The sequence below is a fragment of the Delphinus delphis genome, chromosome 2 (assembly GCF_949987515.2).
Source record: "Delphinus delphis chromosome 2, mDelDel1.2, whole genome shotgun sequence".
In the NCBI taxonomy this organism is placed as follows: Eukaryota; Metazoa; Chordata; class Mammalia; order Artiodactyla; family Delphinidae; genus Delphinus; species Delphinus delphis.
In genome coordinates, this window is record NC_082684.1 from 144,249,301 (window position 1) to 144,321,389 (window position 72,089).

The 72,089-nt window shown below is 40.4% G+C and overlaps 1 protein-coding gene across 1 annotated transcript; it reads right to left on the reverse strand.

The window, feature by feature from the left end:
• Positions 1-18,120: 18,120 nt before the first annotated feature.
• Positions 18,121-52,444, reverse strand: AQP9 (aquaporin 9). Its single transcript, XM_060005893.1, has 6 exons — positions 52,117-52,444; positions 33,289-33,415; positions 27,929-28,066; positions 26,415-26,533; positions 24,194-24,411; positions 18,121-19,255 (listed from the first exon to the last, which is right to left on the reverse strand). Exons 1-6 carry the CDS (start codon positions 52,225-52,227, stop codon positions 19,081-19,083), a joined length of 888 nt encoding a protein of 295 aa, XP_059861876.1. The 5' UTR covers positions 52,228-52,444; the 3' UTR covers positions 18,121-19,080.
• Positions 52,445-72,089: the final 19,645 nt, after the last annotated feature.

Below are 72,089 nucleotides of genomic sequence, written 5' to 3' on the forward strand. Positions count from 1 at the left end.
GTTTGATAGTATATAGTCACCACATTTTATTTGTCTATTTCCCTGAGTGATGGACTTTCAGGTTGTTTCTAACATCTTCCTGTCAAAAACAACACAATAAACATCCCCATGTATATACCCCTGTGCATCTGATTATCAGAAGTATATACACAGGAGTGAGATTGCTGAATCATAGGGATACACATATTTAGTATCACTAAGGTGTTCCAGATTGTTCTTCAAATGGTCATAACATTCTTTTTTATTGAGAAATGATTCACATTCCATAAAATTCACGCTTTTATGGTATATAATTCAGTGCTTTTTAGATTATTCACAGAGTGGTACATCTAATTCCAGAACAGTTTCAGTTCCTCCAGAAGAACCCTGATAACTATTAGCAGTCACTCCCCATTTCCTCTCCTCCCAGCCCCTGTCAACCAGGGGCTGAAAATCTACTTTCTGTCTCTGTATATTTGCCTACTTTGGACATTTCATATAAATGGAATCATTCTGTATGTGGCCTTTTGTGTCTGGTTTCTCTCACTTATTAAACTGTTACCAGGGTTCATCCATGTTGTAAAATGTATCAGTACTTCATTCCTTTTTATTGCTGAATAACATTCTGTTGTATGGAGATACAATATTTTTTTAATCCATTCATCAGATGATGCACCTTTGGGCTGCTTTTTGGCTATTATAGATTATGCTGCTATGGCTATGTATGTGTAAGTTTTTGTGTGGACACACATTTCCAATTCTCTTGAATATAGACCTAGGAGGGAATTGCTTGGTCTTATGGTAACTTCACTTAATTATTGAGGACTGTTCCAAAGCAGCTGCACCATTCCATGTTTCTACCAGCAGTATATGAAGGATCTAATTTCTGCGCTTCCTCACCAATACTTATTATTATCAATCTTTTTTATTTTAGTATATGTGCTGCCGAAGCAAGCACCAATCTTTTTTATTATAGCCAACAAAGTAGGTGGCTTCGCATTGTGGTTTTGATTTGCATCTCCTAATGACTAATTATTTTGAGCATCTTTCTATGTACTTATTGGCCATTTATGTATCTTAATTTGAAGGAATGTCTATTTAAATCCTTTGCCCATTTAAAATTGGCTTATTTGTCCATTTATTGTCTAACTGTAATGTTTTTTTGAAAAATACTATGGATAAAAGTTCCTTATCAGAAACATTCCCATTTACCATTGAAACAAAAAGAATAAAATACCTAGGAGTAAACCTACCTAAGGAGACAAAAGATCTGTATGCAGAAAACTATAAGACACTGATGAAAGAAATTAAAGTTGATACAAACAGATGGACAGATGTACCATGTTCTTGGATTGGAAGAATCAACATGGTGAAAATGACTCTACTACCCAAAGCAATCTACAGATTCAGTGCAATCCCTATCAACTACCAATGGCATTTTTCACAGAACTAGAACAAAAAATTTTACAATCTATGTGGAAACACAAAAGACCCTGAATAACCAAAGCAATCTTGAGAAAGAAAAACAAAGCTGGAGGAATCAGGCTCCCTGACTTCACACTATACTAGAAAGCTACAGTAATCAAGACAGTATGGTACTGGCACAAAAACAGAAATCTAGATCAATGGAACAGGGTAGAAAGTGCAGAGATAAGTCCACGCACTTACAGTCACCTTATCTTTGATAAAGGGGCCAAGAATATACAATGGAGAAAAGACAGCCTCTTCAGTAAGTGGTGCTGGGAAAACTGGACAACTACATGTTAAAGAATGAAATTAGAACACGCCCTACTACCGTACACAAAAATAAATTCAAAATGGATTAAAGACCTAAATGTAAGGCCAGACACTATAAAACTCTTAGAGGAAAACATAGGAAGAACACTCTGTGACATAAATCAGCAAGATCCTTTTTGACCCATCTCCTAGAAAAAGGGAAATAAAAACAAAAATAAACAAATGGGGCCTAATGAAACTTAAAAGCTTTTGCACAGCAAAGGAAACCATAAACAAGATGAAAAGACAACCCTCAGAATGGGAGAAAATATTTGCAAACAAAGCAGCTGACAAAGGATTAATCTCCAAAATATACAAGCAGCTCATGTGGCTCAATATCAAACAAAGAACCCAATCGAAAAATGGGCAAAAGACCTAAATCGACGTTTCTCCAAAGAAGATATACAGACTGCCAACAAACACATGAAAGGATGGTCAACATCACTAATTATTAGAGAAATGCAAATCAAAGCTATAATGAGGTATCACCTCACACCAGTCAGAATGGCCATCATCAAAAAGTCTACAAACAATAAATGCTGCAGAGGGTGTAGACAAAAGGGAACCCTCTTGCACTGTTGGTGGGAATGTAAATTGATACAGCCACTATGGAGAAAAGCATGGAGGTTCCTTAAAAAACTAAAAATAGAACTACCATACTACCCAGCAATTCCACCACTGGGCATATACCCTGAGAAAACCATAATTCAAAAAGAGTCATGTACCACGATGTTCACTGCAGCTCTGTTTACAATATCCAGGACATGGAAGCAACCTAAGTGTCCACTGACAGATGACTGGATAAAGAAGATGTAGCACATATATACAATGAATATTACTGAGCCATAAAAAAGAAATGAAATTGAATTATTTTTAGTGAGGTGGATGGACCTAGAGTCTGTCATACAGAGTGAAGTAAGACAGAAAGAGAAAAACAAATAATGTGCTAACACATATATATGGAATCTAAAAAAAAAAAAGGTTCTGAAGAACATGGGGGTAGGACAGGAATAAAGTCGCAGACATAGAGAATGGACTTAAGGCCTTGGGGAGGGCAAAGGGTAAGTTGGGACGAAGTGAGAAGAGTGGCATGGACATATATACACTACCAAATGTAAAATAGATAGCTAGTTGGAAGCGGCCGCATTGCACAGGGAGATCAGCTCGTTGCTTTGTGACCAGCTAGAGGGGTGGGATGTGGGGGTAGGATAGGGAAGGTGGAAGGGAGATGCAAGAGGAAGGGGATATGGGGATATATGTATACGTATAGCTAATTCACTTTGTTATACAGCAGAAACTAACACACCATTGTAAAGCAATTATACTCCAATAAAGATGTTAAAAACAAAAAGAGCTCCTTATCAGATATATGATTGCAAATATTTTTACCCATTCTGTAGATTGTGTCCTTGAAGCTCAAAAGTTAAAGTCCAATTTATCTATTAATTTTTGTTGTTGATTATGCTTTTGGTATAAACCACTGTCTAATCCAAGGTCATAAAATTTTATGCCTTTGTTTTTTTCTAAGAGTTTTATAGTTTTAGCTCTTATATTTAGAGACTTTGATCCATTGTGAATTAATTTTTGTACATCTTACAAAGTATTGATCCACATTCATCTTTTGCATGTGGATATACAGATATCCAGTTGTTCCAGCACCATTTGTTGAAAAAGACCATTCTTTTCTCCATTGAATTGTCTGTGTACCCTTGTTGAAAATCAGTTGACTATAAATGTGAAGATTTATTTCTGGACTCTCAATTCGATTCCATTTTTATATGTCTATTCTTATCCACACTGTCTTGATTACTGCAGCTTTGTACTACGTTGTAAAATTGGGAATCATGAGTCTTCCAACTTTGTTCTTTTTCAAGATTGTTTTGGGAGTGTTTGGGCGTGTTAACCATCTGTATTAATTTTCTATGGCTCCTGTTATAAATTAGCACCAACCTAGTGGCTTAAAACAACAGAATTTTGTTATATTACAGTTCCACATGGATTCACCAAAATCACAAATTTCACATGGGTTCACCAAAATCAAGGTGTTTGCAGGTTTGTGTTCCTCCCTAGTTGCTCCAGGGGAGAATCTATTTTCTTGTCTTTTCTAGCTTCTAGAGGCCACCCTCGTTCCTTGGCTCCATGATATGCTTTTCCATCTTCAAAGCCAGTGGTGGCAGGCCTAGTTCTTCTCACGCTGCTCTCTCACACATTCTCTCTTTTGAAGGAGGCACACCTCCCTCCCAAAATAATGTTTTGTAGTTTTCAGTATACAAGACTTGCACGTCTTTCATTAAATTTATTTGTAAATGTTATTCTTTTTGGTACTATTGTAAATGGAATTGTTTTTGTAATTTTGTTTTCAGATGGTTTGTTGCTAGTGTATAGAAATAAAATCTATTTTTGTTTTCTTGATCTACCCTGCAAACTTCCTAAACTCCTTTATTAATCCAATGATTTTTTTGTGTGTGAAATCTTTAGGATTTCCCACAAGAAATATCATGTCATCTCAAAATAGAAGTAGTTTTACTTTGTGTTTTCCAATCTAGCTGTCTTTTTCTTGGCTTATTGCTATGACCTCCAATAAAATGTTGAATAGATGTACCAGAGTGGACAACCTTGTCTTGTTCCTGATCTTTGGGGGAAAGATTTCAGTTTTTCACCATTAAGTTTGATGTTGCTTTGTGTTTTTAATGTAGATTCCCTTTATCCCATTAAATAAGTTCCCTTCTACTACTAATTTGTTCAGTGTTTTTTAATAAAAAAGTGTTTTGAATTTTTGTCAAATGATTTTTCTACTTCTGTTAAGATGACAATATATCCTCCCATGTTTTTCTCTAAAAGCTTAATAGTTTTAGCTTTTATTCTGAAGTCTATGATCCATCTTGAATTATTTTTTGTGCATTGGGTTATCCTGAAGTAGGAGTCAAGGTTTCCTTTTTTCTAGTTGTTCAGTGCCATTTGCTGAAAATAGTTTCCTTTCTCTATAGGATTGCATGGGCTCCTTTACTGAAAATCAATTTACTGCATAAGCATGGGTCAAAGTCTGAATTCTCTCTTCTGTTCCATTTATCTATTTGTCCCTCCTTATGCCAATAGCATACTGTCTTGATTACCATGGCTTTATAGAAAGTCTTAATATTATATAGTATAAGTCCTCTAACTTTGTTCCTCTTTTTCAAGGTTGTTTTGGCTCTTCTAGCTCCTTTGTATTTCACATACATTTTATTTTTTTTACACATCTTTATTGGGGTATAATTGCTTTACAATGGTGTGTTAGTTTCTGCTGTATGACAAAGTGAATCAACTATACATATACATATATCTCCATATCTCCTCCCTCTTGCGTCTCCCTCCCACCCTCCCTATCCCACCCCTCTAGGTGGACACAAAACACCGAGCTGATCTCCCTGTGCTTTGTGACTGCTTCCCACTAGCTATCTATTTTACATTTGGTAGTGTATATAGGTCCATGCCACTCTCTCACTTTGTCCCAGCTTACCCTTCCGCCTCCCCATGTCCTCAAGTCTATACCCTATGTCTGCGTCTTTATTCCTGTCCTGCTCCTATGTTCTTCAGAACCATTTTTTTTTTAGATTCCATATATATGTGTTAGCATACGGTATTTGTTTTTCTCTTTTTGACTTACTTCACTACGTATAGTCTCTATGTCCATCCACCTCACTACAAATAACTCAATTTCGTTTCTTTTTATGGCTGAGTAATATTCCATTGTATATATGTGCCACATCTTCTTTATCCATTCATCTGTCGATGGACACTTAGGTTGCTTCCATGTCCTGGCTATTATAAATAGAGCTGCAGTGCACATCGTGGTACGTGACTCTTTTTGAATTATGGTTTTCTCAGGATATACTCCCAGTAGTGGGATTGCTAGGTAGGATGGTGGTTCTATTTTTAGTTTTTTAAGGAACCTCCATACTGTTCTCCATAGTGGCTATATCAGTTTACATTCCCACCAACAGTTCAAGAGGATTCCCTTTTCTCCACACCCTCTCCAGCATTTATTCTTTGTAAATTTTTTTTTGGTTTTCTGTACGTGGGCCTCTCACTATTGTGGCCTCTCCTGTTGCGGAGCACAGGCTCCTGACGCACAGGATCAGCAGCCATGGCTCATGGGCGCAGCCTCGGTGGCATGTGGGATCTTCCCAGACCGGGGCACGAACCCATGTCCCCTGAATCGGCAGGCGGACTCTCGACCACTGTGCCACCAGGGAAGCCCTGTTTGTAGACTTTTTGATGATGGCTATTCTGACTGGTGTGAGGTGATACCTCATTGTACTTTTGATTTGTGTTTCTCTAATGATTAGTGATGTAGAGCATCCTTTCATGTGTTTGTTGGCAATCTGTATATCTTCTTTGGAGAAATGTCTATTTAGGTCTTTTGCCCATTTTTGGATTGGGTTCTTGGTTTTGTTGATATTGAGCTGCCTGAGCTGCTTTTATATTTTGGAGATTAATCCTTTGTCAGTTGCTTCATTTGCAAATATTTTCTCTCTTTCTGAGGGTTGTCTTTTCATCTTGTTTATGGTTTCCTTTGCTGTGCAAAAGCTTTTAAGTTTCATTAGGTCCCATTTGTTTATTTTTGTTTTTATTTCCCTTTCTCTAGGAGATGGGTCAAAAAGGATCTTGCTGTGATTTATGTCATAGAGTATTCTTCCTATGTTTTCCTCTTAAGAGTTTTATGGTGTCTGGCCTTCCATTTAGGTCTTTAATCCATTTGGAGTCTATTTTTGTGTATGGTGTTAGGGAGTATTCTAATTTCATTCTTTTACTTGTAGCTGTCCAGTTTTCCCAGCACCACTTATTGAAGTGGCTGTCTTTTCTCCATTTTATATTCTTGCCCCGTTTATCAAAGATAAGGTGACCATAAGTGCGTGGGTTTGTTTCTGGGCTTTCTATCCTGTTCCACTGATCTATATTTCTGTTTTTGTGCCAGTACCATACTGTCTTGATTACTGTAGCTTTGTAGAATAGTGTGAAGTCAGGGAGCCTGATTCCTCCAGCTCTGTTTTTCTTTCTCAAGATTGCTTTGGCTATTCGGGATCTTTTGTGTTTCCATACAGATGGTGAAATTTTTTGTTCTAGTTTTGTGAAAAATGCCTTTGGTAGTTTGATAGGAATTGCATTGAATCTGTAGACTGCTTTGGGTAGTATAGTCATTTTCACAATGTTGATTCTTCCAATCCAAGAACATGGTATGTCTCTCCATCTGTTTGTATCATCTTTAATTTCTTTCATCAGTGTCTTATAGTTTTCTGCATACAGGTCTTTTGTCTCCTTAGGTAGGTTTATTCCTAGGTATTTAATTCTTCTCGTTGCAGTGGTAAATGGGACTGTTTCCTTAATTTCCCTTTCAGATTTTTCGTCATTAGTGTATAGGAATGCAAGAGATTTCTGTGCGTTAATTTTGTATCCTGCTACTTTACCAAATTCATTGATTAGCTCTGGTAGTTTTCTGGTAGCATCTTTAGGATTCTCCCAGTATAGTATCATGTCATCTGCAAACAGTGATAGTTTTACTTCTTTTCTGATTTGCATTCCTTTTGTTTTTTTCTTCTCTGATTGTTGTGGTGAAAACTTCCAAAACTCTGTTGAATAATAGTGGTGAGAGTGGGCAACCTTGTCTTGTTCCTGATCTTAGTGGAAATGGTTTCTGTTTTTCACCATTGAGGATGATGTTGGTTGTGGCTTTGTCATATATGTCCTTTATTATGTTGAGATAAGTTCCCTCTATGCCTACTTTCTGGAGGGTTTTTAAAATTATAAATGGTGTTGAATTTTATCAAAATCTTTTTCTGCATCTATTGAGATGATCATATGGTTTTTCCCCTTCAGTTTGTTAGTATGATGTATCACATTGATTGGTTTGTGTATATTGAAGAATCCTTGCATTCCTGGAATAAACCCCACTTGATCATGGTGTATTATCCTTTGAATGTGCTGTTGGATTCTATTTGCTAGTATTTTGTTGAGGATTTCTGCGTCTATGTTCATGTGTGATATTGGCCTGTAGTTTTTTTTTTCGTGGCATTTTGGCTGGTTTTGGTATCAGGGTGATGGTGGCCTTATAGAATGAGTTTGGGAGTGTTCCTCTCTCTGCTATATTTTGGAAGAGCTTGAGAAGGATAGGTGTTAGCTCTTCTCTAGATGTTTCATAGAATTCGCCAGTGAAGCCATCTGGTCCTGGGCTTTTGTTTGTTGGAAGATTTTTAATCACAGTCTCAATTTCAGTGCTTGTGATTGGTCTGTTCATATTTTCTATTTCTTCTTGGTTCAGTCTTGGAAGGTTGTGCTTTTCTAAGAATTTGTCCATTTCTTCCAGATTGTCCATTTTATTGGCATATAGTTGCTTGTAGTAATCTCTCATTATCCTTTGTATTTCTACAGTGTCAGTTGTTACTTTTCCTTTTTCATTTCTAATTCTATTGATTTGAGTCTTCTCCCTTTTTTTCTTGATGAGTCTGGCTAATGGTTTATCAATTTTGTTTATCTTCTCAAAGAACCAGCTTTTAGTTTTTTTGATTTGCTAGTGTTTCCTTCATTTCTTTTTCATTTATTTCTGATCTGATCTTTATGATTTCTTTCCTTCTGCTAACTTTGGGTTTTTTTTGTACTTCTTTCTCTAATTGCCTTAGGTGTAAGGTTAGGTTGTTTACTTGAGATGTTTCTTGTTTCTTGAGGAAGGTTTGTCTTGCTATAAACTTCCCTCTTAGAACTGCTTTTGCTGCATCCCATAGGTTTTGGGTCATTGTGTTTTCATTGTCATTTGTTTTTAGGTATTTTTTAATTTCCTCTTTGATTTCTTCAGTGATCTCTTTTTATTAGTAGTGTGTTGTTTAGCCTCTATGTGTTTGTATTCTTTAATGTTTTTTCCCTGTAATTGATACCTAGTCTCATAGCATTCTTGTCGGAAGAGATACTTGATATGATTTCAATTTTTTAAAATTTACCAAGGCTTGATTTGTGACCCAAGATATAATCTATCCTGGAGAATGTTCTATGAGCACTTGAGAATAAAGTGTAATCTGCTGTTTTTTGGATGGAATGTACTATAAATATCAATTAAGTGCATCTTGTTTAATGTATCATTTAAAGCTTGTGTTTCCTTATTTATTTTCATTATGGAAGATCTGTCCATTGGTGAAAGTGGGGTGTTAAAGTTCCCTACTATGATTGTATTGCTGTCGATTTCCCCTTTTATGGCTGTTAACATTTGCCTTATGTTTTGAGGTGCTCCTATGTTGGGTGCATAAATATTTATAATTGTTATATCTTTTTCTTGGATTGATCCCTTTATCATTATGTAGTGTCCTTCTTTGTCTCTTGTAATAATCTTTATTTTAAAGTCTATCTTGTCTGATATGAGAATTGCTAATCCAGATATCTTTTGATTTCAATTCACATGAAATATCTTTTTCCATCCCCTCACTATCAGTCTGTATGTGTCCCTAGGTCTGAAGTGGTTCTCTTGTAGACAGCATATGATCGGGTCTTGTTTTTGTATCCATTCAGCCAGTTTATGTCTTTTGGTTGGAGCATTTAATCCATTTACATTTAAGATAGTTATCAGTATGTATGTTCCTATTACCATTTGCTTAATTGTTTTGGGTTTCTTATTTTAAGCCTTTTCCTTCTCTTGTGTTTCCTGCCTAGAGAGGTTCCTTTAGCATTTGTTGTAAAGCTGGTTTGGTGGTGCTGAATTCTCTTAGCTTTTGCTTGTCTGTAAAGGTTTTAATTTCTCCGTTGAATCTGAATGAGATCCTTGCTGGGTAGAGTAATCTTGGTTGTAGGTTTCTCCCTTTCATCACTTTAAATATGTCCTGCCAGTCCCTTCTGGCTTGCAGAGTTTCTGCTGAAAGATCAGCTCTTAACCTTTTGGGGATTCCCTTGTATGTTAATTGTTGCTTTTCCCTTGCTGCTTTTAACATTTTTTCTTTGTATTTAATTTTTAATACTTTGATTAATATGTGTCTTGGTGTGTTTCTCCTTGGATTTATCCTGTGTGGGACTCTCTGCGCTTCCTGCACTTGGTTGACTATGTCCTTACCCATATTAGGGAAGTTTTCAAGCATAATGTCTTCAGATATTTTCTCGGTCCCTTTTTTATTTCTCTTCTTCTTCTGGGGCCCCTATAATTTGAATGTTGGTGCATTTAATGTTGTCCCAGAGGTCTCTGGGCTTGTCCTCAATTCTTTGCTTTCTTTTTTCTGTATTGTGCTCTGTGGTAGTTATTTCCACTATTTTATCTTCCAGGTCACTTATCCGTTCTTCTGCCTCAGTTATTCTGCTATTGATTCCTTCTAGAGAATTTTAAATTTCATTTATTGTGTTGTTCATCATTGTTTGTTTGCTCTTTAGTTTTTCCAGGTCCTCGTTAAACATTTCTTGTATTTTCGCCATTCTATTTCCAAGATTGGAACATCTTTACTATCATTATTACTCTGAATGTTTTCTGCCTATTTCCTGTTCATTTGTTTGGTCTGGTGGGTTTTTACATTGCTCCTTCATCTGCTGTGTATTTCTCTGTCTTCTCATTTTGCTTAACTTACTGTGTTTGGGGTCTCCATTTCGCAGCCTGCAGGTTCATAGTTCCCATTGTTCTTGGTGTCTGCTCCCAGTGGATAAAGTTGGTTCAGTGGGTTGTGTAGGCTTCCTGTTGGACGGGGCTGCTGCCTGTGTTCTGGTGAATGTGGCTGGATCTTGTCTTTCTGGTGGGCAGGACCACGTCTGGTGGTGTGTTTTGGGGTGTCTGTGAACTCATTATGATTTTATGTAGCCTCTATGCTAATGGGTGGGTTTGTCTTCCTGTCTTGCTAGTTGTTTGTCATAGGGTGTCCAGCACTGTAGCTTGCTGGTCGTTGAGTGGAGCTGGGTCTTAGCGTTGAGATGGAGATATCTGGGAGAGCTTTCGCTGTTTGATGTTACATGAGGCCAAGAGGTCGCTGGTGGACCAGTGTCCTGAACTCAGCTCTCCCACCTCAGAGGCTTAGGCCTGACACCTGGCCATAGCACCAAGACACTGTCAGCCAGAAGGCTCAGAAGAAAAGGGAGGAAAAAAAAAAAAGAAAGAAAGAAAGAAGGAAGGAAGGAAGGAAGGCAGAAAGGAAGGAAAAGAAAGTTTTTGAAATAGAAAAAAATATTAAAAATAAAAAGTAATAAAAAAAAAAAGAAAGAAGAGAGCAACCAAACCAAAAAACAAATCCACCAAAATAACAAGCAGTAAAAGCTATACTAAAAAAAAAAAAAAAAAAATACAGTCAGAACTCTAGGACGAATGGCAAAAACTGAACTATACAGACAAAATCACACAAAGAAGCATACACATACACACTCACAAAAAGAGAAAAAGAAAAATATATATATATAAATTAAAAAAGGAAGTGAGCAACCAAATCAATAAGCAAATCTACCAGTGATAATAAGCTCTCAATACTAAACTAAGATAAACATAAAACCAGAAACAAATTAGGTGCAGAAAGCCAACCCCAAGTCCACAGTGGCTCCCAGTGTCCACTGCCTCAATTTTGGATGATTCGTTGTCTATTCAGGTATTGCGTAGATGCAGGGTACATCAGGTTGATTGTGGAGATTTAATTCACTGCTTCTGAGGCTGCTGGGAGAGATTTCCCTTTATTCGCACAGCTCCCGGGGTTCAGCTTTGGATTTGACCAAATCTGTGCGTGTAGGTCACCTGAGCACATCTGTTCTTTGCTCAGACAGGCTGGGGTTAAAGGAGCAGGTGATTAGGGGGCTCTGGCTCACTCAGGCCGGGGGGAGGGAGGGGTACAGAATGCAGGGTGAGCCTGTGGCGACAGAGGCTGGCATGACGTTGCAACAGCCTGAGGCGTGCCTTGTGTTCTCCCGGGAAAGTTGTCCCTGGATCATGGGACCCTGGCAGCAGTAGGCTGCAGGGGCTCCCTGGAGGGGAGGTGTGGATAGTGACCTGTGCTTGCACACAGGCTTCTTGCTGGCTGCAGCAGCAGCCTTAGCGTCTCATGCCTGTCTCTGGGGTCCGTGCTGATAGCCGCGGCTCGCATCCGTCTCTGGAGCTCGTTTAGGCGGTGCTCTGAATCCCTTCTCCTCGTGCACCCTGAAACAATCGTCTCTTGCCTCTTAGGCAGCTCCAAACTTTTTCCCGGACTCCCTCCCCGCTAGCTGTGGCGCACTAGCTCCCTTCAGGCTGTGTTCGTGCAGCCAACCACAGTCTTCTCCCTGGGATTTGACCTCCGAAGCCCGAGCCTCAGCTCCCAGCCTCCACCCGCCCTGGCGGGTGAGCAGTCAAGCCTCTCATGCTGGTGAGTGCTGGTTGGCACCGATCCTCTGTGCGGGAATCTCTCCGCTTTGCCCTCTGCACCCCTGTTGCTATGCTCTCCTCCATTGCGCCGAAGCTTCCCTGCCGCTCTCCCCCATCTCTGCCAGTGAAGGGGCTTCCTAGTGTGTGGAAACTTTTCCTCTTTCACAGCTCCCTCCCAGAGATGCAGGTCCCGTCCCTATTCTTTTGTCTGTGTTTTTTCTTTTTCCTTTTGCCCTACCCAGGTACATGGGGAGTTTCTTGCCTTTTGGGAAGTCTGAGGTCTTCTGCCAGCGTTCAGTAGGTGTTCTGTAGGATTTGTTCCACATATAGATGTATTTCTGATATATTTGTGGAGAGTAAGGTGATCTCTATGTCTTACTCCTCTGCCATCTTGCAGGTGCCCCCCTGCACATACATTTTAGAACCAGCTTGTAAATTTCTACAAAAAAAGCATGCTGAAACTTTGATGGGCATTTCATTAAATATGTAAATCTTTTTTATTTTTGATAGATTTTTGGATAAATTTGGTAGCTCTATTAGGCAATTAAGTAGTTTCGTTAGCTTCTTTATTGAAGCTAGACTCTGTAATTCATGAACTAAGCATGGCCCTGTGCAAGTTCTTTGCACCTGAGTATATGAAGAAAAGTGTCAAATCTAAGTCAGTCATATGACTTGGATTATTTAAGTGTCAGCAAATTTACACTCCTGGAGATTTTTCTTCAGCGTTTTTTTATGTTAGGAAAGCAAATATACAGCTGAATTTGTAAATGTGAAATAGTAATAGAATCAGCTGACACGAAGAGGAAAGTAAATTCCAGGCTGTGTGTTAAATGTTTCACAGGCATTTTCTAAATACTTCCAATAACAGATAGAAAGCAAGTGCTAGTATCATTCCCATTTTATGGATAAAGAGGCTGAGGTTTAGAGGGTCACACAGCTATTCAGCGGTGGATCAGAATTCAGTCTGGTTGTCTGTAAAGCCTGACCTCTTGAGAACTAGCCACTCAGCCACCAGCCTGTGATTGCACAGACTCCTTCCATGGTCTTGTTCCAGAGGTCTGTGATTCAGCAACAAAACACCTATTCCCTGCCCTTGGCCCCAGGCTAAGAGCAGGCTCCTGGATCTCTTCTGCGGTGCATGGTCCTCTTTGCTCCTCGATCCACAGATGTCTTTTTGGCTATAAATATGTCATCTATTAAATTAGAATCTAATTCTCTGTATATCAGCAGATGAGATCTGCCAGCTGAGGGCCATCAGAACCTCCTTTGGTAGAGGTAATTTCCTTCATGCAAAAGTTGGGAAGTATTGTGCCGCTTTTTATTAGCTCTTATTTCTAAAGGTCTGAAGTCATTGGGCAAAAAGTATAAACAAAAACAAACAATAAACAGGAAGTATCAAATAAACACCACTGCTCCAGGTAGAGAAGCTTTGGAATTTTTAGGTTTTCACTTCCCTTAATCAGTCACTGTGACTCTCTTGCATAGGGCTGCATGGATGTTAAATATCTGGATTTCTTTCCACAATGTGTTTTACCTTTTAAAGTATAAGCATTTTATGGAGTGTGCATTTTTTGATGTAACAAAAGTCACTAAAGACCTTTTCTGCAATTCAGGTAAATTCAAGACTTCCTCTCTTTCTAAAAATAATTTCACTCCTGGCAGATGGCTACTTTTAGTAATAGTAGACAAACACATTTTCCTTTTGGTATAAAAATGAAAATATTTTGCAAAAATCTTACAGAAGACTCTGATACAAGGGTACAGAACTGAGGTAAACTTGTGCTACAAACTGAGGTAAACTTGTGCCCCATGTTCTCCTGAACAATTAGACATCAGAGTAAATCCTGTTTTCAGTTTTCACAGATTCCACATTATTAACTGCGGTTGAAGGACAGTCTCACTAGAAATGTGAGCTGTGACTAGATATTTGATGATATTAAGAAATTATTGATAATTATTTTTATGTGTGATAATGGTATTTTGTTTTTGTTTCTGTTTTTAAAAAGAATCGTTATCTTTTAGATAAACATATTAAATATCCATGAATACAATTATATCATGTCTGGGATTTGCTTCAAAAAATAATCCTAGGGAGAGTAGTGAGAAACAGAGAGGGAGTATTGATGAAAGCATGTTGACTGTGTTGGCAACTGTTGAAGCTGGTGGGGAGTCTGTTATACTATTGTACTAGCATGATACTCTTTCCTACTATGGTATATTTAAAAAATCTTCCATAATAAAAAAAAAAGGCAATCCCACTGACTTCTGTTAAAGAGTGGAAAATAAAACTGGATCGTTAAGTATTTGAAAGATAGTTTCTGAAAGATACATGTAACTGAGAATTATTAAACTACAGAGAGTAAGAGAAGAGCTTGTGACCAAATTCTGATTTCCTTACTCTATGTCATCAAACTACAGCACATTAGAATGCCATAAATAATAGTAACAATAGCTGCTGCTACAGCAGCAACAGTTCATATTCATTGAATACATACCTTGAGCCTGGAACTGTTTTAAGAACTTGGCATTGATTATCTCACTATTTTTAGCCCCACTTAATAGATGACTAAACTGAGGCTAAGTAACTCGGCTACTGTCCTAGTAGTAAAATCCTGAGAAACCAGGATTTGAACCCAAAGAGTCTCACTCTACAATCCATTCTTTCATTCATTCTCCAAACACCTATTGAGCAGCTACCATGTTCCAGGCACTGGAGCAGCAGTGGTGAATAAAAGAGCAAAAAGTCCTGCAAGCATGGGGCTTCTATTCCAGTGGGAGGAGCAGACAAAACCTAACATACTTAATAAGGAATATGTGTGTTTTACTTATTTATTTATGTTTTTAAAATAGATTTTTTAAAAATTAATTTTTATTTATTTTTTGGCTGCATTGGGTCTTTGTTGCTGTGTGCAGGCTTTCTTTAGTTGTGGCGAGCGGGGGCTACTCTTCGTTGTGGTGTGCGGGCTTCTCATTGCAGTGGCTTCTCTTGTTCCGGAGCATGAGCTGTAGGTGCGCAGGCTTCAGCAGTTGTGGCACGTGGGCTCAGTAGTTGTGGCTCGTGGGCTCTAGAGCGCAGGCTCAGTAGTTGTGGCTCACCGGCTTAGTTGCTCCGCAGCATGTGAGATCTTCCCAGGCCAGGGATTGAACCCATGTCCCCTGCATTGGCAGGTGGATTCTTAACAACTGCTCCACCAGGGAAGTCCAGGAATATGTGTGTTTTAGAGATGGTAGTAAGTGCTGTGGAAAAAAATTAAGAAGGGAAGAAGATAGGGAGTGAAACGGTTGTCAGAAAGACCTGAAAAATGTGGTGACGTTTGAGAAGACCTGAACAGGTGGTATAGGGAATTTCAGGCAAGAGAAACATCAAGTGCAAAGGTCCTGTGGCAGGAGCTTGTGTGGTGGGTTCAAGGATCAGGTCAGAGGCTTGTATGGCTGCAGCTGAGGATAGACAAGGAGTACAATAAAGGCAAGACCAGGGAGACCCACATATTACAGGGTCTCTGGAGCTTATGGCGCCCCAGGACCTCCCTGGTTCCTTCTCAGAAGGTCAAGAAGGCCCTTTCCTGCTCAGTGCTTGAGAAGGAGAGAGAAGGGCCAAGATGTGGATGGTCCCCATGGTCTCAGGCCTCAGACCTGGCCTCCAGAGTATCCTCACAACTTCTAGGACTTCCAAGGCTCTCCTTTGTTTCCATCCTTCCTCTTCCTTTGGCCGTGTTTCCTGAGACCCCACAGGCAGGGTGTTGAGGACCACAAGGAGGAAGAGGCTGCAGTATGACTGAGCTCTGGGACACCAGGGGGCGCGCTAGAGCCTAAGATGTTTTTAGCAGACCAGAAAAATGTTTTAGTGTCTTCTAACATGATATAAAACATAATAATATAGTCTAGCTTGCCACCAGTGCAGTCATAAAACATAATTTAAGCAATAAAATTTTCTGTGAGGAAAGGGGCCCATGAGGGCAAACATGCCTAAAGTCTACAAAAGACATAATGTAACCCTGGAGAGGAGATAGAGTCAAACTATGCTTGGACAACACGTCCATCCTCACACAGTTCTGTGGATTCTCTCAGCTAACTCAGTTCACTTATTCATGTTCAGTTTTATGAGGGCCTTCCTTTATTAATCTTGAGACTACGTTTCTTGATAGAGCTACTCCATTTCCAGCAACAAAAAAGAAGTTGGGGCTTGGTGGATCAGTCTGTCTACCTGTCTGTCTGTCTATCTATCTATGTCTATCTGTCTATCTAAATATCATTTATCTATCTATATTTATCTGTCATCAGCTATGTACCTATTTATTTTTATAGAGACTTAGAGAGTCAGTAAACCTGACCAGGTCTACCACTGTTTCTCTCCATATACTGTGATAAGTAAACATGTTGTCTCAGAGAACTTAAATTCTCAGTTTGAGAATTGATAAACAACTTGGTATAAAAAATTTCTTTGTGGGTGATATTTGGTAGGTTGAGTAATTCTGTTTAACTTATCTAAATACACTTACCAAGAAGTCTTTGACAAATTACCTGAGATTGAATTAACATCGCTTTTTGTAGGTTCTACACTTGAAACTTTTATAAAAATTTTTAGCAACAACTTGTCCCAAATTCTTTATCAATGGTTTTCAATTGGTGTCCCCCACGACACACACAGAGCTTCTCTTCAGAGACCCTTCAGTGGCTGCATTGGGGGGGGGGGGTGTGAGATGATATCACAGGCAGGATGAAACTCACATCCTCTTCCCTGCCCTCTTTCTATTTATAGCAGCTCTGGTTTACTTGTGGATACCATATAAAATTTTATTTGAACAATAGGTTCTGTGGCTAAACAAAACTTGTAAACCATTCTCTGTAACTGGAAGTTGTAATTCTTTTTCCATGATGACATTTTTGAACACTGACATACCTTTAAATAAGGCAAGTGTGTGTGTGTGTGTGTGTGTGTGTGTGTGTGTGTGTGTAAGCAATTTAAAGGAAATAATAGTTTATATCTTAAAGATCGGATTTATAAATGTAACATTTTTACCCCACATATTCTGTTCAACAGCTGAGTGTTAACTTTGGCTCTTAAAGGTTAGAAAAGTCCTACAACCTTTGGCATGCTCTGAGATCTCAACTGGTTGGGGAATCATAGAGATATTCCGTCTTTGACTTTAAAATAAATGCTTCTATTACGTTTTGTGATTGACAAGGAAGAGAGGAGGGAAGATGTTGCAATTCTACCTCCTAAAGAATCTATTTTTTAAAGGTATGTATTTGGCTCTAACTGACTTCTGACACGTGTCATTCAACCCTATAGAAATTCTCTTGGATAAGAACCTGACCCAGGCAAACCCACTTGTAAACTGGGGAAGGGGGAGGATTTGAGTGTAAGCACCTTGAACCAGAGGACTTTTTTTTTCCATTTAGAAAAACCTTCCTGGGGTTGATTTCCATAAGTGTACATTTCCTCTTCATAATTCTAGTCATTAATCACCAGGTAGTGTTTAAGAGCACCTGCGTGGATCACAGATTCCACAATCCAACCTGAAAACTCGAATTTGGGATTACTTCTTTCTCTAAGAAGTATAATCCATCCCCCGGGTCTGCCCCTGGCTCATCTGGCATCTCTGCTTTTGAAAGAACTTGGATCAGGGCACAGGATTTCAGTGTCTTCTCTTACTCCTCTCCTCTTGAATCCAGGGTCTCTTAACCTCCGCACTATAGACATTTGGGGATGGATACTTCTTTACTGCAGGGGAGGGCTGTCCTGTGCATGGTAGGATGGTTAGCAGCATCTCTGACTTCTACCCACTAGGTGCTAGAAATGCTCCTACCCCAGTTGTGACAACCAAAAATGTCCCCAGACATAGCCAAACGTCCCCTTGCAGAGGTAGTAGGTAGGACTGTGAAGGAGCAAACTGTCCCCTACTGAGAACCACTGCTCTCTAATCCCTGAGGATCCCCAAACTGAGAATCCTACCAGGAATTACCCGGTCACCACTAGACATGGTTCTTAAGGATACCCATGTACTTTAACCAGGTCAGTGTTCTCAACACTGGCTGCACATTAGAATCACCTGAGATGTTTACCAATGACCAACTGAGCATTAGCATTTTTTAAAAAGCTCCCCAGAGATCTCAATTTGTAGACAGGACAGACAACCTCTGAACTAAGTGTACTTAGCAATCTTAATACTTATTAAAACTCCAAAATAAAACCTCACCCCAAATTTATTTCAAATAGGAAATGCCAAGTAGTTTCAGAGAAATAAAAAAATCCATATATCAATCTATTACAGTCTATTATAGGCCCCTGGAGACATTCACATGTGCTTTCTGTTTTGTTATCATCACAAAGCAGTTGAGAAACTGGATAACTCTGGGAATTCTGAGCTTTATAACAGTTTGACTGAAGGTGCATCACTCGATGTAGAGCAGTTTCTCTGGTGCTTGTAACTCACAGACTTTTTTGACCAAAGTGACAGAGAGGAGCCTGACCAAGAGGAAATTCCTGGAATGTACAGTGTTAGAATTGGCAGGGAAGGAAGATCAAGGCTTAACAAGACTAAGCGTGGCCTAGGAAGGGAGGCCTCTGATAATGTTCTTCAGCAGATGAAAAGTATGATCTAATGGCTACCTCTTTCCTTTGTTAGTGCTTCAGTAACAGTGGGAATAAAACCAGACAGTGGCGGTCTTCGTAACTTAGGATCCAAAAGAATGATGCCCAGAAGGTGTACATGTTCTGGCAGCTGCCAGTCCCACTTCTGGCCGGCCAGGAGGGGCTGGCCAAGGTTTTCATCCAATTACTAATCTTCTGAAAGGTATAGGATGCATTCAGTGATGTTCAACTTTCCATGTGATCTTAGGCAACTCAACTTCCCTGAGATTTTGTTTTCTTATTTGAAAGATGAGCAGCATGATATTTACCCCAGACAGTGACTATAAGGATTAAATTAGATGATATGTGTGAAAGTGCTTTGTGAAGTGTAAAGCCCAGTAGGTAGCCAATTGTAAACCCGGAGCTGAGCATGCTGTTACATTAGCACATTAAGTTCATGTTTCTCTGGTTTGTCCTCTGGCTGTTCTTCCTCGCAGTCTGGGTTAGGATCCGGGTGGTGGATTTCAATGACAAGAACATAGATGAGGCCTCCAGCCATAGCACCAACAAAAGGGCCCACTACAGGAATCCACCAGAAGTTATTTCCAGCTCTGAAATCAAACAAAGAAATTAGTGATACACCACTTGGCCTTCTTCCTGGTATTACTGCTAGTTATTCACTAACCAGCTAGTCATTTCTCATGCTCATGACTCCCTTTTAAATGAACAAGAGCTAAGTATAAGGGCACTCACTGTAGCTTGGCAACCATCATCCTAGATTTTGCAGTATACCTGATTTCAGATGATCTATTCCATTGTCCTATTAGTACTTGTGAGAGAAATGTCCCATTTATTTTCCTTTCAGAAAATATAGTCCCCGAACCCATGGCTACAATTGAGGGCATTTAGGTAAAGTTCAGGTTGATTATTCGGGAGTTGCCTTCCCCTCATCCTGAAATAATGAGTCCTGGGGATTGCGAATGGTTGGGAGATGTGGAGAGATTCCTGGACATGATTGGTATATGAGGGCACTTACAAAATAAACAATCAGGAAACATTTGCCAATAAGTGAATTAAAAAAAATCAAAGGTAGAGATATGAATTACCTACTAAATATATTGAATTCAGTACTTATATTTTGAGGTCACAGCTTACTTAAACTTACTCTCTGATAAGGACTTTCTGCCATGTTTCCCTCTCCCCTCCAGAAATCCTCAATGTCAGCACATTGTATTGGAGGTATAGTTCTGAGAGAAAGCAGGTGCCTTTGCGAATTGTCACCATCTCTTTTGGAGATAGAAAATCCACTTAAATAATTCCGTAGAAAGGACCATGAGTGGTCAGAAGCAAGTAAAACTATACAATTTGTTGTTTAAGGATATGTACGTTTGAGATAAAACTTTTTAAAAGCAGGATAATTATGAACAAAAAATTCAGAGTAATGCAGAGGAGGCAGAGGAAACAGGAGGAACACAACTACGCATGGGAATTTCACAGTGTTCTATTTGGGGGAAGGATTCATGGCTGCTATTTTTAGTTTTATTCCTAACAACTATACATATTTCCATGGGACCTTTTTTTTGTATCAGTTTTTTATTAGAAAGGGTAATAAAGGAAATAAGCACAAAACGGGGCCTGTCCTAGAATTCATGAGATTTAGTTCTAATCTCAGGAGGGTCCAGATGGTCTTTGGGCAAAGTCTCCTCATCTCTGAGCTTCATTCTTCCATCTGAACAGTGGTCCCTTCCACCTGCATCATCCAAGCACTCTCTTAGATCCTGAATCTTAGATCATCAATGCAGGCTCACAATAAGATAATAAGTCTTAGAGCATAAACGCAGGCTCCGGGGAAGAGCACCGTCATTAAGCACAGTGGCCAGCAGATGTCACTCTTACTGCACTGGAACGAGGTCACTGCATTCAGCTGTTCTCACAGCGCCCTTTCCCATGCCTCCAAATCCAGGTGGAATTTTCTTTGAGAGGCACCTGAGCTTTAAAGAACTAGGAGCCTTCTCTTCAGGTAAGCACATGAAGCAAGTTTAAGCCACCTTATTTGGTCCATCACTTCCTTTCTTCCATCACTGGTTTGTGGCACATCTCTTACTGTCATTTAACAGATTAGGGTCCAAGATATCTGCCAGCACACATGTCCTCCTTTCACTGGCTGGACCCTCTTGAGCTGGATGTGTTGCACCAGGGTCACAAGGCTTAAATGGAGGAGCTCTGATACGGTTCCCTGCCTGGCCTCACAGGTAAACAAGGTTATTTGCACACTGTGATTTGGGGGATGCCAGAAATATGTCTGTGTTAATTGCTTACGGTACCATCATGAGGGATTCATTCCTTTGGTTAAACTATTTTAAAAATTAACAATACCCCTGAGATCCTTCATCCACTAAGTTATCAACACTTTAAAGTGAATTAGTGAAGACCACTCGCTTACATCCTAATACTTAAGGGAAAAGCAAGAGTCAGCCAGGGTCTGTCTTGCCCTTGTCAGACCTGCTGGAGCCCCACTCCCGCTGTCATCCTCACTCCGTGCCATACAGGGGCAAGTGAGGATCCAAGGCAGTGTCGGTTTTATCTGAGACCTTGGGTGTGGATCCAAACTAGAAAGTCCCCGGAGATGCTTAGCTTGGATGTAGAACCCTGAAAGGATGGGGCACTTTAGGGACACTTTGGAGTCCTGTTATCCCTCAGCGGTTTCCTTGGGAACTTTTTGGTTGAGGATTATCAGTTAGTCTAGCTATTTCCTAACTGGTTTCTGCCCCCTCTACTCATCTTTATTCTGTTCTATATAATAATGTCGGATCAATTTTGCTAAATTGAAGTTCTAAACGTGTCAAACTTCTGCCCTAAATCTTTTGTTGCTTCCTATAATCTACAGAAGAGGGAGCAGCAAAAACCCCAAAGTCTCATTCTGGGAATCTAGGTCCTCTAATGGTCTGAAACAATTGCCCTTCCAAGCTTCTTCATGCACCCTTCCAACTAAACTAGATCATGTGTTATTTTAACATTCTGTCTTGGGATACAGAATCCTCTCTGCCTGAAATATCCTCTCTGTCTGCTGTTTAAGCATGTCCAAATACTACAAAATGCCCCTACTTCCACCCCCATAATTCTCAAATTTGGAGCTACAAACCTTCTCTCAACTCTTGGAGTTAATTAGTCAAATCTCTTTAATGGCACTTGACAGCTCCAACCTGTGTAAGAGCCTATGCTCACTACTCTGAAATAGAATGTAAATAAAGCAGTGAAGGGCAACAACGGTGAGGGGCATCTTTAGCACAGGGCCTTGAATAAGAAATCAGGTAGCTGCATGGATGAATGAATGCATGAATGAGGGGAAAAGACCCTGATGCTAACAAGGGACATGGTGCTCAGAGTTTGGCATTAGGTGATTTCAGCATTCTCCCACAGACATGGTCTCCTGCCATATACTCAACAAAGCAAAGAAAAGAGGCAAGATCTCTACCTCTTTAGAACCACCATCACTCTTAGAACTTTGGGTGAATCACCAAGCAGGGCTCAAACAGAGGTCACATCACTGTGGAGCACCTTTGTTCTCGGGGTCTGTGTGAAGCTCACAGAGGTGTCTTGATGGTAGGGGCAGTGGTCTCCTGGAGTGAACCTCAGGAAATTGGGATTAAAGGAAACTCATGGGCCAATTCTGGGCTTTGGAAATAAGGAGATCTTTAACGTATGCTTTTGACAGTACATGGGAAGAATACAAATGATCTTCCTAGTTGGCATTTTGTTCAACCTTTTCACGTTCTAGTATGATCATTCTGGAAGAGAGCTCCTCAACTGTGGCACTCTTAGCGTATTTGGCTGAATAATTCTTAGTTGTGGCGATCTGTCCTGGATACTGTAAGATGCTTAGCAGTATCCCTCTACTGGCCTCTACCCACTAGATGCTGGTGACAACATCTGACCCCACCCTCCCCAGCTGTGACAACCCAAAGTGTCTCCAGGCATTGCCAAATGTCCCTGAGGGCAATATCACCTCTGGCTGAGAACCACTGCTCTATAAATTCACTGCATTGTTTGTTTCTTAAAGATAGGGAATGTTTCTTGATTCTTTTTTATCCCTCATCTCCTAGGACATGTGTGTCACATAGCATTTATCCATACTTTTATTCAATAGCTTTTATTGAGGCTTTCTATGTGCCAGACCACATCCTAGTCACAGCAGACACAGCAGTGAAAACATGGTCAAGGTCTCTGTCCTCATGATGCTTACGCTATAGCAGCTCTAATGCTGTCTGTGGTGGTTATCAGAATGGTGTCAGTGATTTCAGTAGCTTGTGTTTCATGATGGTGAAGGCAACCCAAACTCTTAAATGAATTCATCACTTGTGTACAGCTATATATAGGTCAGCATTAGGGACACTCAAGTGTTTTGTTCCCACAGCAGACATTAAAGTAAAATTTGCTCACACATGTTTTCCCTGCTTCTCTTTCTCCATGTTAGAGCCCTGTTTCCTGGGGAACAAAGGTGGGTGCCTTTCCCAGAGAGAGATGTGATGAGTGGTTGGGGACTGGCCACCATGACTTTAGGGGGGGACGGTGGGAAGGAATTAACGGGAAAAGTTTGTCCTGGGAGCTTGGTACCAGCAGTTGGCATGTTTCATCAGCACATTCTGAGGTGTAAGGCACGGGGTCTTGCCACTTCCTGTGCACAGGCTCTCTTTGATGCCTGTTCCGCTAGGAATTTCTTATGCTTCAAGAATTCAAGGACCAGTGATTAGGACTCCGCGCTCTCACTGCCGAGAGCAAGGGTTTGATCTCTGATTGGGGAACTAAGACCCCGCAAGCCACATGGCATGGCCAAAGAAAAAGAAAAAAAGAATAAGCTCAGCGCTCACTTCTTCTGTGGTGCGTCCCCCAGCTTCCCCGGGTAGAGGTAGCCACTCCCTCATCTGTGTTCCCTTAGCACTTTGTTTCAGGGGTTACCAGAGCACTTGTTACATTGCTCAAGGCCAGTGTCTTATCTGATTTTGAAATTTCCTTGCCTAGCACAGTGACCACAGCATAAGTGGTGATTAAGGTAGATCTGTTGAATGAATGAATGAAGCGAAGCTAGCATGGTCTCCTAGAAAGAGCCCTATAGTAGTATCAGAAGATAGAAATTCTACCCCTTTGTCACAAAGTGAATACGTAGACAAGTTCTACATCCAAAATAGTCACATAAAGCCATATACCAGTTGAGAAATCATTATTATATATGACAAACCTATCTCTTTGAAACTATCTAGAGCCTCTCTATCTTTCTCTGTCTCTCTGTCCCTCTCTGTCTCTTATTATGTCTCTGTGTCTATCTCTTTGTCTCCCTCCCCCTTCTCTCTCTCTCTCTCTTTCCTACACACACACACACACACACACCCCGTATCATAAATCACCAGTGATACGTTCCACACTTATGATGAGGATGCGCTTAACCTCACCCTCCCATCTGCACTCTCTTGGATCTCCAGGTCAAAGCACAGCCCTCCCCATTGAGGCACAGTGTGAATCTTCCTCCCTCCTCCCTGACCGTTGTTACTTACGTGAAGACCTCAAACCCCCAACCTGCCAAGGCAGTGAAAAGTCTGGGACTCAGGTCTCGAGCTGGGTTCATGGCACAGCCACTGTTCATTCCCAGAGAGGAAGAAATGACAACAATCAGGAAGCCAATGACAATGGGCTGTAGGCCTTTGGGGACTCCCAAGTTTCTTGAGTCAAAAATGGCAAAGATGACAATGAGGAGAAACATGGTGGCCACTACCTGGGGGAGGGAGAAAATATACAAGGGATTTAGCTTATATTCTTCCCCCTTGCCCACCTCAAAATTCACCCACTCTCATTAAAAACAAACCTAGTAATAAGTAACGTATGCTGGTTGAGCACTCTGTGCCAGACCCTTATCGCAGCAATCCTAGACATGGGTGCTGATATCATTCTCCTTTACAGATTAGTTACCTGCCCAAGGTGACACAGTCAGTGACAGGCAGGTGTGGATCCAGAGAGTTCAGCTCTAGAGACTGTTATCTTTACTACACTATCCTGCTGAGCTACTACCAGCTAAATGGAGAGCAAGCTACAGGCTGGAAAAATGAACAAAGGGGCTCATTCAAAGTGGTGAGAAAAGCAATGTGAGACATCAATAGATGAATGGGCAAAGGAAATGGAAAGAAAATTCATAAAAGAAAAATAGATTTAAGAAACAAGAGGGAAAAACTGATTGACAATGAAAAAAAGTGCAAACAATACCAAGTGTTAGGGAACTGATACCACTTCTCTCAGGCTTTCCTAATTAAACTAAGCACATACTACACTTTTGAAAGGCAATTTATCAGTAATTTAGCAACCTGCATTAAAAATAATCCGTAAGATTATGTACTGAATTTGGCCCAGTTGGATATTTTGAGAACCACATCATGGAAATAATCTAAAATATGGAAACATCATAAAGCAAATATGTAAATAAATAGTTAAACATCATTTATAGTATTGAAAAACTGGAGTCCCCATCAATAGGGAAAGGGCTAACTATATTATGAAGTGCCCATTCTATAGTCTATTATACAGCCATCAAAAACAAATACAAGGGCTTCCCTGGTGGTGCAGTGGTTGAGAGTCCGCCTGCCGATGCAGGGGACACGGGTTCATGCCCCGGTCCGGGAAGATCCCACATGCCGCAGAGCGGCTGGGCCCGTGAGCCATGGCCGCTGAGCCTGTGCGTCCGGAGCCTGTGCTCCGCAGCGGGAGAGGCCACAACAGTGAGAGGCCCGCGTACCGCAAAAACAAAACAAAACAAAAAAACAAATATAAGAGCTATCTGGTAACATTTTTAAATGCTTATGATATTAAGAAAAATATGTGCATTATATTTTATACTTGAAAACAACATAAAAACAAGTTGTAAGAGATTATACAAACAATGAGAGCAGGTATTCTGAAGTGGTGTGGTACGGTGGGTGTTTTCCCCACTCTCTAGTTTCTAAAATTTCCAAACTATTATTTTACTTTAACAGCTAAATCATAGCTTCTATTTACCAGACACTTATTATGTGCCAGGTACTTCGTATGCTTTTTCTCATTAGAACTTCACACCAATCGGTGAGATAAATCCTATTTATTCACAGTTTACAGATGAGGAAATGTAGATAGAAGGAGGTTAAGAAACTTGCCCAAGGGCACACAGCTCATAAGCAGAAGAATCAGGACGAGAACCAGACAAGTGATTTTAGACCAGAATAGTTGTGCTATTGGCTACACGACAGATGCTTGGATGCAGCTTGTTTAAATGTCATTAAGGCAGAGACACTTCTAGCTGCCTAGAGAGTCTGGATAAACCTATGCACGTGGGGAGACACAGAAGACCTGGGATACTCTAATCTCAACTACTACACTTCACAGTCCTTGAACTGAGATCACAGTGTCTTTTCTTGAGGCCTCTACGTTTAGATCACGTGCACAAAAGAGACAGTTAGGTGGAACAAACCCCATTTGCCCCTACAGGGGTTGAAATGTCCAGTCATGCACTTTTCTCTGAAGCTTGACTGATGTGGAAGAAGTGTATGTATTAAAGAGGAGGCAGGAAACCCGTAGTGGTATCCACTTTGGCAAGGGCAGAAATTTGTCAACAAAGCTTGGGTTATGCGTAGGGACCTCTGACTTTGGAAACATAGCCTTTCTTTTCTGATAGGCCTGTAATGTTCCTATGCATCCCCCTTATTAGATTATGTCTTTTCACGAAAGTTAGGTCTTTGTTGAACGTACACTTACTTGGTCTGCAAATGCATTCACCAGAGACAGATACGGAGCTGGGTATGTTGCGAAAATGTGTGCTGTTGCGTTTTCTCCCACGACGAGCAGTTTTCCACCAGCAAAAGACAGAAATGCATCTATGGAAGACAGAGCTCTGGCATGTTAGCATCCTCTGGGCAGGGGGGGACGTAGGCCTATGCCAGGTCTTGTGCTGAACAAGTACAGGCGAACCCTCAGGTTCAGCTAGGAAGATCCATATCATTTTCCTCTTTTCACTTCACAGTATGGTAGCTTTAGAGATACCCAGAGAACTCCCAGGATAGCGGGTCAGAGAGAGAAAGCCCCGGCTGCCCTTGATGGTTCACTCCACGTTTGAGCCAAATCCTTATCCAGTGGGTCTTGGGAACCATTTTTCTTTGAGGGGAATTCTTGGAATTTTCAAGATTGACTAAAAGTGAAAGTGAAGCTTGGACTTGCTCTATGCAGAGCTCATGATTCCCAGAGGGTTCTCAGTAACCCCTAATAGCGGTCCAGAATTTGAGGGCATCAAGGTACAGTGAAGATGCCCTTAGAACAAGGAACACAGCAGTCCCCGACATAGCCAGCACCACCCCCGGGCCTCTCTGGCCACAGCAGCTGGTGCTCTAGGTTTCTGGTCGGGTCTTGAGTAATTCTTTAGTCTTCTTACACTCTAATTCTTAGGATACTCTGTGGGAAGAGGTCCCTTTCCACAATGTACCTCTCAGGCTTGGCTCATAAATTCTAGTTCCTAAGGGCTTCAGTTTGAGAGTCATAAAGTATTAAGACTTACCTTGGGTTAGAGAGTAGGAACTACTTTAACACTTGATTTTATGGAACCCCAAGATTTTTTAGTTTGAAGGGCCTAAGAAGTCACCTACTAGTTCAATTCCTTTATTTTCCAGAGGAGGAAACTGAGACCAATAAGGTCAGATGACTTACTGAAGTCACACAGCTACATACATAGTTCACATGGAACTAAAGTCTGGGTCTTTGATCGTCAGTACTGTGGTTCCCCCAGGACTGTTGCAGAATGGAAGCCCTGGCTACTGGATGGAAGGGAGAAGAGGTTCCCCACCCAGCCCATTTCTCTGCTATGCTTCTTCCTTCAAAGACTTTGTTCCAGATTCCTTCTTTAAGTACTTACTCATCATTCTCCTTGCCACAAGTCAACGGCCCCCTTCCCAGCCAAATCAGAGAAAGCCATGGAGAAGCCAGTGGCCTATTGCTTACTTTGGCATTGTTCACAGTGTAGTGCTGGTTGGGTCTAAAAATATACTTCCTTTAAGTTCTGCCCTCCATTTAAGTTGTGACCATTTTCACTAAGAGGCTTCCTGAACGTGCCCTGATGATAATGTTGGCCCCATTATTTAGAACTTAGGACTCTTAGAACTGTGTGTCAAGTGGAGAACGTTTTCTGTTCTTACCTCATCTCACCTCTTCCTACCAAGTAATTCTGACTTTCAACTTATAGCCAGTTCTCCCTAATCTCTGGACTCAGGGGTCCTACTCACCATAATAAATGCCAAAGAGGGTTGCAGCCCCTAAAAAGGCTCCCAAGAGCTGGGCCCCCACATAAAAGGGGAATTTGAACCACTTCGTCCGTCCAAAAAGACACATTGCAAAAGTCACAGCTGGGTTGATGTGGCCACCTGCAAGGAAGATAAGGTGATTAGGAAAGTCAGAGGGCAGGCCAGGGAGAATTATTGTGAAGGAAACCTTATCTAGGGACTGCAGGCAGAATTCAGTCTTCTAGGTGTGAGGAACTGTATGTGAGGAGACAGAGGTGTGTGTGTGTGTGTGTGTGTGTCTGTCTGTGTGTATGTGTGTTTGAGTGGAGAGGAAGAGAGGACTAATAATCCTCATGGCCTCATTAGACACTGTTTAGGAAGTTTAGCTTTCTCAAAAGAAAGTCAAATATATAAAGAAACTTGTACTCAAGTGGCTCATTTTCTCGCTCTCTCTCTCATCTCTCTCATCTCTCTGTATCATCTATCTACTGGGTTTTGCCTAACTATAAAGCAATAACCCCAAAGAGATTGATATAAACAGTTAACTTCAGTATATTTGTTAGTCAATATACTTATACTTGTAAGATTTAAATCTATGTCCAGTCATTTCTAAGTCCATGTCCAGAGGATGTAGAAACAATCTTAGGACTCAAAAGAGATATCTCTTTAAGGGGAAATGGCCCTTCCTTTGTGGGCTGTGCCTCTCACTGAGGTAAGGGGCTCAGTTTATTTTGAGGTAGTCACAGTGTCTGAGTGGATTTTCTGTAGTTTCTCTGCATAAACGATGTATATCTCACACACACAAATGGAGCAACACTTCCTCCTCCACTCCAGCCTAAACTCTGACTAGAGAAATCAGCCTCTTTGATTCTAACCCAGTTGCAAGGTCAGGTAGAGGGGCTTGCTCTGGGGTAGGTTACTGATATCCCCGGCTGGCTTTGCTAGTAACAACAGTAACAACAATGCATATTGAACACTTGCCAGATGCTGTCATAGGTGTATTACATGCACTTGATCCTCCTAAGAACCCGGTGAGGTGGGTACTAGTCCAGTTAACTGCTGAGGAAACTGAGGCACAGAAGTAAAGTAAAATTTTAAGGTCACATGGCTAATAAGTGGTAGGTCTAGGATTCAAATTCAGGTTTATTTGAACTCTTGGGCCTATGTTCTTTTCTAGACCTTCTTCACCAAGTTTATAAAGGTTTCTCTGCCTTAGAAAGCAGGGAAAAAATTTTCAAAGGTCATCTTTGAGCATATGGGCTTGATTCCTAGGGATGAAGGACACTCATATGAAGAGTGCCAATGACATTTAGTGTGGAGGGGGGAATTAGAGTAACTGTCAATGTGACCACGCTGAAATGTGGACCTCTGGGTTGTGGAAATAGTTGTAAACAAAGGAGTGATGATGATGATGATGGTGATGACACTTTGCCATTTGACTCCCCACAGAACCTATTGGTGAGCTTGTTTTGGGAAGCCTTCCCTCCTCTCCCCAGTCCGTGAAGAAAGCTATGCTTTTCCTGAGTCTCTAAGCCAAAGTGGGCTTGCAGTGGGGAGGGGTTCTGACTGCTGACTACACCGTGAGGGTCCTTTCTTCACCTGCCTCTGCCACTCTGGGGCTAATATGAACAAGAAAATGCCAATATATCAAAGCACAGGTGACTTCCTGAAGCCTTACACACATATCACCTGTTTTGTTTTACTTTTAAATCTAAGAGAGTCATAATTTTGGAGACTGGCAGGAGTACAGCTTCCTAGGGAAGCTGGAAACAGGGGTTAGAAGAGGGGAGCACCCAGGGCAGTGGAAAGTTCCTGGAGCCAGCCCTGTTCCTCTTCTCCCAGAGCTGGTTGGAGGGTAGCCGCCACCCAGCCAGCCTGGAGGAACCCATTGTGAAAGGACAAGGGGACGTAAGAAATCACCTCCAATCAAAAATGTCTCCCCTCAGGTGAGTCCACCAATGGGACAGTTACTGTTTAGCAAGCTCCTCTTTCAAAATAAGACTTGCTGTAGGTAGGTTTATGCTTTTAGCCCCTCAAAAGCACCCTGAGGCAGGAACTATTGTTCACCTTGACCTTGACATGCTGCAAGGCACTTAGTAGGTTTTCAAGATATGAAAGTTGATGTATGTGGAATCTAAAATATGGCACAAATGAACCTATCTACAAAGCAGAAACAGACTCATAGACATAGAGAACAGACTGGTGGTTGCCAAGGGGGAAGTGGGGAGGGAGAGGGATGGACTGGGAGTTTGGGGCTGGTAGATGCCAACTATTACATTCAGAATGGATGAACAGCAAGTCCTAATGTATAGCATGGGGAGCTATATCCAATCTCCTGGGATAAACCATAACGGAAAAGAATGTAAAAAAAGAATGTCTCTATGTGTATAACTGAGTCACTTTGCTGTGCAGCAGAGACCGGCACAACATTGTAAATCAACTCTACTTCAATTTTAAAAATTGAAGAAAAAAAAAGATATGAAAGTTGAAGAAATAGTCAGAGGTCTTTATTCAGATAGCTCAGACTACAAAGATCTACAGAGGGAAAGTTGTTTGGGAGTCAGAGAGGGTGTGCCCAGGAGGGTGCTTTGCAAAGCAACGAGGAGAGTTTCTCCTTGCAGAGATGCATGATCACTTGGCTTACCCGAAGGACAAAGCAGAGCAGTGTAGTGGAAAGAACATGAGTGCAAGAGTCAGAGAAGGCCACACTCACATCTTGGCCCTGCCAAGGTGGTTGTGACGATCAGATTATTCACATAAAGAGCCCAGGGGGATAGCTGGATTCCCCGAGGCCTGAGATGAAAGTCTTACATGAGCAAGGTGAGCTCTTTCAAGGTTCTGTCCTAGATGAGTCTCCTGCCCACCACCCACAGATGATCTGTGATAGAGATCATCTTAACATTTTATTTGTCATTAAGCAAAGCTATTTTGATTTTTCAGTGAATTTTTATTGCTTATAAAAAAAACGACATCAAAAACAACCGCCATAGTCTAGGTACAAGCTGGCAGTGTAAACGCTTTGTGGGGGATGGTGCATAATTAGGGCATTATGAGTTCTGATTGGCCAGATTGGATTGCCAGACTACTGGCAAGTTCACAAGGGAGCAGGGTGTGGTAACTGCCATGCAGTAAAGTAATGCTTCATGTTCCACAACCAGATGTCAGCTGACCTTACCAGTCTGGACCACAAAGTGGGATCCCATTTATGTTTATGCCTAATATACATTGGTTAGTTTTGGAATTCCCAAAGAGGGCCTCACATATGCCCACAAACCAGCATGTTAGCTGCAGCCACTGTGAGAAAGTCATCTCCCCTATGTAGTCTTCCTCTCCTGTTCCTGGGCTGCTGAAGCCAATACTGAGTCTGCACTGATGTCATCAGTGGGCCAGTGTGTTGTCTGTGCACGTTCCCCCCCCAGTTCTCAGGGAGCTTGAATATCATTTCCAAACAGAGATGGGGAGATAAGCTCCTTTTCCAACTCAGTGCTACCTTATATCAGCCAGGCTCAGAAACTGCTCTCCTTGCATTTTGAGATCTCACAGTCTCTCATAAACAATGTGGACAGCTCCCAAGCCTCACCCAGAAGCAGCCTCTAGTGAAAACAGTCCCATCAGTTCTGGCCCTTACTCTGAGCGCAGGGGCTTAATCCCAGTCTAAAGGCCGGATGGGAAGACTCCACACCATCCTTTACTCCCTCTTCCCCCTTCCTGCTGGTCCCTGTCCCTTCTCCTCCTATCGTGACTCCAAATATATCAGTGGATGCAAGCAGACATTGACAGTGCTGGTGGTAAAGGGTGTTAGCTACATTGGTAGGGTCTGGGACCAATTTATCCTAAGTAAATATTTGATGAAGTTTAATTCAGGGTGTTATGCAGGTGAAATACTGCAAAACCACATCTCCACCTTAAAAAAATCGCTGAAAACATGCCTACATTTATATTGCATGGTTTGTGGAAACAACACCTGTGTGAATGTAGTTGGGAGCGTGAGGGGAGGCAGTGGAGCATCCTGCATGCTTATTTGAAGCCAGGAGTGTGTTGTGTGTCTGGTGTCAAGGCCTGCAACTGTAATTAAGCCTTGGCACATTCATTGGTGTTCCCCTGGTTATTCTTGTGTCTTAGGTAGGTAGTACAGTGCTGGGATCACAGCAAAGGCTCGGCAAGAGTTTGAACAGAAACACTGCTCGGGCCAAACAAACCACATGTATGGGAATCTGTAACCTGGTCTGCCCCAGGATCTGAGTCGGCCTGTGATATGGAAAGGCTGACAGCTAGCAAATGACTGTTCCAAGTGCCCAGCCCGTGGATGCTCCGTGGGGGTCTGGGCAATCATTCTTTAGCGCTCCAGTGGCAGCACTTGTCACCAGTCCAGCCAGCTCAACTGCAGGATCCTCCAGCTGCACCGTACTGCCCATAGGCCCTGCCTGTACTGTCCTTCCCATAGTAGACCGCTGGAAATGTTGTATAATAATGGGGACCTGTGCTTTGCTGTCGTATAGACCTGGGTCAAATCTTTGATCTGTCTCTTTGCCAGCTGTGGGACTTCTGGCAATTTACTCAATCCCTTGGAGCTCCAGTTTTCTCTGTAGAATGGACAATAATACCAGCCTCAGAGTGCTGCTATAGAAGTGAGAGGAGATAAAGTATGTACAGCACCCAGTACAGTGCCCAGCATGCAGGGGGTCCCTTCTTCCGTTATCACCAACAGTCTTGCCTTAGTTCTCTGAGCCCCCAGACAAGGCTGCTGAGGATTCTGCAAGCCTTTGGGAAGTGGATCATTTCCACAGTTCCTTCCTAAGGTCCCAGGCTGTATTAAATATCATTTCATTTTGCTCCTCAGAACCTTGAGAATGGCTTCTAATTAGCCTACCACTCAGAACAGAATTGGACCAAGACCTTCTGACTAGCCCTGCAGCTCCATGAACACACTAGCTATTTTGCAAATGACCTAGGCTCTCCCTGATTGCTGTGGATAAAGGTCCAGGGAATTGCCTCTGTTGGAGTGATATTCACTGGGCTATTCACAGCATATCTGGGAAGTAGTTTCCAAGCATGGGGAAGAGCTAGTAAAAGACTCTATTGATCGATGAAGAATACTATTCCGTAACCAGATTTAGGAATCAGTCAGTTCTGAGTTCCAACCCTCATCTCTGTCTTTTGCTAAGTGTTGCCTTTGTGCCACTCACTTAGCATTTGCTGGCCATTTAAATTTTGTCATCTATAAAAATAGAATCAAATACATATTCTTGCAGGACTGTTGAGATCTAAAAAAATTAAGGTCTGTAGAGTACCCAGAACTGCACTAGTACATTGGAATGGTTGAGTTAATAGTAGCTGTTATTATTATTATTTCTATTACTTACCAGAGACACCTCCAGCGACATAAATGGCCATTACTATTGCCATTGAAAGTCCAATATTGATAGTGATGATTCCTCCATGACGTCCTCGGCTGAGGACAGCTTGGGCAACACAGCCACATCCAAGGACCTGGAATGAAAGGGAACTCAACAAGTAAGTGAAGATGGCCACTGTCAAAGACAATGGAAAGTCAGAGTAACAAGAAGCATTTTTCAAGCACACTCATGGCTTGGACTGCCATAGGCCTCGTGCAAATCAAATGATAATCTTCCAGCTGTGCACAGGTAGCAAAATGATGGTCCCAAGGCTGCATCTGGCTTATGGATGAGTTTTGTTAAGACTGCACAGTGTTAAAATGTTGTATGAATTTATAAACCAAGTGATTTGGTAATCATTTCATAATATATATAAATATCAAATCATTATGTTGTAAAACTGAAACTAATATAATGGTGTATGTCAATTATACCTCAAAAGGAAGGAAGGAAGGAAGGAAGGGCAGGAAGAAGTAAGGGGGGAAGAAAGGAACATTTGGTGAGGGAGGGTTATTGGAAAAGATGAAACAGTCACATACAAGTTTGGTAGGAAAACAACAGGACAACGAATCACCATCAGCCTTTGTCACTCTGTGGTTGAAAGAGCCAGTGTGGTCCTGGAGGAATAAGTTCTGGGCTGCAGGATCATTAGATCATTGCTCTTAGATGTCAAGTAGCCACAACTTTTTGTAGAATACAGGTTCTGTTTTGGGTTTTATAACTAAAGAAGAGCAACCAACTGGAGGGAGGGCTCAGCATCAAGTAATGGATATTATTTAAGGGCATATGAAGAAAGGTTTCAGAAACAAACGTATTTAAGGAACAAGAGATTAAGAATGTGAAGACTTCTTATCAGGAAGGTAATAACCAGCTCTTGTGTCCCTTCACAAAAGAATGAGAAAGGAAGTCTGAACCTGAAATATGAGAAGTTGCACATAAGTCATTTCCTGATAGTGATGAATTAATTCTAAATAGCTCCCTTGGGACCCATTTGTGGAGTCCTTCAGAGAAATACAATTTAGAAATAATGGATATTTAATACATATAGAACGATTTTGGTTTACTCCTCCCTGAAGGCAGAGAAATTACCTAGATGATCTTTTAACATCCACTCCAGTCCCTGATTCTAAGATATATTGATTTAGCTCTACCTGATAGACAGTAAGGAGAAGTAGGACTTGACATCTCAAGGGGAGCACAGGGGCTGCATATCACACGCACAGGGCTGTCTTTGACGTTAATCACAGACTCCAGACCCTGTACTGAGAGCTAAATAAAGTTGCAGCAGGAACATGTTCCCTTTTCCCTTTCCAAAAAGAAAAAAAATCCCTTGGGTTCGTTTCACAGCCTACCAATTTCACCTAGGCTTGACATTATTTTTTTCTAGGATCCCTATCTGTTATAATAACTGTCAGAATACCGTATGCTAACACATATATATGGAATTTAAGAAAAAAAATGTCATGAAGAACCTAGGGGTAAGACAGGAATAAAGACACAGACCTACTAGAGAATGGACTTGAGGATATGGGGAGGGGGAAGGGTAAGCTGTGACAAAGCAAGAGAGAGGCATGGACATATATACACTACTAAACGTAAGGTAGATAGCTAGTGGGAAGCAGCTGCATAGCACAGGGAGATCAGCTCGGTGCTTTGTGACCGCGTGGAGGGGTGGGATGGGGGGGTGGGAGGGAGGGAGACGCAAGAGGGAAGAGATATGGGAACATATGTATATGTATAACTGATTCACTTTGTTATAAACAGAAACTAACACACCATTGTAAAGCAATTATACTCTAATAAAGATGTAAAAAAAACACAAAAACCACACTGTGTCTTTCTTTTTAATTTATAGCCAATTAAATGCACCTGGCACAACTTCCAAGCTAACTGGCATTTTGGTAGCATCTTCTGAAAAAAGGAGAAAAACACTCCTGACAGCTGAGATGACCTGATTTAGACAACCGGGGGTAAGAGGAGACACATCCAGACACTGGCCAGTCCTGAGCTATTACTACTTTCCACATAAGCTTCTTCCCTCTTTTATGGTCTGATGTTCATGCACTTGTGATAGTCTACAGGGGGTGTAAAAGCTTTAAATGGCCTGAGTGGACCTGGGGAGGCTTCTGTCCTATCAAACTTCATTGTGATTAATACTCTCCTCTTCTACCCTAGATGTTGAAATTGCTTTTTTGTTCTTTTCTAGAGAGGATAACTGATGCTGTGCACTGCAAGAAAGGAGCAGATGGAGAAATGAACAAGGTAAGTTACCCTAGTCAGAAATTGTTACTCAGAGGATTTCAGCCCAACTTGACATCACTGCTTCTTAATTTTTAAATACATTCATACAGCCCGAAAATCAATGAGGAAGACAGGTAATTGCCTGCTAGTATCTTTCCTTGCCTGCTTCATCCCAGCTGCATTCACAGCACCAGGGAAGCAGATCTGGGATATTCTAATGTTATCATGGTCTGATTGCTAGGGAATTGGTCATCCACTCTGGTTTCCTTCTTCTCTGTGCCCACTGTAATTTTTTTCCTTAAAAAAATGAGAGAACTGTTGTTTATGGTGTTACTGATAGAATTTCCAGCATGATTCTGTGCTCTAACCTTTAAGAACTGCCATACTTTCCCCTTTCTTAGACACAGAAAGAGCCAACCTGTCTCAATTTTTCAGGTCTCCCTATCTAGAAATCTTTTTTTGGACCCATCACCCTTTCATATTCTTCTCACTAAACCTAACCTCTTTTCTCTGAAATTCACTTGTACTGTCTGTACTGAACAGTTAATACTTAGTTGTTCTCCAGGTGCCTGATCTAGATTTCCTTATCTAGAAAACAATCTCTAAGATTCCTTTACATGCCAACAGGCAACAATATGCTAGTCTATCCTGTTTTATTCTGTTTCCTTGGGTGTTGTGTTTCCCAAATCCACCATCCATATGCATGCCATCAACAGACCGTCAAAGTCTCTTCCACCTTCTTGTCAGGATCCAGCACCTACCTTCTCCAGGTAGGTAAAAAAAATCACAAAACCATGTAGGGGAGGGAGGGTATTACAAAGCCATGGATCTAGTCTTCACTGTGCCCCCAGAAGTCTTCGTTCATTTCTCATTTATATTCTCCCAATAGTTTCATCAAGCCTTCTCTTCTCTCATTAGCCCAAGACACCTGAGCTCCTTTCTGCAAATAATATCTCCTTCTACTTGACTCAGTACCTGTAGGTGGCCTTGAAGATCAATGGCAATTCAGAAGATCACATAAACATTGTGTTCCGGTTATTCAGTGCTACGAAACTAACTACTCCCAAACTTAGTGGTTTAAAATGGTAACATTTATTTTGCTTGTGAATCTATCATTTGGGCAAGGTTTGGTAGAGCATCTTACGTCTGCTCCATTTGGTATCAAACGTGGTGGTTCAAAACTTGAAAGACTGGAATTATCTGAAGGCTCACACAGTCACATGTCTAGTGGTTGATGTCAGCTGTCAGCTGATGCCTCAGCTGGTGGGTTGGCCAACACATCTACAAATGGTCTCTGTGTGGCTTGGCTGAGTTCCAAGGGTGAGCACTGTACAGCCTTCAGAGCCTGCGTTCTTAAACCCTGCATCATGCTACCTCTCAGCCATAGCACTGCTTTGGTTCTGAACTCAATAGCACACAAATTACAACATCTTTAATAGGCATTAACTTGGCCCATGTTGGTTACCTTTAGGAATAGGGAGCTCATTACCACATCAGGTAGCTTGTTCTAAATATTTTTGGTGTTCCAGTGGTTGGTGAGTCCTTCCTTATATGAAGTTGGAGTCCTTTTTTCCCGTAACTTCTGTTCATTAGTTCCTGGCTTACTCTTGGGACCTCAGAGAAGAAGCCTGTTTTATACACCAGGCACTCCATTAAGTAGAGGGAGCAAAAGGTCCTCCCTGAGTTCTTTTCTGCTGGATGTTTGTCCCTTCGCCTTTGATCCCTAGGGCTCCTCAGATTCCCAGTGAGTGTCACCTGGATAAGCTCTAGGTTGTTAGCACCCCTTTTAAGCACGGAGCCCAGGAATGGACACAATCCTCCCTTATTTTTTTTAAGCTTTTAGAAATGTTTATTATTTAAGACCAAAAATCCTGTGTAGGCTCCTTATAGAGAATATGAGGAATATATAAAAATATAAAGAAAAAACCCAATCACAATGCCTTTACCTATGAACAGACATTATAAACATTTTGGCTTATTTCTCCCCAGTAACTTTAAAAATATTTATTTATTTATTAAAGTATGATTGACCTAAAACACGATTCACTATTTTCATACATTACAAAATGATCACCACAAGTCTAGTTACCATCTGTCACCATACAAACTTATTACAGTATTACTGTGTTCCCCATGCTGTACTTTTCATCCCTGTGACTCATTTTGTAACTGGAAGTTTGTACCTCTTAATTTCCCTCACCTATTTCACTCATCCCTCCACCGCCCTCCCATTTGGCAACCACCTGTTTGTTCTCTATATCTGTGAGTCTGTTTCTATTTGTTACATTTGTTTATGTATTTTGATTTTAAATTCTCTGACTTATTTTACCTAGCATAATACCCTCGAGGTCCATCCATATTGTCACAAATGGCAAGATTTCATTCTTTTTATGGTTGAGTAGTATTCCATTGTATATACATACCACATCTTCTTTATCCATTGATCTATTGATGGACTCTTAGGTTGCTTCCATATCTTGGCTATTGTAAATAATGCTGCAGTGAACATAGGGATACATATAACTTTTCAAATTAGTGTTTCTATTTTCTTCGGATAAATACCCAGGAATGGAATTGCTGGATCATGTGGTAGTTTTATTTTTAATTTGGGGGGAAACCTCCATCCTGTTTTCTATAGTGGCTGCACCAATTTACATTCCCACCAACAGTGCATGAAAGTTCCCTTTTCTCCACATACCTGCCAACACTTGTTATTTGTTGTCTTTTTGATGATAGCCATTCTAACAGGTGTGTGGTGACACCTCATTGTGGTTTTGATTTGCATTTCTTTGATGATTAGTGTTGTTGAGCATCTCTTCATGTGCCTGCTGACCATCTGTATGTCTTCTTTGAAAAAATGTCTGTTCAGGTCCTATACACATTTGTTTCTTTGATGTTGAGTTATATGAGTTCTTTGCATATTTGGGATATTAACCCCTTATCAGATATATCGTTTGCAAATGTCTTCTGTTTTGTAGGCAGTCCTCCCTTATTTGTGCATCACATTATGACATGGTAATTAATCATGTACCTTCTGCTCCTTGCTTGTATTGCTGTCTAGCGGAGCACTTAACCACAGGATGTAATTCAACTGTTCACATATTAATGCCTGGTTTTCCCAATTTTGTAAGATGCTTACGATTGTGTAATCAACTTATTTGCCTTTTAACAGCATCTAGTATACTGGACGTAATTAAATAACCAGATCCTACATGTTATTTCCAGTTATGACACTTGGTGTCTGTGTAAATGAACATGTTACTTCTCAGCCTAAGCTTGCTCATTTCTTAAAAAATAATACCTGCCAGACTTGTTTCATAGGATTGTTCAGTGAAGGTTCAAATGGGATAACCTCAATGAAGGCACTATTTAAACAACAAAGGACAATAATAGATGCAGGATATTATTGCCTTTGGTATAAACTCAAAAGGAAAGCCCCAATTCAGGGTAAATAAATTGAAACAAAGGGACTCATGAACTTAACCATTAATGCACTGCCTGGCAATAAAAATGGGGCGAAAACACATCTATGACAGATATTAGAAATAGCTACTATTTCATTCCAAACATGAGATCAAAATTTTGGGGCGAGAGGGGAAGTGAGAAACTGACGAGAACTTCAAGGTGTTTTGCGTATTTGTGATTACTCTTGAAAGATAGGTCGTTGCATAGATGGCAAGATTTTAGTGCTTTTGGTAGTAAAGCAACACTAGAAAAGAGAAGGGGGTAAATACCGTTGTTATCAGGTTCCTTGCATGGCAGGAGTGGGAGAAAGAATTTCAGTGGAAAAGGAAGAAAGACATTTGAAAGGCAGAACTCCTATAAAAGATTGATTGGTGAGTGAGGTACCCCCAGTCATTCCCAGTCACCCAGGCCATACATTCTGGAATCTTTTGGTATTCCTTCCTCTTCTCTCTCTTGGCTGCCCATAGTCAATCATTCCCAAATCTCCGGAGTCGTCTTCTGTGGCCCCTGACCAGGGTCTCCACTTCCAGTGTCTCCCCACTCAGTGACCATGCCAGATGAAGCACAACATACATACTCTCCCACCCCCGTTGCTCAGGAATTGCCAGCATACCGAATTGCCCCTTAACCTGGTACTCAGGGCCTTGCCTCACAATCCCCAGCTACTTTCTGCCCAGGGTTCTTTAGCATAAGTCTCTGCATCAGCCAGTGACTTTGAGTCCTTTGAGCTCATGACACTCATTTCCACCTCTGCACACCTGCTCATGCTATACCTACCAGCAGAATATCTTTTCTGCATGTTTCCCAATCAAAACCGATCTATTCTTAACCCTGAGCTAAAATGCTACCTTTCCGCTAGGGCTCTCTCTGGCAACTGAAGCCCTCAAGAGTTCTCTTCTGCTTATTGTGCCATGTCTTTACAATGTCATTTCATTTCACCTTGCCTCGTGGCACCCCACCAAGGCTGTAATGTTCACCAGGGCTCTCATGCTTCTTTGTATTCCGTGCTCAAACAATACTTACGAAAAAAATTAAAATATCTATAAACAAGCAGGAAAAAATCCTGCGTAAAATGCTTTTTCAAGGGAAGAAGTTAATTTGAGGGTAAGATGTAAAAAGTGGGCGGTGTAATTTCTAAGACACACCACTTGGGACTGCTGGGAAGTTCCCAACTGAGCCATGAACCCTATGACAGGCTGATTAATGGACACAATGAAATGCTGGAGATGAGGAGAGAGGATAATGAGTCCACAGATTTTATTTCATTTGAGCCTTCTCAAATCCCCTTTGCATATACTACCTCCTTTAAAGTGAAAGCCAAGATGTTCTGAGCACAGAACAGAGTGCAAAACAGGCACTCAAAATATTTGTTCAGTGAGTATGTAAAAACTGAGCCCTTTCAGAAAAGCAGTTAGCGAAGGTTAGGGATTACTTAGCAAAATGTTGGCAAATGCATGCACCCTGGAGCCAGGGATCACCTGGGAACCTTCTAATTATCGCAAGAGGTCTGTGATTCCCTGTGCACATCAACGTTATCCAAAGAAGGAAAAAATTAACATGTCTTGTATCTACCTTTCTGTTTCAGTATTTTCAGAATTAATGGATACTAAAAGAACAGTTTCTATCCTATAGAGCTCCTGAAAAAATTTTAAAGTTGAAAGGAGCTCCTTGGGAATCGTTGTCATAGACTTTGGAATAAAGGCTGTATGAAACGTTAACTATCTTTACTCATCTGTTTAGGGTAATGTGAGTAAAGGAATACAAATACCAGCTACCATCTATTTGGTGTGTGCTTTGTGCCAACTTCTGTGCTAAGTGCTTTTCCTGTATTACTTCATCATTATCCCATTAACTTATGATCACCCTGAAGGGGAAGTATTATTATCTGCATTTTATGGATGAGGAAATTGAGGCTGGGAAAAGCCAAGCAATTTTCCCAATGTTACATAGTAAAAATAAAGGAGACAGAACCAGGATTTGATCCCAGGTCTTAGTCAGAGGACTGTGCTCCTAACCATGATGTATTGGACAGGGCAAAAGGTCATCAGAACCAACCAATGCCCCCAAGAATTCATGGAAGTTTTCAGGGAGGACACTGGGTTTTCCACAGGAAGTGACATGGGGCACCATTTTTCCTATCTGCGTACTGAGAGTAAAGGCTGTCTGGGAATGTTGAAGGACTTGGAGAGCCCAGGCAGCAACCATCTGTTACCATCCACCCAGTATAAAAGGCCTCCCTGCAGACCAGATACAGTCTGAGGAAAAAAGACTGAGGTTGAAGCTCAGTTGGAAGCCTCCTTGTAGAACCTGCTCTTTGTGCCAGGACAAGTGGCTTCTCTGCTGACAACACATGTGATCACTCTAGTTCAGAAAAGTACCCAACACTTGTACTTTTTCTCTAAAGCTTCCCATGACCTAGAGAAAAATTCTTTTCAGCCCCATTTCCCTTCCTTTCTCAGAGATCAAAGAGACATGTTGGTGATTAAGTGCAACTTTTTAGTTTATGCAAAACTTTTTTTATGGATTTCTGTTTGCTTGATTTCTAGCTCCCTTTGCAGAGACAACTTCCACTAGATGACCAAGTGCTCACCGGGGAAAACTAGACCTGAAGGCAGAGTTAAACCTTTTCCTCTCTTGTTCTCTTTTGCTCGTTTTCTTTCCTCATAGTGTCTCCCAATCTTGTAGTCATCAGCAGAAATCACACTCCTCCCCCTAAGGCTGACAAAACCTGCCTACTCCGGGGAGTCAGTGGGCTGAGAGAAGGTGGGGTGGGCCTTTTCTACACTTACAAACCACACCCACGAGCCATGTGGATTTCTTGTGGAGCTGGCCAAAATTTAGGGCACTTATTTAGCATTCAACCTATTCACAACACCAAGACTCAAGAAGTCAACCAATTCCACCTCTTCCTCTCTACCCGAAGTGCCCCGTTAGTACATTTTACTGAAAAAGAGCCAAAGAACTAACCCAGGTGGCCATTCTAAACTGCTCCAGTATCTCCAAAGCACACCTGGCTAGTGTTTATTTACTATTGTTCTTTTAAAAATGTATCTAGGAAGCCAATATCCTCCTTTAATCCAGTAATGTCAGTTTGGGTCATGTTTGCTGTGTGCCATGTGGGCAGCAACAGCGTGACCCAAGACATGAACCATGTATGACTATTTACCTTATGTTGCTGCAGGTCTTCTTGGAAATAGGTAAGGAATATATTTTGAATGAAAAGTATTCTTCAGTAGATAATTTGTCATTAAATGATGTAAATATTCATAAAACAGAAGTCAGCATTAAAAGGGCATATCTGTGGCAACATTTATATTTTAAATAAACTGCGTTGTATTATGTGTAGGTGGGTGAGTGTATATGTATACCCCCACCCACCCACCCACATATATATATAGATATAGATATGTTATAAATAATCTCATTTAGTCCCAATAATAACCTAAGGGGGAGGAAAACTGCTCTTTTCATCTAAAGAAAACTTAGGTCAAAGAAATTAAGTAATTTGCCTGAGGACTATAGCTAGTGAGAAGATCATTTTGAACCTAAAATTAACATTTCCGTCCAAAGTTCATGTTCCTTCACTTACATAAACAGCCCTCAAGTGTACCTGAGCCAAATAAGTCATTTGTCCAGATTTGTACTTCAGAAGCCTCTCTTTCAAAAAATCAAATTGTGGGAAATGAAGATCTCCAAATCTACAAATACCTCTCACTGGGAATTGGCATTCACTCTTCTTCATCCATTCCTCCCTGTTCATGTACAATGAAAACTTCTAAGTGCCATGCACAGTGCCTGGTGTCATAGGGATGCAAAAAAACAGACACAGGGCCTCCAAAGTTCACAGACCAGTAGGAGAGGTAGGAGCTGGGAACTGGTAAGAATCACAAGAACAGTATGAAGTGATTCCCTGTCGTTTTATGTTATAATCCTGTTATTCGTGGATGGTTTAAGTATTTATGCCTAGGGAAAGTGTGCATGGGGATGTGGTTTCATAATTCAGCCTTACTAACTAGGTGATGGAAATTTTGACATTTAAGTCTCCCCAAATTCTTGAATTACTTGATTAATACCCAAAATTATTGAGCCACCTGACAATACTATTAAGTCCTAGATGTATTAATATATCACGAGTGTATAACAGATTGGCCTCATGAGGAACTTGACTACGATAATATAAGATCAAGATTTATCTTCTGATATTGCCAGAAATAAAACTGTTTTCACCCTATTGCCTCAACCAGTTTTACCAGGGGGTAGGATGGGGAAAGGAAAGGACCACAATCTTGCATGTAGGACTTAGATTTCTAATAGCCAGGGCCCCTGTAAACAGACGATATTGGACAGTAGCCCTCACAATCTCTCCATTTGCGCTTTTGTGGTGAGAATATTTTGTCTTTGTAGAATGTGGTTAAGGACACCTTCAGGGCAGAGTCACAAACTGGTGGTCCATGGCTAAAGACAGCCTATGAGTAGAATTGACTCAAAGATGTGTTTTGTTTGGCCCACATGGTGATTTTTTATAATTTTAGAAATTGTTACCAGTATTTAAAAATAGAAAAATTGTGCTTCCCTGGTGGCACAGTGGTTTAGAATCTGCCTGCCAATGCAGGAGACACAGGTTCGAGCCCTAGTCCAGGAAGATCCCACGTGCTGTGGAGCAACTAAGCCCGTGCGCCACAACTACCGAGCCTGTGCTCTAGAGCCCATGAGTCACAACTACTGAAGCCCGTGTATCTAGAGCCCATGCTCCACAACAAGAGAAGCCGCTGCAATGAGAAGCCCGCGCACTGCAGCGAAGAGTAGCCCCTGCTTGCCACAACTAGAGAAAGCCCATGCGCAGCAGCAAAGACCCAACATAGCCCAAAAAAACCACATAAATTTGCTAAAAAAATTACACACAGAACTCTGGATTACTGACCATTCTTGAAAAACTGGAATATCTGATAAAGCCTTACCCCATTCCCACTTAGCCACAGTGGAGACGGTCTGGGTGGCAGCTGCCCCCCCAGGACATGGCATACACTGTCCACTTCCTCCCTAACTCCACCATGCCCATGTCACTCAGATATCTTACCTGACTGGTCTCAATAAGCTTTGGGGCTATTGAGTACCATCTTAAGTCCTAGAAAGAGAAACCCATTGAGATTTTGGGGCCAGTGACTTCCTGGCCCCACAGATACCATGGGGATAACCTACCTGGGCTGAGACACAGGACAGCCTCCCACTTTCTGGAGGAAGGATTGTTGGCTACGTTCAAGTGAAGGAATAACTATGGGCAAAGCTTTATCTAGGGAGGTAGTAACAGGGAGACCGAAAACACAGTCCTATTCTTGAGAAGAAAGTCATTTTGGGGCCTGCCACAGGCTCTCCTCTCCCTGTAAGCGTTGTGTCTTTTGTAATTGGAGAGGAAGAACAAATCCCAACCTGTCAGTACACTGGTCTCTGCAAACCTTGTCCCTCCGGCCGGCCCGTGCTGTAGGTATGTGTTACCAGAAGTCCCACCTCCTACTCTATCTGTCTGTATATACCTATTTAGTTTATGTAACTGTGTCCATTGGAACATGATAGTAGTAACAACAAGAACAACAATAACAAATACTACTTATTGAGTATAATAGCATACATTAGCCCATTAATCCTCACAAAGACCCTATGAGTCAGGTCCTCTTAACTGTCTCCACTTTACATATCAGGAAACAAAGCTTAGGGAGGTTAAGAGGTCAAGAGAATTCCTCACATACACACAGGCAGTATGTGATAAAGCCCAGGTTTGATTGCACATAATTTTGGCCGCTGGGTGGATGAATGAGCAAACATTTACAGCATGTATACTGTGGGCCAAGCATGCTCACTTCTGTTACTTCCGTTATTCCTCCCAACACTTAATCCTCATTTAAAAAGTGAAAGACTGGATGACTTAGCAAAAAATCCTATAGCTAATAAGTGACAGAATCTGAGTCGGGAGCCAGGTTCTCTGATTCCCAGTCCTGTGTTTCTCCTGAGACAACTTCTGCTACCTTGGTGGGGCTGCTTGGTTTGTTTATTAGGACAGAATGCCTCTTCAGGCACGGCTTTCCAGTCAGTTAGTTTTCCAACTGGAAAATAAAACTTTCTCAGTCATAACAAAAAAGGTCACAAAGAACCAAGACTGAAATCTGGACATTCCAGTTAAAAATAAAGTATTGGGTGGCATGTAGCCTGAGATAATATCAGAATGTGATCAGTGACCTCTCAAGAACCAGCTGTACTTCAAAAGAGATGATATTAAGGCAGGTTCATCAAAAGAGAGGAATCTGAGATTTGAGAAACAGGTGAATGGGCAAATGGCCAATTTTATAGGTCTCCAAATAGAAAAGAGGACCAAGAACCAACACCGACCTCAGAAATGAGAGATGACTAAACTCCACTATTTCCACTAGGCTGAAAAGAATAGTGCTCTCCTTTTCTGATCTACACCAGGCATTCACTCCTCCCTCAGCTCATCCCAAATAATGTTAGCTTGGACAAGAGCTTGACCATGATCCCAGGGCCAGAATAAGAAACTAATTATTGATTAAGGTGTGTGTGTTCATATCAGGATAACCATGGGGCTGAGTGTGCTGGGTGTGGATGGGGGGTTGCTGAGGACAATTCTCTCTTTATTCAGAGTGGCCCAACAAAGTCAAGTATACCTCGGGTCACCCTCAATCTGGAAGATCACTGAAGATGGAGGAGTTTTGGGCACTGATTTGTTTCTTAGGTTCATTCCAGGGCTTGCAGTTGCCAAAGTGTGTTCCACAGTTTATCAGTTCTGTGAGGTGCTCCTCAAAAAAAGTGGTTTGTGGTCAAGTAACTCTGGGGACAACTGTATGTTCTAGTCCCCTCTTAGAAATTTACAGTGAAGATTAAAGGCTCTGATAACTCCTACAGTTAAGAAAACTACTTAGGGCTTCTCTGGTGGCGCAGTGGTTGAGAGTCCGCCTGCTGATGCAGGGGACACGGGTTCGTGCCCCGGTCCGGGAAGATCCCACATGCCACAGAGCGGCTGGGCCCATGAGCCATGGCCACTGAGGCTGCACGTCCGATCTGTGGGATCTTCCTGGACCGGGGCACGAACCTGTGTCCCCTGCATCGGCAGGCGGACTCTCAACCACTGCGCCGCCAGGGAAGCCCGAGGCATAGGTTTTGAGGGGAGTTGTCCTGCTAAGAAAGTTTTACACAGAGTCTAAGCCATGTGGGCCAATTCTAGGACGAGAGGGACTAAACCCTTGGGTCCTTTTTGGTCTTCGCTGACCATCCCAGACCTGTACCTTAGAGCATATCAGCCAATCTATCAAGATGGCTGAGGGGGGGCGGTGCATATTTTGCTGGCATATTTTCTTTTAAAGCATTTGCTTTGCTTTCCAGGGTCAGTGAACGTAGCAATCCTACCTCAGATGTGAAATAAGGTGCCCACTAGATGCATGGAGTCACTGCTGGGCTCTTTCAGCATCTTGATATGTTGTATGGGTTGTCTCACTTCTGTGAGGCTTCCCTTCCTCAAAGGCCTCACTTTATGCCATATCTACATCACAAGGCTGATGAGTAAGGAGGAGCCAGCTTCTGCTCTCATCCCATGTTCTCCTTTCTTGTCAAGTAATGGAAACATGTTGCAGAAAACTTTGTCATTAAAGAAAAATTAAGCAACTCCACTTCTGGAAAGTAAAAAACAAAAATACTTCCCCTTTGAAAGTAATGAAAATAGCAAGTGTTCTGGGTCAAAATTAAAACTCAGGGATCACAAGCACAGTTTTGTTTGGCAGAATCAAATTTGGCTTTATGAGTCTGCAGCCCTTAGATCAGTGACTCAGAACAGACGTTTCTCCCCAGGTTCTTTGGAACTCTGAAATTTCCCAAGTTAGTCTGGCCCTTCATGTTCACTGATGATAAGGGGAAGCCCGCAGGAAAATCCTTCTTCAGCTGATACTGACTCAGGGTCTCAGGACTTGAAGAGGATCAGCCTCATTTAGAGAAAGCATGGGGTTTCCTAGTCACTGATGGTCACACATCCCATGTGGGAGAAAGGGAGCAGAGAGCTGTTCTCTAGAGTGAGTGCTCTTCACCACCACACCCACATTCATCAGTCTTCTTTTTTGTCAGTTTTCTACCTCACAGAAATCATTTCTGGTTGGTGATATACCTGGACACCCTAGCAAAAGCAAATGAAAACCTGTTCTGGAAGAGCAACTCCACAGGTTCAGGCCGTACAGATTTCCCACACTGAATAATAAACCTTCCTGAAGAGCTTACAACACAAATTTACAAAACACTAAAGGAAATGATCCTTTGTGAATGAGACAGTGGATAAAATAAGCAAGATGATTAGCAACTCCAAAACTTGAGAGGATGGAAATAAAATATCATAAAATACTGTAAATATGTTAGGCTTTAGTAAGTTAAACAGATTAAAAATAAACACATAAGGAGGGAAAAGAAAAGCAATTAAGTAAAAGAACCAAATAGAACTTCTAGAAATGAAAACATATTAATGAAACTGAAGACTTAATGAATGTATTAAACAGAAGACTAAATATAACTGAATAGGAAATTAGTGAATCAGAAGACAGATTTAAGAACACTACAGAAAATTCATCATAGAGAGGTTGAGATAGATTTATGAAAGAATGGTTAAGAGACATATAGGAAAAAGTGAGAGGGTCAAGCATATATACAAATATAATAGGAATTCTAAAAGGGAGAAAATAGTCTGGAGGAGAGGAAAGGTGATAAGCTGAGAATTTTCTAGAATTGATGAAAATTGCAAATCTTTACATTGAAGATGAACAGTGAATCCTGAGCACTACAAAGATTCATTCCTAGTCATATTATAGTGAAGTTTCAGGAAAAAGAAGAAACTTGTAATAGTAGGCAGAGAAATGCAGGTTATTACGGACAAAAATTAGACCAGTAACAGACTTGTCAATAGCAATAATAAAGACATTGGGATGACACCTGCAAAATGATAAACAAAACCAATCATCAACCTAAAGTTTATCAACTAATTTATCACTGAACCTTGAGAATGAAATAAAGACATAGGCAAACAAAGACTGAGAAAGTTTATCCCTAACACACCCTTCCTGAAAAATTTCCTTAAGAAAGTTCATTGCACAAAGAACATTGCACCTGAAAGAAAGTAATGAATGGATGCAGTAATGATTAGCAGGTAAACTGGTAAATGATAGTAAATTTAAATGAGTATTCACTCTTAAAAACACTAATATTAAGAATAATGAGAATAGAATATTAGATAACAATGGCATAAGATGGAGTGGTTGATTACAATGAGGCTTTTAAAAAGTTTTTGTGTTGTTCAGAAGCAAAGAGATATTAATTCACTTTAAAGTTTGTGAATGCAATAATAACATTTTTAAATGTAAGGATAAGTACTTAAAGAATAGAAAGTGTAAGCAGAGGAGAAAAGGGAGAAACAAATCTGATCAACTCAATGGGAGAATATAAGAAAGGTCAAAGCAGAAACTACTAAGTGGAAAACAAAGAAACCACGTTAAAAATTAAAGAAAGGGCATCACCACAGGTACAGAAGAGATTTTTAAAAGCTGTAAGCAAATACTATGAAAAATCATCTCAAAATTACTGCTTTCACTATGTTAATTTTGAAAGTATTAACAATTTTGAAAAACTACATTTGAAAACAGAAATGAAGTGTACAGTTCCCTAGGAAAAAAATAAATTGCCAAAATGGAATTAAGAATAGAAAATCTAAATGAGACATAGCTTTAGAGAAACCTTCTCTCACACATCTCTCTCTCTTTTTCTCTCTCCTTCTCCCTTTTCAGTTCACATGCTAAGTAATCTTTAAGAAACATAATCCTCATTTTATACAAAATGTTCCAGAAAACATAAAAAGAGAGAAAAATTCCAAAACATTTCATGAAGCTAATATAGCTTTGGTAATAAAACTAGACAAGGGCAACATAATAAATGAAATTATAGTTCAGATCCTTAATAAGACATTGCAAACTGAATGCTGCATGAGTAGGTGGGAATTAATCTCAGGAATGTAATGATGATTTAACCCAAAAATATTTATCAATGTAATTTTCTTTATCAACAGATAAGAAGCCCTTGTGCTTATTTTAATAGATGTAGAAAGGTATTTTTTAAAAATTCAACAATCTTTCCTAATGAGAGTTTTAGTAAATGAGGAACAGACAGGAGTTTCCTTTCTCAAATCAAGAATGTCTACCAGGGCTTCCCTGGTGGCACAGTGGTTGAGAATCTGCCTGCCAATGCAGGGGACACAGGTTCGAGCCCTGGTCTGGGAAGATCCCACAAGCTGCCTAGCAACTGTGAACCACAATTACTGAGCCTGCGCGTCTGGAGCCTGTGCTCCACAACAAGAGAGGCTGCGATAGTGAGAGGCCCGCGCACCGCGGTGAAGAGTGGCCCCCACTTGCCACAAGTAGAGAAAGCCCTCGTACAGAAACGAAGACCCAACACAGCCATAAATAAATAAATAAATTAGGAGTATCATTCTCTGTTAAAAAAATATGTCTACCAAAAACTTACAGAAACTATCACATTTCATGGTAAAATACAAGAAGCAGATTTTTGAAAGTTGGGAATAGAACAAGAATGCTGCAATTATAGCTTCTAATAACATTGAACAAGAGGTTTTAACCACTATAATAAGATAGTAAGAAGAAATTAACAATTTAAGGACTAAAAAGAAAGAAAATAAAAACTCTCATATTCTCAGAAAAAAGTATTATCTGTGTCAGCACAGTCCAATAATGCATTTTTCAGTGAGAGAAAAGTTCTACATCTGTGTCGTCCAGTATGGTAGTCAGTAGTCGTATATGGCTCTTGAGCACGTGAAGTGGAACTAGGAAGACTGAGGAACTGAAGTTTTAATTTTATTTAAGATTAATTTTAAGTAGCCACATATGGCTAGTGGCACTCAAATTTGATGGCCTTGATCTATACAGAATAGCCAAGATAATCTATAAACTTATTTGAATTAATAAGAGAATTACCAAGTTTGCTGAATGTAAAATCAATATACAAAAATCAATATTGTTCTTAAACCCTAGTAATAACCAATTAGAAAATATAATTTTTAAAAGGTACTATTCACAATAGTGATAATAACCATAAAGTAGCTAAAAATATATCAAACAAATATTTCCATGGCACTAGCAAAGGCATAAAGACTTACCTATCCCAATGTCTAAAAGGCCAAATTAGAGCTAGTTTTTTAGCTTATGACTTAATTATTGTTGTTTTTAGTTGTAGTATACAGAGAATTTTTCATGGACCTGCTCTTTCCTTAGTGCTACGAGTAGCCCTTATTAGTCATTTATACCACAGTGTGAGTGAGCTTGAGATGCTTCCCTTAAGAGCAGTTTTTGAGAAGAGGGAGGCAAATGGCATCAGACTCCCAGTGTCTGGGGGAAAACTAATTTTACATATGAAAGACCAGTGAGTCCTGCATATACTCTGTCATCTTTTCAGTGCTCCCTTTGCTCCATGCCTTATCAACATGCAAAGCTTTTTACTAGAGAAAGTCAGGCAAAATGCACATTTTCTAATAAAGCAGAAACAATTACTTTGAATAACCTTTGAGAAAAACCATATAGATTTATTAAAAATTAAATTTTTAATTTACATGTATATTAAAAATTGTGTTTTTGCAGAAGTTTCTTGTTTACACATCCCCACAAGCCTCAACAAAATTGAAGATTATACTCACCATGAAAGATTTCATCAGGGTTTGTTTTAGAACAGTATAAATAGAAATCAAATCTTTCAGGAAATTATTGGCTTTAGCCAGACGATACAAAGTTTAACTTTTCAGCATACAGTATTAAGATATTATTTCTTTAGCTCCCACCTTGAATAGTAGGGGAAGACACAATACTATTTGCATGAGTAGAATAGTGAATGGCTAAAAGCCACTTTCCTTTACTTAACTCAGACAGGATGGGATCATGAAATAGGTTCTTGTTAAGAAATAAAGAGGGTTTTAACTTTTTTGGTTACAAAATACATAGATGTTTAGTTTACTTCCTCTTCTGTATTTTTTGCAGAGCACTTAGAATTGTAACTGAATTTGCCTCACTTCTCTATACCACAGATCACCTTGAGGATGAAGTTAGGCCCGGGGCAGTAACCACTCTCCCCTTTGGGACCAAATTATCAAGTAACATGACCCCAGGGTTTCTGTCTCCCTGAGGGCAATTTTCCAGTAAAGAGTGACGAGAATCAGAAGAATCTTGGACTTTTATTTTCTCTCTCTGTTCCTTCCAATGCCCTTCTCCCCCACACTACCCCTGCCTAACAAGTCACCATAGATGAGAGGTGAGGATGGTCAAGAGGGAATGTAGGAAATTGTCCATAACACCTTGAAAATACTTGAACAAATCAGGTACAAAGAGGTTTTCAGAGACCAGAAAACGTATTGCTCTCTCTTATTTTACACTAGTTCCATTTTTTGAATTCACATTTGTTTCTCAGTGTTGGCTTAGTCTCCTAAAGTATTATGTATTTACCCAATGCAAAGAACTTTTTAAAAAATTAGGTATAATTAGCATATAACAATTTATTAGTTTCAGGTGTGCGACATACTAATTCAATATTTGTTTATATAATGAAATGAGCACCACAATAAGTCTAGTTAACATCTATCACCCACACATAGTTACACTTTTTTTTTTTTTTTTGTGGTACGCGGACTTCTCACTGTTGTGGCCTCTCCCATTGTGGAGCACAGGCTCCGGACGCGCAGGCTCAGCGGCCATGGCTAATGGGCCCAGCCGTTCCGCGGCATGTGGGATCTTCCCAGACCGGGGCACGAACCCGTGTCCCCTGCATCGGCAGGCGGACCCTCAACAACTGCACCACAAGGGAAGCCCAGTTACACATTTTTTTATCTTGTGATGAGAACTTTTAAGATACACTCTCTTAGCAATTTTCATATATGTAATATGGTATTATTAACTGTAGTCACCATGCTGTACATTACCAAAGAACTTTTAATGTACAAAGTTTATGGACAAAAATAACTTTTTGTTATTTTTTTATAACAAATCAGAGAATACTCACAATCATTATAAATGTGCCCAAGAACTCGGAGAGCATTTCTTTAGCTAAGCTGCTCTTCAAGACCAGTCTCTGCTTCAAGCTTTTTTTCTTTTGTTCCATCTCAGGCTGCATCTTGGGGCCTCTACAAGGACCACTCTTTTCACCAATACCTGCTTCTTCTGGTCCCTATTTCACTGGCACATGGAAGTTTTAACAACTGCTCACAGATTCCTGGAGATGCCTGATTAGATAATATGGCTGTACAAATCCAGTCCCAATTAGAGCCTGTGGCTTAATCCTCTTCTGGTGAAATTGTCATTCCCTGTTTGCTGCTGTTTATTTGAAATGGCATATTAGAACCTGAAATCCTGAAAACAGTCTTTTTTGTACCTGATGGATTAATCATTACCTTTATTTTCAAGGTATTTTTTTTTCTCTGTTGGGTTTTTTTTCAAGAGATGAGAGAAGATATATTTTGGTTGCGTTGCCAAACCACAGTAATGGGCTCCAGTCCAGGAGAGATTTACATGTTGCACAATTGCAAGCTTCTGATGTTTTTTTCCTATTCAGAATTGGTTGGTTGAGGTGTAGTTTGGAATTGTCAGATCAGGTATGTACACATCTAATGTAAACATTCTTTTCTGAAGGAGCTTTCATGCAAATTGGAGAACAAGAAGAAAAATAAGATGTGTTGTTCAACAAAATTAATCACTCTTTTTTCTTCCAGTAACATTTCAGTGATTTAATTACACCTCCCTGAGGGTGTTAAGAACCACTGCATTTGTTCTAGAGGTGGAGAAATTAACGTACAGAGAGACCATTCCAAGTCTCACATGGCAAGTCTGTAGGACAGGATGGGATCTACTCCTCTGTTACTGTAGCTGGGGTTCATCTACTGAGGATAGCTTGGGATCGAGAATCAGAAAGATGGAGAAGCCAACTTCTTAAGAAGCATTCTAGTTTGAAAACCAAGTTACTCTCCTTCATTTTCCATGAAATATTTAGGCAAAATACATACAAATAAACAATAGTAGCTTGAAAGTCTATACTGCTTGGAGATCACTAAGCCAGAAGGAGATCAATCTGAGTATATGTCACCCCAATTAAACAAGAAAGGGAGTAAACATGCCTAAACAAGGCTCCTAGATTATATCTTTTAAGTTTGATGAATTAACATCCTTACAGGCAACAAACTGTGTTCAGGACTAGCTTCTCATCATGTCAAGTATTCAAGCCTTGTTTTTCAAAACTAGTTTGTGAGAGGAAGTAGAATCCAGCAGTTGTTTCTGAATACCAAGGCAGTCCCATGGAATTAGTACCCTTGCTGTGTGCTTCCTCCCAGTCCTCCCACAGAAAAGCGTGCTCTTTTTCAGACCCTCCCCTATCTTTGCAGGAGGCCCACAGTCATTCCCAGTTGAGGAGGCAGGCTGGAAGAGGGGCCTGGAAAAAACAGCTATAGAGATTTCAAGGACAGAAGACATACCTAGTCTGTAGGTGAAATCAAGTGTTAAGGCCTAAAGAGGTTCTAACTTGCCTGAGGGCATGCCATTGCAGAGCCAAAACAGGAATGAGCATTTTGACTGTAACTCCTGGTTAACTTATGGATACCATCCCACTACTGGGCATATACCCTGAGAAAACCATAATTCAAAAAGAGGCATGCATGTACCACGATGTTCATTGCAGCTCTATTTACAATAGCCAGGACATGGAAGCAGCCTAAGTGTCCATCAACAGATGAATGGGTAAAGAAGATGTGGCACATATATACAATGGAATATTACTCAGCCATAAAAAGAAACGAAATTGAGTTATTTGTAGTGAGGTGGATGGACCTAGAATCTGTCATACAGAGTGAAGTATGTCAGAAAGAGAAAAACAAATACCGTATGCTAACACATATATATGGAATCTAAAAAAAAAAGTTGTTCTGAAGAACCTAGGGGCAGGACAGGAATAAAGACGCAGATGTAGAGGAATCGACTTGAGGACACAGGGAAGGGGAAGGGGAAGCTGGGACGAGGTGAGAGAGTAGCATTGACAGATATGCACTACCAAGTGTAAAATAGATAGCTAGTGGGAAGCAGCTGCATAGCATAGGGAGATCAGCTTGGTGCTTTGTGACCACCTAGAGGGGTGGGATAGGGAGGGTGGGAGGGAGACATAAGAGGGAGGGGGATATATGTATGCATATAGCTGACTCACTTTGTTATAAAGCAGAAACTAACACACCATTGTAAAGCAATTATACTCCAAGAGTTATTTATGGCCATGCTATTCCCAGGTCCCAGTGGATGGACCAGAGAGACAGGACTTCACTGTGATTACAACTAATACCACACAAGGGTGTTCTGTGGTCTCTCCATTCCCTCACCTAACAAATATTTATGGCATACTCATTATGTGCCAAACACTGTACTTAACAAAAGCACATGGGGTTCTTGCCCCTTATAGAGCTTAGAGTCTCATGAGGGAGAGAGACGTGAGTGAACTAATCATAAACACAGAAATATGAAATTACAACAGAAATGTATGCTCTGAAGATAGAGGACATATTTCTGTAAGCAGATGTAAGAGGGGGATTTCATCTTGCCAGAGATCTCTGATAGCTTTTCCAAGGACATCATGTCTGAGCTGAGATCAGAAACAAGTGTAGTGGGGAATGTCTTGTGGGCTGGGGGTGGGAACAGTATGATGTGTATCCAAGAATGAAAGAGAGGGAGCAAAGGAGCACAGTGCGGAATGAACCTGGAGCCGTGGGCAGGGATCAGACCATAGTGACCCTTGTAAATCAAGTTAAGGGTAAGAGCAATAATAAGTCACTGAAGTGGTTTAAGCAGGAGCAGGACACAATCAGATTTGAGTTTTAAAACTCATTTCCATGACACATAATGTTTGAATAAACATATGTTGAGGTAGGGAGTGAGGAGAACCCTCATCCTAGCTGTGAGGTGGAGAGGGGATTGGTGGGGGCCTAAGGTGGGCATATGTAGACATTGGGGGATATTCCAGAATTCTAGGACTAGGTGGTGGCTTTCACAATGGAGAGAAATGGAAGGACTCGAGAGTTCTTTATATCTTAAATTGGAAGGACTTGATGGATTGGATATGAAGGATGAGGAAAAGAAACTCAAGTTTGATGGCTGTATTCCTGGCTTGTTGGGGAAGGAGGTGCTAAGCCTCCAGAGAGGAAATGCTGGAAGAGGACCAGGACTGCAAGGGAAGGTCATGAATTCTGCTTGTGCAGGCTGAGACCTCAGGGGCTCTCTGGTGCTTCTGAGAGAAGATGTCAAGTTGGAAATGATATAGGTCTGTATTCAGAGGGAAGGTTCTTGTGCTCATCGAGGTGATAACTGAAGCCATGAATAAAGATGAGGTTACCTAAAATTAAATTAAATTTTTAAAAAAGATAAGGTTACCTGAGGGGAGAGTTTGAAGAAAGCACAGGTTAAGCTTGTGGTACTGAACATTTCAGGCTTAAGTGGAGGAGATGAAATATTTATCATTTCTTTCAGTCTACCTTCAGAGGACAGTTACACTTTTTACCTACATCACCATGAATTCATCATCAGACCTAACTCACTCACACCCCCCTTTGCAAAGCACCCTCATGCCAAAGTTCCTGTTAGAAATATGGGGCTGCTTAGTTTCCTTCCTTCATTCAGAAGAACCTTTCATTATTTACCATATGTCAGGCACAGCATTAAGCAGTAGGGATTCAAAAATAAGGAATACAAATCTCTACTTCTAAGGAGTTATATAGTCTACGTGACAAGTACCTCCAAATGAACACATCGTATGGTAAAATAGAAGCGTGCGCAAAGTACTGAACCAGAAGTCCAGCTATCACTGCATGGATATCCTAGAGGTTACCGTGCTGCCAACATACTGACTCATCCTGCCACCAACAGTCCTAAAATTGTGCTTACCTAGACACAGTGCCATGCTGAATCTATGGAGCTAGCCTACCCAGCTCTTTTATTTATTTGTTGCCTCAGTTTCCTCATCTTTTATTTTTTTAAATTTTTATTGGAGTATAGTTGATTTACAATATTGTACCCAGCTCTTTTATTGCTCCCTGACTCTGTCCCTCCGTGACCCTGACATTCTCTTCTCTGCTTTTGCCTTGAGAAGAGAAACCATCTTTGCCTCCATCATGGGATTCAACAAATCTGTTGTTCGTAAGGATAATCATCTCACACTCTGACCTTTACTCCCCAACCTCTTCTACTTTGGCCAAATTTATCCCCACTCTAGTTCAGAAGCCCCTTACATGGCCACTGTTGGAACTGTGTCACCATCTCCTCTCTCAAAATCTTTCATACCAAGACACATCCCACTGACTAAAACTTCCACTTCCCGCCCTTCACCCACTCTCTTTCACAAATCTGCTTTACATCCTCTTCATAGATTACAGTTTCTCAACTCCTCCCTCTCCACCCAGCCCTTACCTCACTGTCACCTGGGTTAATGATGCACTTACCAGCGTCTCTGGTTCCATTGACCCCTTGACTTTCTTCTACACCCACATTGCCAAAGCCCAACTCTGAGTAAATCCAGTGATCGATTTTTCTCAAATGCTCTCTTCCCACACTGTGAATAATGCTGGAAAAATTATATAGACGTGTCGATTGACCCTAGAGATAGTTGCGATCTAGCATCAGCAGTGGTCCCATATCCTTAGTTAACCTTTTATTTCAAAAGTTCCAGACTTCAGGGTGCATTCGGACACCCAACTTCAGAGGGTATGGTTTGGTAGATCCGGGATGGAGCTCAGGAATCTCACACATATACCTGATACTCCAGATACCATGCACTATTTCATTCTCTGCAGCAGTAATACACCTCTTCCATGCCCCTCCAGTTCCCTGTCCCGGTCCTCCTACTCAGCTGATGACCTTTTCTCCCAATCCACTGGGAAAGCAAATGGGTTCATTAGCTATAATACTTTTGTACCTCTTCTCCTCAAAAAGTTGCCCTAATTTTATTTATATTGTCCTTTCCCTTCTTTCTTTCTAAAGTTAGCCCTGATGCTGGTGTACTGTCCCAGCCCCTCTGAGATCTTGGCTGACTAACATTCTCCTCACTCTCTCAATCTCTTTCCCCCATTGGCTTCTTTCCTGGGGCCTAAAAACAAGCTTAAGTCTTGACTGTCCTGAAAAACGTTCCTTCAGAATTGTTTCACCTCAAATTCCACAGTCTTAGTCAATTTGGGCTACTATATCAAGACCCGTAAACTGGGTGGCTGAAGCAACAAGCTTTTATTTCTCACAGTTCTGGAGGCTGAAAGTCTGAGTAGGATACCAGTAAGGTTAGGAGAGGGTGAGAGCTCCTTTCCTGGGTATAGACAGCCACCTTCTTGTTGCATCCTCACATGGCTGAGAGTTCTAGTCTTTTTATCCTCTTTTAAGAGAACCAGTCCCACCATGGAGACTCTACCTCCATAACTTCATTCAAAACCAGTTTCCCCCAAAGTCCCCCCACTCCAAACACCACCGCATTTGGAAATTAGGGCCTCGTGTATGAGGACACGAACATTCAATTCATAGCAACCATTTCATGTCTCATCTGTTTTTTTTCTTTTCTAGTTGGGGTAAAAAATAACCATTTTACCTTGAGCAAAAAATCGTACTAAACTGAAAAAAAATCAAAAGTATTTAAATTAAAACGAAAATCTGTCATAATCCCAGCCCTCATAGATAACCACTGTTAACAGATTGAAATATATCCCTCCAGAATTTTTTTCAGTAGATCTATATAAATATTTTTTTCTAAAAGTGGGATTATATTATACATACTAGATTAATGTGTTTTCTCTTCAGAATTTCTGTCTTCTTTCTATGCCAATGTATGACTCATCTTTTTAATGACTGTAATATTCAATTGTACAAATGCGCCATAATTTAAACAACTTCCTTTCAATAGACAATTGGTTGTTGCTATTTTGCCCCCATTAAATGAACATCCTAGTGTATATAATTATCTATCTATCTCTTAGCACAGTGACCTAGAAGTTGAATTACTGGTCAAAGAATATGCATATATTCTGGGTTTTAAAAGTACCTATGTCTCCGGGACTTCCCTGGCGGCCCAGTGGTTAAGACTCTTGGCTTCCACCGCAGGGGGCACAGTTTCGATCCGATTCTGCATGCAATGTGGTGTGGCCGGTGGGGAGGGGGGGCGGGCGGGAAGTACCTATTTCTCCCATTCTCTTTAATATTGGTTAATGTAAATTCTTTCTAATTCTTTTCCGACTATAGCAGTTAAAAAATTACATTGTTTTAGTAGGCATTTCTTTGGTTAACAGGGAGGTTGGTCATCTTTCATGTGTTAGCTATTTGTGTTCATTCTTTTATATGTTTTAAATTTATGTGTGTTTATTCTTTTATACATTTTAAATTGATGTCCTCTACCCCTTTTTCATCCATTTCATTTATTTATTAATTTTTGTCACTCTTTATAAGAATATAAATCTTTTATCTGTTATATGTGGCAAATCATTTTCCACTTAATCTTTTATCTTTAATTTATAATGATGATGTGTGCATGCCATAGAGAAGTTTATAAAATTTGTCTACCTAAGTCTATAAATATTTTTCTGTATGGTTACCAAATTTGGTATTTATGCTAAAAAGGCCTACTCTATCTCCAAATTACAAAAATATTAAACTTTGTCTTATGTTTTATTCCAATATTTTCATGATTTTACTTTTCACACTTAAGTTTTTAATTTTTTTAGAATATATTATGATGTACAGTATAAGGTAGAATTCTAATATATTTCCAAAATATTTTGACAAGTTTTGCAACACTGTTTGGTTTGAAATTCCATCTATGCTATATAAAAGAATTCCTGAAAGTAGAATTGTAATTTTTTAAACATCTTTATTGGAGTATAATTGCTTTATAATGGTGTGTTAGTTTTTTCTTTATAACAAAGTGAATCAGTTATACATATACGTATGTTCCCATATCTCTTTCTCTTGTGTCTCCCTCCTTCCCACTCTCCCTATCCCACCCCTCTAGGTGGTCACAAAGCACCGAGCTGATTTCTCTGTGCTTTGTGGCTGCTTCCCACTAGCTATCTGTTTTACGTGTGATAGTGTATATATGTCCATGCCACTCTCTCACTTTGTCACAGCTTACCCTTCCCCCTCCCCATATCCTCAAGTCCATTCTCTAGTAGGTCTGTGTCTTTATTCCCATCTTGCCCCTAGGATCTTCATGACCTTTTTTTTTCTTTCCTTTCTTTTATATTCCATATATATGTGTTAGTATACAGTATTTGTTTTTCTCTTTCTGACTTACTTCACTCTGTATGACAGACTCTAGGTCCATCCACCTCACTACAAATAACTCAATTTCGTTTCTTTTTATGGCTGAGTAATATTCCATTGTATATATGTGCCACATCTTCTTTATCCATTCATCTGTTGATGGACACTTAGGTTGCTTCCATGTCCTGGCTATTGTAAATAGAGCTGCAATGAACGTTTTGGTACATGACTCTTTTTAAATTATGGTTTTCTCAGGGTATATGCCCATTAGTGGGATTGCTGGGTCGTATGGTAGTTCTACTTTTAGTTTTTTAAGGAACCTCCATACTGTTCTCCATAGTGGCTGTATCAATTTACATTCCCACCAACAGTGCAAGAGGGTCCCCTTTTCTCCAAACCCTCTCCAGCATTTATTGTTTGTAGATTTTTTGATGATGGCCATTCTGACTGGTGCGAGATGATATCTCATTGTACTTTTGACTTGTATTTCCCTAATGATTAATGATGTTGAGCATTCTTTCATGTGTTTGTTGGCAATCTGTATATCTTCTTTGGAGAAATGTGTATTTAGGTCTTCTGCCCATTTTTGGATTGGGTTGTGTTTTTTGATGTTGAACTGCATGAGCTGCTTGTAAATTTTGGAGACTAATACTTTGTCAGTTGCTTCATTTGCAAATATTTTCTCCCATTCTGAGGGTTGTCTTTTCGTCTTGTTTATGGTTTCCTTTGCTGTGCAAAAGTTTTTAAGTTTCATTAGGTCGCATTTGTTTATTTTTGCTTTTATTTCCATTTCTCTAGGACGTGGGTCAAAAAAGATCTTGCTGTGATTTAAGTCATAGAGTGTTCTGCCTATGTTTTCCTTTAAGAGTTTTATAGTGTCTGGACTTACATTTAGGTCTTTAACCCATTTTGAGCTTATTTTTGTGTATGGTGTTAGGGAGTGTTCTAATTTCATACTTTTACATGTACCTGTCCAGTTTTCCCAGCACCACTTATTGAAGAGGCTGTCTTTTCCCCACTGTATATTCCTGACTCCTTTATGAAAGATAAGGTGACCATATGTGCGTGGATTTATCTCTGGGTTTTCAGTCCTGTTCCATTGATCTATATTTCTGTTTTTGTGCCAGTACCATACTGTCTTGATTACTGTAGCTTTGTAGTATAGTCTGAAGTCAGGGAGCCTGATTCCTCCAGCTGTTTTTCTTTCTCAAGATTGCTTTGGCTATTCGGAGTCTTTTGTGTTTCCGTACAATTTGTGAAATTTTTAGTTCTAGTTCTGTGAAAAATGCCAGTGGTAGTTTGATAGGGATTGCATTGAATCTGTAGATTGCTTTGGGTAGTATAGTCATTTTCACATGATTCTTCCAATCCAAGAACATGGTATATCTCTCCATCTGTTTGTATCATCTTTAATTTCTTTCATCAGTGTCTTATAATTTTCTGCATACAGGCATTTTGTCTCCTTCGGTAGGTTTATTTGTAGATATCTTATTCTTTTTGTTGAAATGGTAAATGGGAGTGTTTTCTTAATTTCACTTTCAGATTTTTCATCATTAGTGTATAGGAATGCTAGAGATTTATGTGCATTAATTTTGTATCCTGCTACTTTACAGAATTCATTGATTAGCTCTAGTAGTTCTCTGGTAGCATCTTTAGGATTCTCTATGTATAGTATCATGTCATCTGCAAACAGTGACAGCTTTACTTCTTCTTTTCTGATTTGGATTCCTTTTATTTCTTTTTCTTCTTTGAATGCTGTGGCTAAAACTTCAGAAGTACGTTGAATAATAGTGGTGAGAGTGGGCAGTCTTGTCTTGTTCCTGGTCTTAGTGGAAATGGTTTCAGTTTTTCACCATTGAGGATGATGTTGGCTGTGGTTTGTCATATATGGCCTTTATTATGTTAAGTTCCCTCTATTCCTACTTTCTGGAGGGTTTTTATCATAAATGGGTGTTGAATTTTGTCGAAAGCTTTCTCTGCATCTGTTGAGATGATCATATGGTTTTTCTCCTTCAATTTGTTAATATGGTGTATCACATTGAGTGATTTGCATATATTGAAGAATCCTTGCATTCCTGGGATAAACCCCACTTGATCATGGTGTATGATCCTTTTAATGTGCTGTTGGATTCTGTTTGCTAGTATTTTGTTGAGGATTTTTGCATCTGTGTTCATCAGTGATATTGGCCTGTAGTTTTCTTTCTTTGTGACATCTTTATCTGGTTTTGGTATCAGGGTGATGGTGGCCTTGTAGAATGAGTTTGGGAGTGTTCCTCCCTCTGCTGTATTTTGGAAGAGTTTGAGAAGGATAGGTGTTAGCTCTTCTCTAAATGTTTGATAGAATTTGCCTGTGAAGCCATCTGGTCCTGGGCTTTTGTTTGTTGGAAGATTTTTAATCACAGTTTCAATTTCAGTGCTTGTGATTGGTCTGTTCATATTTTCTATTTCTTCCTGCTTCAGTCTTGGAAGGTTGTGCATTTCTAAGAATTTGTCCATTTATCCAGGTTGTCCCTTTTATTGGCATAGAGTTGCTTGTAGTAATCTCTCATGATCCTTTGTATTTCTGCAGTGTCAGTTGTTACTTCTCCTTTTTCAATTCTAATTCTATTGATTTGAGTCTTCTCCCTTTTTTTCTTGATGAGTCTGGCTAATGGTTTATCAATTTTGTTTATCTTCTCAGAGAACCAGCTTTTAGTTTTATTGATCTTTGCTATCATTTCCTTCATTTTGTTTTCATTTATTTCTGATCTGATCTTTATGATTTCTTTCCTTCTGCTAACTGGGGCTTTTTTGTTCTTCTTTCTTTAATTTCTTTAGGTGTAAGGTTAGGTTGTGTTTTTGAGATGTTTGTTGTTTCTTAAGGTAGGATTGTATTGCTGCTATAAACTTCCCTCTTAGAACTGCTTTTGCTGCATCCCATAGGTTTTGGGTCGTTGTGTTTTCATTGTCATTTGTTTCTGGGTATTTTTTGATTTCCTCTTTGATTTCTTCAGTGATCTCTTGGTTATTAAGTAGTGTATTGTTTAACCTCCATGTGTTTGTATTTTTTACAGATTTTTTTTCCTGTAATTGATAGCTAGTCTCATAGCGTTGTGGTCAGAAAAGATACTTGATACGATTTCAATTTTCTTAAATTTACCAAGGCTTGATTTGTGATGCAGTATATAATCTCTTCTGGAGAATGTTCCATGAGCACTTGAGAGGAATGTTTATTTCATTGTTTTTGGATGGAATGTCCTATAAATATCAATTAAGTGCATCTTGTTTAATGTATCATTTAAAGCTTGTGTTTTCTTATTTATTTTCACTTTGGATGATCTGCCCATTGGTGAAAGTGGGGTGTTAAAGTCCCCTACTATGATTGTGTTACTGTCGATTTCCCCTTTTATGGCTGTTAGTATTTGCCTTATGTATTGAGGTACTTCTATTTTGGGTGCATAAATATTTACAATTGTTATATCTTCTTCTTGGATCGATCCCTTGATCATTATGTAGTGTCCTTCTTTGTCTCTTGTAATAATCTTTATTTTAAAGTCTGTTTTGTCTGATATGAGAATTGCTGCTCCAGCTCTATTTTGATTTCCATTTGCATGGAATATCTTTTTCCATCCCCTCACTTTCAGTCTGTATGTGTCCCTAGGTCTGAAGTGGGTCTCTTGTAGACAGCATATATACGGGTCTTGTTTTTGTATCCATTCAGCCAGTCTATGTCTTTTGGTTGGAGCATTTAATCCATTTACATTTAAGGTAGTTATTGATATGTATGTTCCTATTACCATTTTCTTAATTGTTTGGGGTTTGTTATTGTAGGTTTTTTTCTTCTTTTGTGTTTCCTGCCTAGGGAAGTTCCTTTAGCATTTGTTGTAAAGCTGGTTTGGTAGTGCTGAATTCTCTTAGCTTTTGCTTGTCTGTAAAGGTTTTAATTTCTCCATCAAATCTGAATGAGATCCTTGCTGGGTAGAGTCATCTTGCTTGTAGGTTTTTCTCCTTCATCACTTTAAATATGTCCTGCCAGTCCCTTCTGGCTTGCAGAGTTTCTGCTGAAAGATCAGCTGTTAACCTTATGGGGATTCCCTTGTATGTTATTTGTTGTTTTTCCCTTGATACTTTTAATATGTTTTCTTCGTATTTAATTTTTGATAGCTTGATTAATATATGTCTTGGTGTGTTTCTCCTTGGATTTATCCTGTTTGGGGCTTGCTGCGCTTCCTGGACTTGACTATTTCCTTTCCCATGTTAGGGAAGTTTTCAACTATAATCTCTTCAAATATTTTCTCAGACCCTTTCTTTTTCTCTTGTTCTTCTGGTACCCCTATAATTCGAATGTTGGTGCATTTAATGTTGTCCCAGAGGTCTCTGAGACTGTCCTCTATTCTTTTCACTCTTTTTTCTTTATTCTGCTCTGCGGTAGTTATTTCCACTATTTTATCTTCCAGGTCACTTATCCGTTCTTCTGCCTCAGTTATTCTGCTATTGATCCCATCTAGAGTATTTTTCATTTCATTTATTGTGTTGTTCATCGTTGTTTGTTTCATCTTTCGTTCTTCTAGGTCCTTGTTAAACGTTTCTTGCATTTTCTCTATTTTATTTCCAAGATTTTGGATCATCTTTACTCTCATTATTCTGAATTCTTCTTCAGGTAGACTGCCTATTTCCTCTTCATTTGTTAGGTCTGGTCGGGTTTGCCTTGCTCCTTCATCTGCTTTGTTTTTTCTGTCTTCTCATTTTGCTTATCTTACTGTGTTTGGGGTCTCCTTTTCGCAGGCTGCAGGTTTGTAGTTCCCGTTGTTTATGGTGTCTGTCCCCAGTGGCTAAGGTTGGTTCAGTGGGTTGTGTAGGCTTCCTGATGGAGGGGACTAGTGCCTGTGTTCTGGTGGATGAGGCTGGACCTTGTCTTTCTGGTGGGCAAGTCCATGTCTGGTGGTGTGTTGCGGTGTCTGTGGCCTTATTATGATTTTAGGCAGCCTCTCTGCTAATGGATGGCCTTGTGTTCCTGTCTTGCTTGTTGTTTGGCATAGGGTGTCCAGCTTGCTGGTCATTGAGTGAAGCTGGGTCTTGGCGTTGAGATGGAGATCTCTGGGGAGATTTTTGCCATTTGATGTTACGTGGAGCTGGGAGGTCTCTTGTGGACCAGTGTCCTGAATTTGGCTTTGCCACCTCAGAGACACAGCCCTGACGCCTGGCTGGAGCACCAAGCGCCTTTCATCCACATGGCTCAGAATAAAAGGGAGAAAAGAAAGAAAGAAAGAGAGAGAGAGGGAGGGAGGGAGGGAGGAAGAGAGAGAGAGAGAGAGGGAGGGAGGGAGGGAGGGTGGGAGGAAGAAAGAAAGAAGATAAAATAAAGTTATTAAAATAAAAACTAATTATTAAGAAAAAAATTTTTTTAAGTTAAAAAAAAAAACACAGACAGAACTCTAGGACAAATGGTAAAAGCAAAGCTATACAAAATCACACACAGAAGTATACACGTACACACTCACACAAAGAGAAAAAGGGAAAAAATATATATATATATCTTTGCTCCCAAAGTGCACCGCCTCAATTTGGGATGATTCGTTGTCTATTCAGGTATTCCACAGATGCAGGGTACATCAAGTTGATTGTGGAGATTTAATCCACTGCTCCTGAGGCTGCTGGGAGAAATTTCCCTTTCTCTTCTTTGTTCACACAGCTCCTGGGGTTCCGCATTGGATTTGTTGCTGCGCCTCTGCGTGTAGGTCACCCGAGGGCGTCTCTTCTTTGCTCAGACAGGACGGGGTGGAAGGAGCAGCTGATTCAGGGGCTCTGGCTCATTCAGGCCAGGGGAAGGGAGGATATAGAGTGTGGGGCGAGCCTGCGGCGGCAGAGGCCAGCATGACATGCAACAGCCTGAGGCGCGCCGTGCGTTCTCCCGGGAAGTTGTCTCTGGATCATGGGACCCTGGCAGTGGCGGGCTGCACAGGCTCCTGGGAGGGGAGGTGTGGATAGTGACCTGTGGTTACACACAGGCTTCTTGGCAGCTGCAGCAGCAGCCTTAGCATCCCACGCCCGTCTCTGGGGTCCGCGCTGATAGCCACGGCTCACGCCCGTCTCTGGAGCCCCTCAAGCAGTGCTATTAATCTCTCCTCGCACACCGGGAAACAGAGGCAAGGAAAAGTCTCTTGCCTCTTCAGCAGCTCCAGACTTTTTCCCGGACTCCCTCCTGGCTGGCTGTGGTGCACTAGCCCCTTCAGGCTGTGTTCACGCCGCCAGTCCTCTCCCTGGGATCTGACCAAAGCCCGAGCCTCAGCTCCCAGCCCCCGCCCACCCACCCTGGCGGGTGAGCAGAGAAGCCCCTTGGGCTGTTGAGTGCTGGTCAGCACTTATCCTCTGTGCAGGAGTCTCTTCACTTTGCCCTCCGCACCCTGGTTGCTGTGCTCTCCTACGTGGCTCCGAAGCTTTCCCCTCTCTGCCACCCGCAGTCTCTGCCCACGAAGGGGCTTCCTCGTGTGTGGAAACGGTTCCTCCTTCACAGCTCCCTCCCACTGGTGCAGGTCCCATCCCTATTCTTTTGTCTCTGTTTTTTCTTTTTTCTTTTGCCCTCCCCAGGTACGTGGGGGGTTTCTTGCCTTTTGGGAGGTCTGAGGTCTTCTGCCAGTGTTCAGTAGGTGTTCTGTAGGAGCTGTTCCACATGTAGATGTATTTCTGATGTATTTGTGGAGAGGAAGGTGATCTCTGCGTCTTACTCTTCCGCCATCTTGAAGCTCCTCCTCTGTAATTTTAATTACTCTTGTCTTGCTATACTTTTTGATGTGTTTTTGGTAGTGTAGGACCCTCCTAATTACTGTTTTCAAATATTTATTATGTAGGTGAACTTTAAAATCATTTTTAAACTTTCATATCCTCCCAACTCTAATTAATGAAAAAGCATTAACTTTATGGATAAACTTATAATACTGAATTTTCCCTTCAAAAATATAATTCTCATCTCTCCATTTATTCAAGCCTTTTTTTATGTTCTCAAGTAAGGTTACATTGTTTTCTCCACTGGGTCTTGGAAATTCTTAAATTTATTTCTAGGCATTTGATATTTAGTTGTCTTTATTTTTGGAGTTAGGATGAGATCCCTGTTTTAATTCTGTTTTCTGACTGACCATTAATTATAAGCAAATTTCTGCATGTATATCTTTTATCTGCCCATTCTAATGAACTTTCTTATAGTTTTAAATAGGTTTCTAGTTGACATTGTAGTGAACAGCATTAGTTGCCTGCTTGGAATCTGTTAAGCCCCCTTTCTAATAGGAACAGATTTTTATTTGGATATCCACCTTTTTTTCTAGGCAACTATAGGCTTTGGGTGGAACACTGAGTAAGGGTAAATACAGGTTTAAGGTTTAAGGGTAAAAACAGATTAGTCTAACCTATGAGAACCATTTTTCCACCCTTGAAACAATGCCTGGTTCAGAAATAACAATGTGGTTTAATTTGGGCCAACGAAATTTGACAAGAAACTTTCTGAGGCTTTAGAAAGGAATTCCTCAACTCTCTGAAAGCTGTAAGAACCCAATTCTCTGTCATCCCGTGGACATGAACAAGGAAGCTTATAGCCCCAACTACTGTAGACACCCATCCTATAACTTTAAGGGAAACTAGCCTTTCAATTAAGCTGACACAGGGACCAGGACATGAAGGCAGAATGCAGCTGAGTCCTTGATGATATCACTGAATTACTGGATCAATCAACACTGAGGCCCATGCCATTTCTGGGCTTTCAGTTATGTAAACCAATAATGTTTAATATTTTCAAAACCAGTTTGAACAGGATTTCTGTTAATTTCAATGTTGAAGAGCCCTAACTTGTTTGGTATCTTAAATTTTTAAGATAGAATATAATATGAACTATAAATAATCATCATTTACTCTCTTTTTTTCTTTTTAATCCTTATATTTATTTCTTTTTCTTCCCTTATTATATGGGCAGAAATCATTACAGAAATACTGAATCATAATAATAAAAACAGGCATCCTTGTATTGTTCCTTAATTTACTGACAGTGTCTTTAGTGGGCCATTCATTAAGTTTCATGTTTGCTGTTTCTCATGATAAGACTTTAAAAAAAAATTTAAGCAATGTGATTTTAAAAACAAGAATGAGTTTGGATTTTATCAACTGTCTTTTGAATATTTAATGAGGATATTGCATTTCAAACAATTCTTTTGTTTCTTGTTATGTTATTACTTAATTATACTATATTTTAAATGTTCTACTGTTGAGCTAGCCTTGTATTCCTGAAAGGACCCCTATTTAGTAATGATACACATATTCATATACTGCTAGATTTAATTTTCCAGTATTTAGTTTTTGATTTCTTTTTGGCTTGGAAATTATAAGTAGGTGATTTGTGTTTTATTTGTCAGACTTTGATATCAAACTAATACTATACATGAACAAAAGAACTGGAAAGATTTCCATATTTCTCTAGCCTATGGAACAATTTAAATAACCCAAGAATGATCTGTTCCTTAAAAATAATGTGTTCTATTTATATACAGATATGAGCCAACCTCCTCTTTGGTTAGCAGATCTTGGAGAAAGTTTTAATATCTACTATAGTTATTGTTGCTTATATGTCTTAAGTGATTTTTGATCAGTTATGCTTTTCTAGAAGTTCTTTTATTTGATGTAGATTTTTAAAATTAGTAATACTGATGTAACATACAATTTCAAAGCATCCGTTTTCATTTCAAAAATTATTTACTTATATTTCCCTCTCTTTTTTCCTTGGTCTCAGTTGCTAGAGGTGTATCTGTTTTCATAGTTATTTTTGAAGAACGATGCCTTGATTTTTGTCAGTTAGTTTTGTTTTATTTAAAATCAAGTAGTTTCTTATTTTTCTTAATATATTTCCCCTAATATATTTCCCCTGATTTAGTTTAATTTCTTTCATTGTTCTTATTTATTTCTTTAAGTTTACTGATTGTAATTTATATTCTTCCTTGTAGAAGTAATTCAGGTTTTGAGTTTTCCTCTGAGAACTGCTTTGGTTGTATAAATATATTTTGGTATATTGTGTTTAATTGTTGTTAATTCTTAGAAAAATCTGTCATTTCTGTTTGATTTCCCTTAGACCAAATAGTTATTTGTCAGTGTGATTTTTTAATATAGTATCCAAGGAACTTTTATTAGTAGTATCTAACTTTATTGTAGAATATTCAGAGAATGTGTGCTAAGATTTCAAATTTGTGGGATATATTGTAAATGTCTTTGTGGCCTAATATACAATCAAAGTTTTTAACAGTCTGCAAGCTTTTGAAGAATATCTTTGCATTGCACAAAGTTATATATTTATATAATCAAGATGAATGCTTATTTAAATTTGTTACTTTATTATACTTATTATATTAGTTTTCTATTATTACATAACAAATTACCACAAACCTAGCATCTTAATACAACACAAATTTATTATCTTACAGATTCTATGGGCCAAGATGGCATTGACGGTTCCTCTGCTCAAACCTCACAAGGCTAAAATCAAGCTGTTGGCCAGCCATCAGCCAGTGTCCTTACCTGGAGGCTCGACTAGAGAAAGCCATTCTAAGTACCTCAGGTTTTTGGTAGAATTCTTTTCCTTTTGGTAGAAAGAATGTTTCCATTGTGTTGCTGGTTGTTGGTTGGGAGCTGCTTTCAGACCCTAGGGTTGCTTTCAGGTCCTTGCCATATAACCCCCTCCATAAGCCCTCTCTGACTTCCAAATTTCTTAGTTTGGGAACAGCCCTGTCCATTTTAAGGGTTCCTCTAATTAGATCTAGCTCACCCAGGATAACCTCCCTTTTGTTTAACTCAAAGTCAACTGATTAGGGATATAAATTATAGTTGCAAAATCCCTTCAGCCATTAACATAACACAATCATAGGAGTGATATCCCATTGTATTCAAGCCTGGCCCATGCTAAAGGAGAGTGGACTATAGAGAGTGTATATACCTGTGGTGGGAAACTTGGGGACCAACTAAGAATTCTGTCTGCCACACTTAACCTATCAAATCCTGAGGAAGCTATGTTCAAGTCTTCCGCCATGATAATGGTTTTAAATTCCTGTGTTATTGGAAGGTTTTACTTAATATATGTCTATATTATGCTTTGTTGTTTGTTGGGTGGCTTTGCACTGTGTCAGCTTGGCTGGGCTCAATGCATCTCCCCAAATTCCCTTTTCTGTATATTTCTGGTTGGGGTGGAGCCACCAGAGAGATTCTTACACAAGTTGTAGAGGACAGAATTAAAAGGGTAGGCATTTTGTAGCTCACATGTGTTGCTGCTTGTCTGCTGGTTCACCTTGTGGGTGGGAGGCAGCAGCCAGATTGCACCCACTTCACCTCCCCTGGCTCCTCCTTCAGCTTCTCTGATTCCTGCACTAGGGGTGTGTGTATGTGTGTGTGATTCCACGATGAAGTGTCTCAGCTTCTGTGGGACATCCAAACCACCATGGTCAGGGACAGTAAGGGCTAAGAGTTTTCAGCAGTTGTCAGTCTGTCCTTGTGGACTCCTGATTGTGCTGGTAGTTTCCGGCTTGTTCTTGTTCTCCCTCACTTTTCATGCATCTTCCCTTTCTGACTGCCTGCCCTATGGACCTCAAATATGCTCCCCTGTGCTAGTAACTGAACAAATGCAAATTAAAACCCCAATAACAATTCATGCCAATCAGATTGGCAAAAACAAAAAGTGCTATAGTATCCAGGGTAAGCCAGGGTTTAGATCCACTGCAACACCAGTACATTGCTGGTAGCAGTATAAATTGATATAAAACATTATGAGACAACACCTAGTTTGGCATTATCTAATAAATTTGAGGGTGTGGGTACCCAATGACCCAGCAATTCCACACCAAGAAATACACCCTGGGAAAATGATTGCATAAATGTACCTAGAGAAATGTACCAGATGGTTCCTAGCAGCACTATTTCTAATAGTAAAATAATTAGAAACAACCAGATGCTAAACAATAGTTAAATAGATAAATAAACTGAGTAAATTTTTATAATGGGATACCATAAAGTAGTTGAAATTAATGAATTACAGTTACAAAAAACAACATAAGTGAATCTCAGAAATAGAATGTTGACCCAAAAAAAGCATGTTGCAGAAGAATTCATAAAGAACAGCTCTTTTTACATTAAGGAAAAAACATAGAAAATTGTCCAACAATTTTTAGGAACAAAGTCTATGAAGAAATGCAAAATGATGCTAAAAATAAAGCTCAGGATTATCAGGGGTTATGTCTCAGGAGAGGCGGAGAAGAAAGGGGATTTGAGGGACCAGGCGGGGACAGTAAAGTAATAGTCCTATTGATCATCATAAGCTGGGAGATGGGCTCAGAGGTGTTCATTGTATCATGAATTTTTATACCTTGCATTTGTTTTATTTATAAAGAGAAAAAGTAAAACATTGAAAAAATAACAGAAGAAATGAGCTCTCTGCTTCCTCTGCTCACTGATTCACCCTGTCTGTCTTTGAGAGAGAAGTCTTTTTTTTTTTTTGGCTGCACTGCATGGCTTTCAGCATCTCAGTTTCTCCACCAGAGATTGAACCCAGGCCACAGCAGTGACAGCACTGAATCCTAAGCACTAGGCCATCAGGGAACTCCAAGAGAAATCTTTTAAAAACATGATTTAGTTACAATTTTCCCTTTCCTATAGCTCAGTGATTCCCCATTCTTTAAAGAGTGAAGTCCAAACTCCCTAGACAGATATTCAAGGTCTCTCACAAATCTGGCTCCTCCAGACCTGCCCAAATATGTATGTCAATATTCCCCCAATGGGGCTTCCCTGGTGGCGCAGTGGTTGAGAGTCCGCCTGCCGATGCAGGGGACACGGGTTTGTGCCCTGGTCTGGGAGGATCCCACGTGCCGCAGAGCAGCTGGGCCTGTGAGCCATGGCCGCTGAGCCTGCGCGTCCGGAGCCTGTGCTCCACAAGGGGAGAGACCACAACAGTGAGAGGCCCGCGTACCGCAAAAAAAAAAAAAAAAAAAAAATATTCCCCCAAATTAAACACTCCATTTCTTCTGGAAGGGCCCATAAGGGTCCCACAAAGTGCCTTGCTCATTTCTGCCCACAGGTTCTTCCTTGTGCTCTATCCATTCACCTCAAATGCCCTTCCTCTGCCTCTCTTCCCATTCAAACCCTACTCATCTTATCTCCCTAAGGCCATGACTACTTGCTAACTCATTTATGAACCCTTTCCTCTCAGTTCCACTGAACAGTGAAATCTCTCACAGTCAAATGCCTATCCCATTCATGGCATGAATTACTTATCCCTTAATTATATACAGCTTCTTACCTCTTCTTGTCTGTGTGTGTATGTATGTACACATGTTTTTTTTATACCCAAATAGATGACAAACTCTTCAAAAATAAGAATTATGCTTTATATTTCTTGGTATGGCCTAAAGGGCTTAGCATAGTAAACATTTGTCATAAATAAAGAAGCTTTCACAGAGACCTTCAAGATGGCAGAGGAGTAAGACGTGGAGATCACCTTTCTCCCCACAACTACATCAGAAATGTGGAACAACTATGGAACAACTCCTACAGAACACCTACTGAATGCTGGCAGAAGACCTCAGACTTCCCAAAAGGCAAGAAACTCCCTCCCTAACCCACCTGGGTAGGGCAAAAGAAAGAAGAAAAAACAGAAACAAGAGAATACGGATGAGACTTGCACCTAGGGGAGGGAGCTGTGAAGGAGGAAAAGTTTCCACACAC

Bases quoted from the DNA above. Each gene is read 5' to 3' on its own strand.
- AQP9 (XM_060005893.1), bottom strand. From the start codon at position 52,227: ATGCAGCCTGAGATGGAACAAAAGAAAAAAAGCTTGAAGCAGAGACTG. The intron at 33,416-52,116 runs GTGAGTATTCTC...CTTTCATTCCAG, and splicing joins TGGGCACATTTATAATGATT to GTCCTTGGATGTGGCTGTGT. The intron at 28,067-33,288 runs GTAAGTAATAGA...TCTTCCTTGCAG, and splicing joins TGTCGCTGGAGGTGTCTCTG to GTGGCCACATCAACCCAGCT.